We start from the raw sequence: 65,759 nt of genomic DNA, 5'->3' as shown, positions 1-65,759 counted from the left end.
AAAGAGTATAATGAAAGTTAACAAACTTTTTTAAGGATATATTCCCTATTATCTTTAAAAGACTTGGAACATAAGAGGATTGCAGGGCCCCAAAGGGGCCTTTAGAATCAAAAAATATTCCCTGCAGGGCATATTTGGTTTTGCCCCATAGTTTTGCGTGATGTTAATTTCGGCGGGCCTCGACAACGATTAATTTTCATAGACCCGTGCTCCGGTAAGTTTTTGCAAAATTTTGCTATGAAATACCACCACGCCAAGACAACAAAAAAGTTTTAGATTTCGCACTTGCGCCTTCGCGTATGGGGTATGTGGGGGTAACGAAAGCAAATGACAGAAACTTTTTGTAATTATTCATTCTCTTACATATATGCTCTTTTCTTAAAGCGCTGCTTATATTAGCTTAACAAAAATTAAAGAACTTTAAACGCAAAATATAAAAAGGGGTTTTCCAATAAATTTTAAAAAAATCTGAAAAATTTGTGCAAAGTTTCAGATCGCACACTTTAATTTGATGTAGTATTTGTCTCTGTACGTTTTGTAGATCTCGGGAAAAAGCGTCTTGTTTAGAAAATATATAGATTTGGGCGTTTCATCCAACCGCCTTGTGCAGCCTCACGGGGGGTTATTAACGTTCCAGAAAGGGAGGGACCCCCAGCAATCCATCGACGAATTTTGCTTAAAGAGTGAGTTATTTCGAAAAAGGGGGTATACGGGCATCATGTCAGCTCTCAGGGGACTAACCACAACTTGTCGTATTACTTTTTTTGGTCCCAAAAAAAATTCTTTTTTTTTATTCAATATATGTAGTTTCTGGAGATGTAAGATGTATGGTCTTCGATTGACGATTCCGCTAATTTAATCTTGGTTGCATCAGTATATCCAATACAACTCATAAAAGGGGGGTATCCGATACTATTTTCGATCGTTTAATCTTATCGGGCGAATCCTTTTGTTATGACCGATATATTTTCCCGCCATCTCCCACTTCGAAAATTATCACTGTTTTTCTATATGCTGCGCTTTTTCCCTACGAACCCAATGGATATTTCAAACTTTTGCGAACATCCAACCCATTGGCTAATGCCTTTTGGGAAATTCCTTTTAAAACAAACACGTCTAAAAAAAAATGATCTACCAGCCTACTAGAGAGTAAAGCCCAACGACATTCTTAAGCTTCTTTAGATTTAAGATTTGAATACTTATTGTTAGGTTTTACCAAGCAGACACAATAAATAAAGAAATATTGAAAAAAAAATCAATTTGTGCGAAAAAATTTTCCCTTTTAAACAATGTTTTTTCTTCAACCCATCAGTTGTGATCAAAAAAAACGTTCACAGTTGATTAAAAAATTTGGGAAATTGCATAATTTGCAAACTCAGATGCAAAGGTTCTGAATTAACATCATACGTATTTTTGGGGTCCGAAATGAATATCTAATTGTCACAAGAAAATTGGACTGATTGAAACAAAATCATTAAATCCCCAGTTTTGCAATACTAATAGAAATTTATTTTGTTTTTGGGGGTTTTTTTTTTTGGGTCAATTTCATATTGACATTGTGTTAGTACATTTTCCTTTTTTGACAAAGAGAATCAAGCAGAAAACGAAAAAACATAGAAATTTGCAAATTTAATTTTGTATGAAATTCCCGAAAAACTTGGGTAGGGAATTCACCATTTTCACTGATATTTAGCGAAATGAGAAAGTTTCGGAAAGAAATACTTTTAAAACCCCGTTTTCCTCGCGAGAATGTTTAAAAAAAGAAAATTGAAATACTTTGAAGAATAAATGTCTATGTATATGTAATTATTTTGTATCAGGAAAAAAAAAAATTGGGGGTTCGTAGATGGGCGTAATGGGGACCACTGCCACGCTCACAAATCGCCATTAACCGAACACATGGGCCATAACTAAGCACTTAATTAAGATAGGGAAACTGTAATTTGGTACAGAGGATCACAGTAGAAAAAGGACACCTGCGGGAAAAATTTTAAAAAATTTGGGATGTACATATCTCTTAAACCACTTAATCTACAACAGCCAAATTCACCCAGCACAAATATTACGAGAATTCCTACCGAAAGTGAGAAAATGGATGAAATCGAATGAAAACCTCGCTGACTCCGCATATAACGGTACTGTTCAAAACTACTAAAAGCGCTAAATCAATGACTAAATGCGTCAAAAAAGTTAAAATTTTCCCCAGGATGGTATTTTGATAGCTTTATGGGAGTCGGTGGAAAAATTTGGACAATGGGCGTTTTTTGGTCCAGTTTTGTTGAAATCCCATATCTTGGGACTCTTCCAACTAATTTTGACAACATTTGGTACGTGGTATTTTTTTCCTATTTTTAACAATATGGGGAGTTATCTCAATGTGTTTTCCTCATAACGGTGGATTTTTGTGCCAAAAATAAATATTTTAAATTTAAGCGAAAACTTTACTTACCCCATATAACTAATATCAGGATTTCCGAACACCCTATATATTAGTTTTTTAGTTAGTTAGTGACATGTTAATAGTATATGGTTTGAAAAAAATAGATACAATATGGTCGATCCCAACCAAACCTGGTTTTCGTTTTTCTAAAAAACCCTTTAAGTTCGTCAACATATAAATTATATGGAATATACTTGTATGTAAGGTATATATAAAATTCGGATTTCGATCCTCAGGTTGACGTTTTATATCTTAATGTATTTCCTTGGCTTTTATTCCTGCAAGTTTCAAGAGTATAAAATGTTGGGTTGAATTGAATTTTCCCTTTCCTTCCAAATTTTTATAAATTTATTTATACCTACCAATAAAAATTATTTTTATTTTTAAATTTTTAATTTTTTAATAAATTAATTAAATATTTAAAAAATACATAAGTATATCTCAGATTCATTTGTCGGTATTTTTAAAAAAAGCAAATACGAGCCACATATATGCATTTTGCACAAACATTCATAAGGGAATAAAAAGTGTCGCACGCATCTCCGTTGTCATGGACCCCCCAATGACCCCCATATTTTTGTCGAAGAGTCAACTCGTCGAAGCACTGATGGGCGACAAAGGTCCCAAAAAATTGTCTTGTTGTTCCGGGAAAAAAAACGAACGAACGCCGATTGGCCCGCTTCCATTGCCGCCCCGAACAGCTTCGTTTCAAAGAGCATTTTCCTTCAAAAAACCGAAAAAAAGCGGAGAATTACAAGCCCAGCGATGCTACTTCCACAATTGATTTTTTTTTTTTAGTATCTATAACTGCATTACAATAAACCGATTAAATATTGATATCTGGCAACTATATTGCCACACGTCGGAACCAAGACTTCGTTCAGTAGGCAAGTCATTTCGCTGGTACTTATGTATTATTCTCGAAATTGCAAGTGGTTTTTTGTGTCGCGTAGCACTTCTGAAAATATTTTTTATGGATTCTGTATCAAGAAAACTAAACAAAAAATTTTACTTTAGAAATAAGTGTTTTTGTTATAGTGTCGGGGAGAATGGAGCTATAAATTATTTTTTACTAAACTACAAGGGTTTCACTAACATATAAGCTAAACATTTTCCTCTTTTCCCCTTAAAAAAGCGCATTGAATTAGGTTGGTCACCTGCATAAAATGAGTACTGCTTTATTTTATTTATTTTTTTAATTAAGTACTGAAATCCTACTTTAAAATTTTTCTAGACGGATGGTAATAAGGGGTTTTATCGAGGTTTTAGGGGGTGAAGATTGGACAATTGGCGGGTCCCGCCCACTTTTTAAAATCCCATATCTCGGGACCCGATAGACCGATTTCGACTAAACTTAGTATGTGATATTATTTTAATATTTCTATGTCACGGTATGAAAATGAGCAACATCGGACTACAATCTCAACTATTCCCAAATATAGTTTATAATTCCATTTGATTCTTTCACTTTCCAGTACACGAATTAAGAAGTAATTGATAAAAGGGGAATAAAATTTTACGGTAATAATTCCCATAAAGTATGCCCCCTTTTTGCCCAAAAAAGGGCCCAAATCCAATCAAAAATGTTCAAGCCCATAGGTACCGAATATGGGCCCCCTGTACCTATAGCTCACTTTTGATCGAAAATATCAGTCATTATGTGAGATATGCAATAGAAATTCAGACATAACCCTTTTCCCTTTACAATGATACTTCTGAATATCGAAAATGGGTTATATATAATATAAAGATTTTCGAACTTATAGGTGACTGAAAGGGGATATATCCGCCAATATTTGGGCCAACTAAATTTTAAAAATTGAAAACCCGTTTTAAAATTTCATAGAAAGGTTTTTTTGCGCCTAAAAGATAAAATTTGGGGTGAAAACTTGACCTTCCCCCCCTATAACCTTTCCAAGATTTTGAACATCCCTTTTACTCCATATGATTGGTGATTGTATGGCAAGGTACCTTTTTAAAGAAACCCAGGGGAAAGCTTTTTTTGAGTATGTGGTGTATTAATAGTATGGGAGAGAAAAATTGATAAAAACTGGTCGATACTATCCCGAACTCAAATAATTTAATATAAAAAAGTTCGGTTGCACCCGAAATTAGCTCTTCCTTTTCTCTTTTTTTTTTTTAATATATTGCATTATTATAATAAATCACGCATTTTGATTCATTTTCATTCATAAAATCACTTTTAATTTTCTCCGGCTTTTGAGATCAAATGCTTGTACGACCTGATTACCTGGCGGTCAAGTAAAAACACGAATTTTCGGCATAATAGGGTATGCTGATAGGGGAGCATCTCCAGAGGAGGAATATGCAAAAATAGTATTTTGCTAACCCTTATATTTGATAAATATTCCGATAAAAATCGAATATTTCACATTGTATTTTAAATACACTCTAAACATTTAACTTTTATTTTGTTATTTTTTAGCTAAATTTATTAATTTAAAATTCACTTAGCATTCTCGAAAAAATTAGATTGTTTACGATTATGAGGAAAACGAGTGTTGCCACATCTAAACATAAAATACGAAGGATTGTTTAACATTAACGCGTTTTCTTAGTTTGTATTTTTTCAATTCTTTTGTTTTATTAACTATAAAAAAATTCTTTCCCCAATATTTCACTTATGTTGTAATTGAGCATGCTGAGTACTCTTTTCCGGTGTTTTGCGGCCTCTCGGCAGCGCTGGTCGAGCCAATACCCGCGGAATGACTGAAATTTACGCGCGTAGTACTTCCCACTGGTTGACCCGGCCTTCCGGATGCGCTTTTAAAATAATTATGGTCGAGCTCTTTGGTACTCCTTTAAAAAATAATTCTGATCAAGCAATACCTGGGAGTAAATCCTAAATATTTTATTACCTAATATGACTACAGACTCTTTATGAATAATATAAAAATGTTGATTGTATTCCTTCTATGGTATTACTGCTTGGTCGCAGAAATACTTATATTCCATTATTTGTTTGATAACAGGAAAATGATTGAAATTCAATGCTCTGGCTTATTTCATCACTTAATGTGATGCCCACATACATTTTTAGTATCATACACAGAATTCTAAGGATATAAATATATGTAAGTGATTTTACGAATAAAGATCAGTGAGAGTATAGTGTGTAATCAGCGAGCAACAAGCAATTTTTTTGTTTGTTTTTTTTTGCGGGCGAGGGTGGGAAAATGCCTTCCGCATCGTCCGGTGCTATCATCCTGCAGCGGTATGTGCCACTTGCAGGTCAGCTAAAATCTCCCTCTAAGGAACCGTCGCCCACCCTGGGCCGCGTTGCCGCATTACTTCAATTGGCGTTCCATTTTTCTCATTGAGGAGTACATCTGCTTTCTCACATCAGGTTTTCACGATGCGTGGCACGAATTGCTGCGTATTGTGGATATCCCCAGTTTATTCGGCTCTCCTCATACGTGAATTTTATTTAATCCGCGTTTATTGTGACCAGTCTTCACTGGCGGTGCGTTCTCCTTGCCAGTAGCTCACGTTCAAAAGGAATATTTATGTTCATCATCATCTATCCGTCTGATTCTTTGCCAGACGCCATGGCTCTTCGACCTCTACATTCTGTAGGTACTTTTCTGAAGATATCATGACAAAATCTCACGGGTTGTGTAAAGTCTGTTTAAATTTAGCACATTATAATCACGGTCTTTTCATCCTTTAAACATCCATCTACCCATGAAAAGCATTTCTCCCATCTGCCTCGTCTTCTTCTCTTATCTTTCCGCTCTTGATTGGTTGCCTCTTCTTCTGAGTGATTTCTGGCTCCACGAAACACCGCTCGTGCGTGATTCAATTAAACTCTCTACCGCCTCGCTTTAATATTTCCGTCTTCAATCTTCATTCGCAGGCTGATGTGCAGCTTGTGAGACTGCAGTGCGTTACTAATACTCACGCGCATGATTTTCCTCCCCAAAGCGCGATGCCTTTACAGATTTTAATCATCTCATATAGGACTGGTCTGTCGTCGACATGAAAAGCTTTCTTTTATGAAACAGACTCTCGCTGTTGGCCGTTAATCGGCTCAGTTGAGACGTGATCTTCCTTTGCGCTTCACTGCGTTGCCTTGGTTCTTACTGAAGGATTTAGTCTGGTCAAGTCTTACGCCTGAGTGTTAAACTTGCCTTGCGATATAAGAATATCCCGCAGTCATGTGCATGCCCATCTCCAGGGTGTGTGGCGTTTCGATTGCCAACATTCATCAGTTTTCCCTCCTGTATGAAGCTGGAAGCTCGTGTCTGAAAAACACTACCAAATATGTCCGGTATCATGACCTTGTCTATTTTCCGCTTCTGTATCCTTGCTGTGATTACTGCTGCAATGTCGTCCGTATAGCCACTCTGATACGATTCATCTGGTATTTGAAGCCTTAATATTTCGTCATAACTAATGTTCCACAGGTCTGGGCCTAGAATGGATCTCAGGCTATCTCTACTGTGTCACTGCTTTTGTCGTGATCCTCTTTAGTTTCGGTACAGCAGTTTCGTTACTTAGGTAGCTCCGCACCACAGCCCTAAGGTAGTCAGGTATATTAAAGCCATTTTCGAGGGCGTCGATCATATTTACCCATCTAGCGCTGTTGAAGGCATTTCGTACATCTAGAGTCGCCAGCAACACTATTCTTTTGTATTTATGCCATCTGCGCTGTGCTGCTTCTACGCTTCTATGACGCACTTTAGGGCTCCTATGGTTGATCTGCCGGGTCTACAGCCGTGTTGTCTAGGCGACAGTCCTCCAGCTTCGTTGATAGCCGCTTCGAGTCTGGGTTTAAGTAGGCTTTCGTACAGCTTTCCCGCTGTTCCAAGCATGCATAAAGGCCGGTATGCTGATGGCGAATTGGGGTCTCCTTTTCCCTTACTGATTAGCACCAGCCGCTGCTTTTTCCAGGGTTCAGGGAATATTCCGTCTTCAAGACAGGCGTTGTACATATTCAGTAGTACTCCTGGGCGTTCTGCAGCGATTATTTTGAGGACTTCTGCTGGGATCCCGTCCGGGCCGGGTGATTTGTTCGCCTTGAGCTTGCCGGTGGCTACTTGTAGCTCTTCAAGGGTGAACTGAGGGATTTCCGCAGTGCTTAGAGTTTGTTCTGGATCACTGGCTCTTGTTTCGTGTGTGGGGAATAGTGCGTTCACGATGTGTTCCATTTTGGCAGCGGTTACGTCAGGTGGCTTTGCTCGAGCGCCGAGTTTTTTCATCACTATTTTGTACCCTAGCCCCCAGTGGTTTCTGTTTATATCCTCCCGTAGTTCCTCCCATTCCCGGCGATGTTTTCAGTCCACCAGTAAACTGCTGCTTTTCGTTTGCTGTGGGTAGCCTTGGGTAGCAGGCTTTGGTTATATTACGCATTGTGTGCTCGACTGTTTTTCTTGCTATAAGGGAGGGGTCGCTAGATGGGTTCTGCTCGTCTATTGCGGCGATTAATTTCGATGTGTCTAGCTTCGAAATATTCCACTTTCGTGTTCCACTATATTTGCTGAGCTGGTGAGCGTTTCTTCCAGTGTCGATCATGAAAGAGATGTAGTGATGATCACTGCCAGTGTAGTCCTCCAGGACTTTCCAATTATGTATTGAGCCTGCCATGCGTTCTGTTGATAGGGTGATGTCTGGTGTGGTTTCCTCGCATCCCGGTCTTCTGAACGTGGTTGCATTTCCCGTGTTGAGCACTATTAGACCTAGCCGCGCAGCCATTTCTAGAATTCTCTTTCCTCTCGAGTCAGTGTTTGGCATACCCCACTCTACGGCTCTGGCGTTTAGGTCTCCGGCGATAATCAATTGGCCTTCTATAGTCCTGGCTGTATCCTCTATATTGTCGAGCTTTTCTTGGAATTCCTGTGTACTATCGCTTGGCGTCAAGTAGCAGCTAATTACTGTAAAAATTTCGCACTTGGCCCACACGAAACCGTTGCCGTTCCCATTGCTTACAGTGGTGGCGTTACTCCCTGGTGGTAGTCATATAGCGGCAGTTGAGCTGCTATCTTCTAGCCTCTCTCTTTCTTTTTGTATTGCTCGCTTATGATGATTATCTCGTAGTCATTTTCCATCACCATTTGCGAGAGTAGTGCGCCAGCGGCCTTGCATCTATGCATGTTGGCTTGTAGGATCTTCATCTGTTTCGGTAATTCCTATATTCCGAGCATTTTGCGGAGCCCGGAATGTGATTCGGCAGCATGAAGGGGGCTTTGTGCACTCTTTTAATTTGTGCCCTGGTTGGCCGCATTTAATGCAGACACCTTGCCCTCTTCTATCGGGCCCTTTGCAATCCCAGGTTAAGTGCCCTGGTCCAAAGCACCGGAAGCACCTTTTGGGGGTTTCTTTTAGCCGCAGTCGGCAATAAACCCATCCAATTTTGATGCGTGCCTGTCGCATCAGTGTGTCTGCCCTATCTTGGTCCATCGTTATGTATGCCCTTACCTGCTCTCTTGTGTTTGGAGCTGTTATATTAATTAATAAGTCATCGGTGGGGTCTTGTAGCGCTTCTTTGACAGCCGCTGCAACTTCCTCTTTTGTGGTGAGTGAGTCGAGGTCTCTGATTTCTATGGTAGCCTTAGTTTTAAGGTCGGCGACAGTTGCAGTCTCTTTAAGTGTGGACTTAAGTGCCTCACAGAAGCTGGCCTTTGTGGACTGCCCCTTCTCTAGCTCTAGTAATAGGGCCCCGGCTCTTGTTTTGCGGATCTCCTTGATCTTGACCTCTGCTTCTTTAAGATCTACCTTACTACGGATATTCTTGAGGACTTCGGCGTAGCTATTCCCTTCTGCTGGCTTTATTATAACGGCCTCTGTTTGTCGTTTAGGCCTATTATTCTCTTTCTGGCTTGCGGCCATGTTGTTGCTTGTTGCCTCTTGTTTGCGTTTTTGGGCGCTTTTTCGATCGTTCCTTCGTTTGCGTGGGTCTTTCTAGGTTTTTTAGGCAAAACTTTTTGCCACTGGCCGTCGTTTTCATGTCGTGGTCGCACTGTTTCTCGCGGCTCGACTGGGCTTGTCGCACGGCGCTTCGAGACTGCTGACTCGGGGGTCGTGATGCGTCTGCTTAAGTGTGCTCGCCTTTTTTTGTTCTCTGCGGTGAGCCAGTTTCTGCGGTAGCACTTTATGACGTCGAAGAGTTCGTCCAGCTGTGCCGCTCCATTCTTGACGTCCATGCTGACGTTCTTTTGTTTTGCCATCGCCAATTTCATTTTTTGCACTATACCCTTGCACTTTTCTAGGGATTCCTCTTCTGCCCGTCTCATTTGGGTGATGTACTCTTGTTTCGGCGAGTTTTGAGTTCCTTATCTCGCGACAACTGGGGTGCTCTTCCCTTCTGCGTGTTTTGCCGGTGCTGCTTGTGTGACCGGAGTCTCCTTTGGGACTGTCTTTTATCCATTTTTTTCTGTCTGTTTTGGAGTGGCGATGAGTACGGGGACCTGAGTACCCTACTGCTTCTACGGAAGGCTGTCCCGTATTCCTCTTCTTGGCCATCTTTGTTCTGTTGTTCTTTTTGTTGTTGTTGCGGTGTGTTCATTTTTTTTCTATTGGGTCTCAGCCGCTATCTCCGCACGTTGTAACAGTCGCCCTTAATGAACTCCGTGGTTATCTATGCAAGCAGGGAGGCCACGCGATGGTTGACACAAGTCCTTATGGGACCTTGTGTTCAGAGACAGGTTCGGGCGCGAATCAGGAGCTCGTCTCAACTGAACCTGTACGGCCAAAGATATTTTGGCGACGTGCATTGAACGTACTTGAAGACCTGCCATGGTTTTAACGAGACGGAGGTGAGAGCAGTATTACCCTGCCAGCCATTTCGATAAGATGTCACTCCTATCTACTGAGGTGGCAGATTACTGCCCTCCCCAGCCCTTTGTCAATCTGTTCCATATCGGTTTTCCAGTACACCATAAACAGAATTTTACTGGTCTCAATTCTGATGGGCTTTTGCCCAGGGTTTTTCGTCGTCTTCTGTTCCCTTGTCGCTTTGTTGCCTCCCTCTCTTGGGTAGGTTATCCCTCGGTGCAGCCCCGGTGGGGGTTGTGGACGCTTATTTTAAGGCGGCATCTTCTCGCCTCTTCGCGGGAGGTTCATTGGGCGCGTGAGGCGTTTTGAGCCAAGCCCTCCTCTCCTGCAGCTCTTGGTCGGGGGCTGCGTATTACTATTCGCAGCTAACCTACTTATTGTAGGCCGTCCACTATCCGCCAGCTGTGACCCCGGTAGTAGCCTGAGCTCAGCCCTACCTAGCAAGCATTACCGCACTCAAACCAACACGTTGTGTTTCATTTCTGCCGCACGTAGCGGACGAAAACATTTTTTTTAATACTTTCCACGCAAGGGAAGTTAATTGGCGCCCAACGTTAAGGGCTCGTATAAAAGGAGAGAAATGTATCCCTAGCACCGTAACGGTCGCGGTTAGTGAACACCAGTACCAGAACCAGTCAACGTACATAAACCTCGTGCGAGAGGTAGTACCTACGCGAATAACGCATTAAAAAATTAAAAAAAAAACAAGCATCCCAAAAAAGGGAGAAAAGTTAAAACAAAAATTCCAAAACTCTAAAAACGTGTCGCGTAAACAAACAAAACTGAAATAAACCTAAATAATTCATTAGAAAAGTAACAGTGACCAAAAAAGTCAAAACCTGAAATAAACTGAGTGGGAACAAGCAACGAAGTGACAATCGCAGGATAACAAAAACAAGAAATTTAAAATATTTTAAATAATTGATTTAAAAATCAATAGCTAAAACAATTAATTAAAACATAATTAATCAACAAAATACAAAATTACAAAAACAGAAAGAGTGACTTAAATCACAAAAATACAATTATTTTATAAAACAGCATCATCAACAGAGGTAACAACCGCAGCGGCAACAATTGCATCATCAACGAAAGTGTCAACAGCAGCAATTACAAAGGACTAGTAACAGCAGCAGTAGTAACAACATTAGCGGAGGTGTCAACAGCGTCAACAATTGCATCATTAGCGGGAATTCTAACAGAGACAACGAGAGAATACATTTGCAAGTTTAAATTAAAATTAACTATATATTGAGAATATACTATATATTAGAAATGGGAAATAGCCCAAGTATTAAATATAAAAAAAACTGTCATATTGTGACTTTTGTAAGGGCGATCATGATACTAGGGAATGTCCTAAAGTCAAAAAACAAAAAACTAAAGACTATAACTAATGGTTTGTACAACCAATAAATTACATAATTAAAAGCTGCGATTTAACACCGCAAGGGGGACCCTCCAGCTTATAACAATTAAAAATTCTCTGCGATTCACCTCTCAAGGGACCCTCCAGAGAATTATAAAAAAATTAATTCAACCAAAAAATTTCTTTTTAGTAAAACAATAATTAAAGACTCGACCCGCCATATAACAAAAATATATTGAAACCGCGATTCACCACCGCAAGGGGGACTCTTCGGTTTATAATAAATCTTAATTCTGCGATTCTGAACTCCAGAGCCTCCAGAATAAAAAAGCACCTCTTCCTAGAAGGGACAAAATAAAAATAATTAACAAAAAAGACCAGAAACTGAAAATTAGACAAGATGGCTAACGGTGACGCTTTGACCGTAGACCTAATAGCTCGCCTTATTGCTGACAGCAATATAGCATTACGAGAGGAAGTAGAGCAATTACGCTCACAAATAGTAATCAATACCAATAGTGCAACCGAATTTCTAACACAGACAATAGACGATAATATAGCCTGTCAAGAATCGTTAGATGTAGTCAAATCCGTACCTGAATTTACTGGTAGATTGAACTTATATGTTAGTTGGAAAGAGGCAGCGCTTAACGCTATGAGCCTATACGTGGGGGGCAGTAGAAAATACTTTGCTGCACTCACAATACTTAGAAACAAAATAACGCAAGATGCAAACGATGCATTAACTAACCATGGAACAGTCCTTATTTATGATGCAATTCTATATCGTTTAGACTTTGCATATGCGGACAAACGTCCTATACATATAATCGAACAAGAACTAAGTATCTTAAGGCAGGGTACAATGTCGGTTGTAGAATATTACAACCTCGTCAACAAAAAGTTGACGCTACATATTAATAAACAAAACAATCATGACACACAGAAAAAACGCAGACCTGACAAAAGAATTAAATAAAAAGAATAGCGAACATGCTTAAAAATGTTTATAACAGGACTAAACACCCCATTCTCTCTTAACCCACAAGATTTACCTGACGCTTTAGCAAAAGCTCAGGAACTCGAATCAAATAATCAAAGTGCCCGGTTTGCTCAAAACTTCATGTATGATAGAAACAAGGTGAAGCCAACGTATACAAAAAATAATTTAAGATTTCCTCAAAGGAACAGCCCTCCAAATAACAACATACATTATAATTTTCCGAAACCAACCCCGATGGACATAGATCCATCTGTTCCAGACTTCATAATAGCAATTTTTATCGACAACAAGGCAATAGCAATTTTAATCAAAACATAAAACCTATGTAAACGAATGCAAACTTTCAGCCAAATAGGGGACAAAATCAAGAAGCGCATGGGGTAAAGCGGCTTAGAGAAAGTAATCATAGCTTTCGCCCGCTGGAGAAAAGTCAAAGAATTAACAATATTAAGGAGGATAATTTTTTAGGCCAAAATTAACTCTGCCATATATTTTTCAAAAATTTTAAAATATTTATAGATACGGGAGCAACTAGTTGCTATATTAAATCAGGAATATACAAAAATAAAAAAAAATTGGACATACAAAAGAGAGTAAAAACAATTAACGGATTTTCGATAATACGCTATTATCACATTATTACATTATTCAGTAAAAAACAAATATTCTACGAAATCGAAAATTTGGAAGCAGACCTATTAATAGGATACAAATTTTTGAAGGACATTAATGCGGTGATTAACTTGGAAAAAAAGAAGTTAATAATAAATACAAAAGAGAGTAAAACCAATTAATGGATTTTCGATAATACGTTATTATCATATTATTACATTATTCAGTAAAAAACATATATTCTACGAAATCGAAAATTTGGAAGCAGACCTTTTAATAAGATACAAATTTTTGAAGGACATTAATGCGGTGATTAACTTGGAAAAAAGAAGTTAATAATAAATAATGAAAAAGAGGAGGATATATTTTGCTTAGGATGCGAATATGACCATCAAAAAAATAAGGATAATTTAAAGATCGTTAAGGAGGACGAAATTACTTTGGAAGCAAAGACTTCCAAAGCGCCAGCCGACGGAAATACCAGCAAATATAAAAAAATAAATACTGTGGAGCAGGAAAGCTCTACAACGCCAGCTGAAGATTTATACCAGCAGAGTAGAAGTAATAATTATGCAAAAAATATTGTGGAACAAAAAGTTCTACAACGCCAGCCGATGATAATACCGGCAGATTAAATAAAAAAATTATTGTGGAACGAAAGAGTTCTACAACGTAATACCGGCAAATTAAATAAAAAATATATTGTTGAACGAAAAAGTTCTACAACGCCAGTGGATATATTTACCGACAATGTAGAAAATGAAAACTATGTAAACAAAATTATTTTAGAGGACAAATTTTCTAAAGCTCCAGTCGAAGGAAATACCGACATAAACGAAGATAAAATTGAAAATTTGAGAGAAGAAATTAGAAATGAAATATATACATATGTATATACGTTCTTCAATAAATATGAATTTAACGTTTTGAACGGATATAAAAGCGGAAATAATGACAATTGCTGAAACTCCTATATGGAGTAAACAATACCCATATCCTCTTTCTGCTAATCCCTTCATAAACGAAGAGGTAAAAAAAATGATGGAAGATAAAATAATAAGGCCAAGTAAGAGCGCATATAATTCACCAATTTGGGTTGTACCAAAAAAAGGTGTTAATGAAGACGGTACGCCGAAATTGCGAATGGTAATCGATTATAAAAAATTAAATGAAGTAACAAAATCAGATAAATATCCAATTCCAGATAGCAATATAATACTTTCAAATATAGGAAGTTCAAAATATTTTTTCACAATAGATCTGGAATCAGGTTTTCACCAGATCCTTATTGAAGAACACGATATTGAAAAAACTGCATTTTCAGTAAGTAATGGAAAATACGAATTTTTAAGAATGCCATTTGGTTTAAAAAACGCGCCTAGTATATTTCAAAGGGCGATGGCCAATGTTTTAAGGGATTTTATTGGAAAATTTTGTCTCGTTTATATTGACGATATAATCGTATTTTCAAAAAGCTTCCAGGAACATAAAAAACATTTAAGTATAATAATAAAAGTAATAAAAACGCAAATATGAAAATTTCATTACAAAATTCTAAATTCTACCAAGAAGAATTAGAATTTTTAGGATATATTGTTGCAAATAATGTTATAAAGATAGATCCAAAAAAGTTGAAACAATTTCAAATTTTCCGGTTCCAACAACTCTACGACAATTACGAAGTTTCCTAGGAATGATTGGATATTACAGAAAGTTTATTAAAAATTATGCTAAAATAGCAAAACCATTAACAATACATTTATCAGGTGAAAACGGAAGAGTTTCACAACATATGTCTAAAAAAAATTAAAATTAGATTAGAACGAGAAGGACTTTTGGCAATTGAGAAATTGAAGTCTATATTAGTAGATCAAATTGAATTAATTCAACCAAATTTTAACGAAACATTTATATTAACAACAGACGCATCAAATGAAGCTATTGGTGGAGTCTTAAGCCAAGGGGGCAAACCTATTACGTTTATACCTAAAACATTAAATTCAACAGAAAAAAATTATGCGACTAATGAAAGAAACTATATGCTATCGTATGGGCATTAAAAAATCTAAGGTATTATTTATACGGAGTTTCAGATTTGGAAATTCATACCGATCACCAACCACTGACATTTGCAGTCTTACCTAGAAATCCAAATGCCAAAATGAAAAGATGGCCCGCTTTAATTGGAGAATATGGAGCAAAAATTATTTATAAACCAGGCAAAACAAATGTGGTAGCAGTTGCTCTATCACGACCATTTCTTAATAATTTATCCGACGAATCGTCAACCACAGGAACTCAACATTCAGCTGAAAGTAGTGATCATACTCAGATACCCGAGACAAAAAAAACATTAAACCAATTTAAACAAGAAATTTTACTAAGTAAAAATAGATTTACAATACATGAGCAAACTCAAGAATTTGGAAAAATAAGACATTTAATTGAATATGATACAGTTGATAATTTAATCACAATATTAAAGGAATACATCAAACCAAGTATAGTTACGGCAATACATTGCTCAATAGAGGATCTATACGAAATAAAAGCGAAAATAAGAGAACAATTTACTAATAAATTCATATATACGAAAAATTCTGCAATTGATATAACAAACAGAGAAGACCAAGGAATTATAATTGACAAATGCATAAACGAGCACATAGAAGTTACCAAGAAAATTTGGATCAAATTTGCAAAAAATATTATTGGCCTGAAATGAGAAAACAATTCAAAGAATATGTAAGGAATTGCGACATATACATATGTAGTATGTAATGAAAACAAATATGATAGACACCTTATAAAAATACCAATTGGAGAGGTCCCAATACCTACAGAGGAAGGAGTACAAATACACATAGATATATTCTATGCGCAATTTTTAAAATTCATTACGTGCATAGATAGCTATTCCAAATTTTTGGTTATTAAGCAAATGGAAGATAAGATTAATTTAGAAGATAAAGTGTTAGAAATATTACAAAGTTTCTCTAATATAAAGAAGTTAACAATAGATAATGAACCAAGATTCACTACGGTACAATTTAAGTCCTTGATGCAGAGACTTCAAATCGAAATATTTTTTTTGTAACCCAAATCATAGTACCACGAATAGTCAAATCGAGAGGGTACATTCAAAAATAATTGAAATTTCGCGATGTATTAAACAAGAATATAACTTAATAAGCTTTACAGAATCAATATTTAGAGCTGCCCAACAATATAATACTCGTAAAACTATACATACATTCGGTAACTAATGAGAAACCATTTGAAGCAGCGTTTAAAAAACTGCGGCAAGTTTCAGTTTATATGATTTTGCTTCTGCTACTGCTTCTGAAAAAATCAGAAGTCGCAGTCGAAGCATAGACAAAAATCAAACAGTTACGAAAATCACAAATCAGCATAAGTCGCCGTTATTCGTTTTTCTGCTTTCTGCTTTGCTGTAGCTTTCGATCGTATACATAAGTTGCCGCAGCAGCTATCGACAACTTTTGACAGTCGTCGGCAGTCACAGTCGCGAAAAACGAGGCATTCGACTTATTGTTGCTTTTGATTTTTGTCGCTGTTGCTTTCGATCAGCAGCGTAAGTCGAAAAAAGCAAGAAGCGTCCGATTCGTGGAAGTCACCGGCAGTCGCCGTCTTGTTCTTTTTGCTCTTTTGCTTTTACTTGCAATTAGAAGTTCTTTCGGAAGTCGTCAGCAGTCGAAGCCTCAAAAAACGAGGCATTCGACTTATTGATGCTTTTGATTTTTGATTTTGACGCTGCTGCTTTCAATTAGAAGCATAAGTAAAATAAGCAGTTGAGAAAAGAAGTACATACAAATGTATATTTTTATAAAAACTTCAATGATTAAACGTGTATGTACATATGTATATTAAAAAAAACATTATAATTTTAAATTATTCATCTTCATCTTCAAAAAGAGGCAAGGTGTCGATGGCATGGTCCAAAAAACTGGGATTTAGTTTGACCAATAATATGTTCTCAAGAACATCCTGGCTTAAGCGGTTGCGGTAGTCAGTAAGCACCAGTCTGAGCGCGGAGAATGCTCGTTCGATTGATACCTGTTATAAAATAATCAAAAGAATAAAAATGCTTCAATTAATTACGTCATTCGCATTTTACCTGAGTTGGTGGTACAGCATAACAAACATTACTTATGGCGTATAACTCCTGATCTGTGTACTGCTTTTCCTTCCAGTAAGTTAATACGTCAGTGTCAAGCCTTTGATATGGAAGCTGGAGATTTTCAATTTTGGAATAAACATCCATAGTACTGTTTCCTTCCGTTTGAACCCCTTGCGATAGGTATGCCTCCAACAATGCGTCTTCTTCATCAAAAAAATAATTTTCCATTTGAGTTTTGGAGGAATTCGGCGTTGTGCACATATTGCCAGTAGGGTTTAAACTACATAGTCTGTCCCAAATGTATTTCAAATGAATGATTGCATCATTTTTTTGTTGCAAGGACAATATATGCTGAAACCGGGGATCCAAAAACAAGCACGAAATTACAAATTTGTTTTTTAACAATATTTCGGTTCGTTTTTCTATAGAACTTATAATTTGATTTCCAATCGTTTTTGTTAATTGCTGACTTGATTCTCGTACTATTTTCTCTGTAGAAATTTTCAGCTTAAGCCATTGGGCGTAGAAATTACTGTAATGCAATTGTTCCTCTTGAAACTTTTTTATTGTTTTTTGCAAGGGGCTAAACACTTTGAAATAAGTCTCAATAAATTCCCAAAACGATGAATCTATATCAAAATTTTCTTCCGGTGTTTTGTTTCTAATGGATTCAATTTTGCTTAAAATGTCTTTCGCTTCAATCAAGTTTTCTAACATTGAAAAGGTAGATCCCCATCTGGTTGGACAATCAAGTTGTGGCATTTTCAATTTTTTCAGTTCAAATATTTCACGATACCCGTTGGACGTTTTTTTTATATATTTTGTCAAATTTCTGCAATTCAATAACGACTTCAATATGTCCAATGACTTAGTAACATCAATAGCAACCAGTTGCGCTGTATGTGCAGCACAACGACAAACTTGTATATTGCCTATTAATACATGTGGTATGGTTTCTACACATTCAATTTTGTTTAGATAATCATCGTTGGTGCACTCTTCGTCGTCATTTTCAATATATTCCTCGGAAACAAATGATAAAATATTGGTTGTTTTAACCATATTTGCTACGTTGTCAGAAGTAATGGAGACGATTTGATTTAAATTAATACTATAAATATTAAGCACTTTCACCACCTCAGCTGCAAGATTTTTCGCTCCACTCGACCCTTGTCCTTTCAACTCAATCATTCCCAAGATAACAGATTTTATTTCAGCACTAATTGAATAAAATGCACTAATATTGAGCACTAATTCCGAAAATATTTCTTGACATTCGTGTTGCACTGTCAATTTTTAAAGATAATAGTGTGTTCTTAAGTTTATTTGTTATGTCAGCCCTTATATTATTTGCCACTATTTCTAATGTATTTTTGCAGTTTGCTGTATTTAATGTCATTTTTTTTCCATCTGCACTTTTAAGACCTTCACAAATTGGATCGACGATATTTCGCATGTTTTGTGAATTTAAAACATTAAAAGGAATGCTATTTTCCGTTATTAATCCAATATACGATCTTAACAGCTGTTTTTTGTTAACTTCAATTTTTATTTTCTTTTTCCGTGTAATTTTATTCGACGAAGTTGTTGATACCGATTCAAGATTTTCAAGATTGCACAAATCGATTTTGTGCTGTTTGGTAAGATGCGTTTTTAAATTAGACACTCTATTGTTTTTAAGAGAGTTTTTGCATATATTGCATATGGCTAGACCCTCAGCTACTTTGTTCTGAAAATAATTCCACACTACACTTGGTGCCATAGCTGGTTAGGTCTTTCTCTTGCTGCAGACTTAATACAAATAATCTTAAAAACGACGATGAAACAGTCAAGGAATTGAAAGCAGCAGCGTCAAAATCAAAAATCAAAAGCAACAATAAGTCGAATGCCTCGTTTTTTGAGGCTTCGACTGCTGACGACTTCCGAAAGAACATTTAATTGCAAGTAAAAGCAAAAGAGCAAAAAGAACAAGACGGCGACTGCCGGTGACTTCCACGAATCGGACGCTTCTTGCTTTTTTCGACTTACGCTGCTGATCGAAAGCAACAGCGACAAAAATCAAAAGCAACAATAAGTCGAATGCCTCGTTTTTCGCGACTGTGACTGCCGACGACTGTCAAAAGTTGTCGATAGCTGCTGCGGCAACTTATGTATACGATCGAAAGCTACAGCAAAGCAGAAAGCAGAAAATCGAACAACGGCGACTTATGCTGATTTCTGATTTTCGTAGCTGTTTGATTTTTGTCTATGCTTCGACTGCGACTTCTGATTTTTTCAGAAGCAGAAGCAAAAGCACTTGCATACTTTTTGCTCTCGCTCGCAGTTAAAGTAGCGAATAGCAACAATATCGCGACTTCTGCTAATTCGACTGAAGTTTTTTAAACACTGATTTGAAGTACTTTATAATAAAGTTTCTCATGATATTTTACCAGACTAAAAGTTTGTCTGTCAGCACAAAATAAGATGATAGAAAGGCACAATAAAAATAGAATTAATAAAACATATTTATGCGGAGATGTCACATATGAAAAGATTACAGGGGGGAGAAATAAACTAAATCCCAGATACAAGAAACAGGTAATAAAAGAAGACTTAGGGAATAAAGTTAGAATTAATTACAGGAATAGAATAGTACATAAAGATAATATTAAATCTTGATTATGTATTTTTAGAGGATGATATCCTTAATTATTCTAACATTAATTACTAATATATAATGGCATTGTGGACTACACAGGAGAAGATTACGTATTATTAGAAGACAGAGATGTAGCCTTGTATAATGACTATGGATATATTTTCCACATCACTAATTTATCATACTTTAGAGAACTTATAAGTTCAGACACAAATTACTATAATAAAAAATTCAGATATAGAAATCTTAAACAAGATAATGAACAAGACAAAGCATATATTAACGATTTAGACACAGATCCAGAAATGGAATTCATAGAAACTTTATTAGAACAACTACAAATTAAGGATACAAGATATATTAGAGGAATAAATGAAATAGGTACACTATGGAAGTGGATAGCAGGAACACCAGACCATGAGGACCTAGTGTTAATAAATAATAAATTAAACGAATTAATTACAAATAATAATAAACAATACAAAACAAATTTTAAAATTTTTGAAATTATTAACCAATTAACTGAAACAATTAATAATATTAATGAAAACTCAGATATTAAAATTCTAACGCAACGAAAAAATCAGTTTCTAATAACTGAATTACAAAATATGATTAATACAATAGCCATAGGAAAAATGGGAATTTTAAACAATTTTAGATTTAGACGAGATTAAAAGCATAATTAAAAATGAACAAGGACGATTGACAATAACTTATTTAATAGATATTTCAAATTTTAAAATAGTACAAAATAAAGATGTAATCTATATATGTATATAAAATTAAGTGGCAAAACTTCCTGTTCGCATACTCCTCCTAGACGGCTTGCCCGATTTCAATGAAATTTTCAGGGGTGATTGGGGTCTGTTTGGAGGGTGCACATAAGAAATTTAATGTGTGTATCATTGCACGTTGTGCAAAAAAAAAAAAAAAAAACAAAAAACGAAACAACTGGCGGATGTTTACAATTAATAAAAAACATTGACATCGCATGTTGATCGTTTTTGCCTGTCATTCGTTCTTTCTATGGATGACTGTCAAGCTAACAAGACATACAGAACGTAAGTGTTCCGAATGCACTGAGTGTATCAAAAAAAATGTTTCAACATTGTGTGTATTTTTCTCAGATTTCAACGTGATTAACATTCTGCGTACAACACAAAGCAAGTGAGTATTGTTGTTGTTTCATATGTGATGCCATGCGGTTCGATTGTCGCTTGAAAATGCGCTGTGTTGTATAAAAAAGTGTTTCAACATTGTGTGTTTTTTCCAGATTTAATTCCATCGATTTGCTACATTTATTCGAACCGATTTTGTGTTTTCTGCTGACCGTGCAACACACACAAAGCAAGTTAGTATTGTTATTGTTTCGTAAGTGCTTCCATGCGGTTCGCAAATACACTGTTGGTGGGTCTTATTGCATATGCGTGTGTGGGTAAAATACATAGTTTAAGATGTAGTTTTAGGTTAATTTTTCCATTTTTATTTATGTACTTCAAATATGCATATTTTTATTTATGTACTTCAAAGATGCATTAGAGTACACGACCACCGGGGACAACACTAACTACCTTTTTCGAGTTGTCTGAAAACGATGAATTTGCAAGAACATTGCTATATTCCGAAATACCACAATATTTCACTTGGAATCCATCATCGAAAACATTTCAACGACGAAAGCAAGGGGAGCGTGTTGACGGTTATCCAAATGCCCGTAAAACCGATGCCATAAGACGCATTTACACCATCCATCCGAACAACGCCGAATGTTTTTATTTGCGTCTGCTATTAGTCAACGTGCGCGGACCAAGATCATTTGATGATATGAAAACTGTTGACGGTCAGTTGTGTGCGACGTATCGTGAAGCATGTCAGCGATTGCATTTGTTAGAAGATGATATGCATTGGGACACCGCACTTCATGACGCATCACTCACATCTCATCCAAAACAAATACGCGTACTATTCGCCATAATAATATCTACATGCCTTCCGTCAAATCCGCAATAACTGTGGAATAAGTACAAAGACTGCATGACCGAGGACTTATTAATTTTGGCGCGTAATCGAGCATCGGACGCAGACTTGCTATATACATTACAAATGTATAATTCTGCTTTGATATTGGTTGAAGATCTGTGCCTTACAATTGCTAATAAGGCATTAGCGCAACTTGGCATTACTGCGACCAGTCATTGACCATGAGCTTCAACGTGAACAACAATATGATTGCAATGAATTGCGTGCTTTCATACAAGCTAACATTACCAAATTGAATATTCAGCAGAAAAATGCTTATGATAAGATTATACGAGCGGTTGACAATAACGCCGGTGGATTCTACTTTCTTGATGCGCCCGGTGGTACAGGGAAAACGTTTCTGATCTCTTTGATTCTTGCTACTATACGGTCACAGCAGAAAATTGCGCTGGCAATTGCTTCGTCAGACATCGCTGCTACTCTACTTGATGGCGGCCGAACAGCACATTCTGCGTTGAAATTACCGTTGAACATCCAAGTCGTTGAAACACCAACGTGCAACATATCGAGGAATTCAACAATGGCAAAAGTTTTGCGAGGAGCTGGAATAGTTCTATGGGATGAGTGCCCAATGGCTAACAAAAAGTCATTAGAAGCATTCAATAGAACAATGCAAGATTTACGCCAAAAGTAACAAATTTTTGGCGGAGCATTAATCTTATTATCCGGCGATTTTCGGCAAACTTTGTCAGTCATTCCTCGATCAACTCCTGCCGACGAAATAAACGTATGTTTAAAATCGTCAGTTTTGTGGAGACATGTTCAAAGGCTGACTCTTACCATCAACATGCGAGTCCAATTGCAAAATGATCGATCCGCAGCGGCGTTTTCGAAGCAGTTGTTGGACATTGGCGAAGGCAAAATACCAATCGATGATACCGGTTTGATCACATTGCCGAACAACTTTTGTACACTTTTACAATCGAAAAAGAATTGATTGAAAGTGTATTTCCGAATATTGTTCAACACTATCAACGCCACGATTATTTAAGTGAACGCGCAATATTGGCACCGAAAAATGTACACGTCAACGAAATCAATTTTGCCATTCAAGAAAAACTGCCAGGAGAAGCTACAACATATATGTACATCGATTGATAGCGTTTTAAATCAAGATGAAGTAGTCAATTATCCAAATGAATTCTTGAATTCTTTGGATCCCCCGGTCTGCCACCGCATCGTTTGGTCCTGAAAGTCGGTTCACCCATTATACTTCTACGAAATCTGAAGCCACCGACTTTGTGTAATGGCACAAGACTTTCAGTCAAAAAATTGTGGCCAAATTTGATTGAAGCAACAATACTAAATGGCAAGGCAGCAGGTGAAGTTGTACTCTTACCACGCATTCCCATGATTCCAACGGACATGCCGTTTGAATTTAAGCGCTTGCAGTTCCCAGTACGTCTTGCCTTTGCGATGACCATCAACAAATCGCAAGGGCAAACGTTTCAAGTGTGCGGCGTCAATTTGGAAGAACCGTGCTTCTCCCACGGCCAATTGTTCGTCGCATGCTCGAGAGTGGCAACACCAAGGTGCTTATTCATTTACGCGCCAGGTGGAAAAACCAAAAATGTTGTATACCAATATATTTTATAAATGTTTTATAAATAAGTAACAGTTTTACAACAATAAATAAAACACAAAGTAAAAACCCTTAAGAGTTTTAATCGATTTAGGTGTAGCGAAACGCACAGGGTCTAGTTTAACTATATTTTTTCATTTGTTTAGACTATTTAGGTTACAGCTTAGCGTGGTCTTGATTTTGTAACTACATAATGGTCATGTTTTTTTCAGGGCATATACAAGTTACCTAAGTAAGTTTCTTGAATTGCCAAAACTACAATCCATGCAGTCTGAAGTCGGTCGCGTATGGATCAATTTAAATTACAGTAGCCATCGAACGTGTAACCGTTAGATATAACGCAACACTAGCTTTGGCATCAGCAGAAAATTAGGAAAACGGCTATGTATTTTACCCACACACGCATATGCAATAAGACCCACCAACAGTGTATTTGCGAACCGCATGGAAGCACTTAAGAAACAATAACAATACTCACTTGCTTTGTGTGTGTTGCACGGTCAGCACAAAAACACAAAATCGGTTCGAATAAATGTAGTACATCGATGGAATTAAATCTGGAAAAAACACACAATGTTGAAACACTTTTTTTTACACACACCGCGCATTTTCAAGCGACAATCGAACCGCATGGCATCACATATGAAACAACAACAATACTCACTTGCTTTGTGTTGTACGCAGAATGTTAATCACGTTGAAATCTGAGAAAAATACACACAATGTTGAAACATTTTTTTTATACACTCAGTACATTCGGAACACTTACGTTCTGTATGTCTAGTTAGCTTGACAGTCATCCATAGAAAGAACGAATGACAGGCAAAAACGATCAACATGCGATGTCAATGTTTTTTATTAATTGTAAACATCCGCCAGTTGTTTCGTTTTTTGTTTTTTTTTTTTTGCACAACGTGCAATGATACACACATAACATTTCTTATGTGCACCCTCCAAACAGACCCCAATCACCCCTGAAAATTTCATTGAAATCGGGCAAGCCGTCTAGGAGGAGTATGCGAACAGGAAGTTTTGCCACTTAATTTTATATATATAGATTACACAAAAAGATGGTAAATTAATAATTGATAATGAAATTGCGATATGCAAAAAAGAATATATAAATATAAAAAGCTGCAAAAAAGAAATGATTAATACTTATTGTAAAATTAGTAACAAAAATACTTGCCTATCAAATATTTTGTCTTTGCAAAACCCTTGCAAAAGGGTGCAAGAATTGCATATATTTCTTCTTGGTGCACCGGCACAACAACAAACATACGCAGAAAATTATTTGCAATAGCTGTAAAATATGTCAGACCAAAACCCATGTATATTTGCGTGCAATGTCACGCAAAAATATAATTGCAATCCTGTTTTAGCTGTCATTTGACTTAAATACATATTTTGACGTTAAGTTGTTGAGGAAGGTAAATTTTAAATAGATTTTTTAATTTCTATTTAAATTATAAAGATTTGTTACAGTTTTTTTGTTAAAAATTTATGCAGAAAGTACGCCAATTCACAGTAGCCATGCGTAATAGTCATTCACAATAAATTGGCCGAATCAGCCGTTCATATATCACTACATTCTGCAATGGGTGCTCTCGCGCCCTTGTATATTTCGGTATAGTATTTTTGCAATCTGCAATCTTGCAAGAGCAAGCGAATACCCCTGTTGTGTTTCATTTCTGCCGCACGTTGCGGACGAAAACATTTGTTTTAATACTTCCTACTCAAGGGAAGTCAATTTGCATGAAGAGATTGTTTATACTCATTTTAATTTGAAATATAATTTATAAACACTCTTGTTTTTATTAGAACTAAGATTGCTAAATAAAGAAAGAGGAATTATATCGAATTGCTCATATTTGCTTGTTATCATATCGCAGCGCTCCATTTCGAATTTTGGGAATTTTTGAACTATGAAGTCGAATATAAGTCAAAAAAAACTGAAAAAACAAAATAATGTGCTAATCGAAACAGGTCTAATTATAATTACCTTCGATTCCCAAAAACTCCCTGAACACATAAACATAGGGTATGAAAGGGTAAAAGTGCGCACTTTCATTCCTTTACCTACCAAATGCAACAATTGTCTACGCTTCGGTCACATCAGCAGGTTTTGTCAAGGCAAAAAGCTATGCAAAAACTGTTCGCAAGTCTGTCATTTAGATCTGGAATCAAACGAAGCTTGCAATGCTCAACCAACCTGTGTAAACTGCGTCGACAACTTCCTGGAAGACGCAAATCATGCATCAACAAGCAAAATTTGCCCTATTTTCATTAAAGAACGGGAAATACAAGCTATTATAACGCTACAAAAAGTCGTCAAAAAAACCGCGCACTCAATCTATATAAGCCGACATCCTATAAACGATTCAATGTATTCTAAAGTCACCAAAGCCCAACCTGTTTTCCTGAAACCAGCCATCCCCACACATCCCATACAGCACACACAAATCAACCGAACAGGCCAATAACAACATACGACGACATAGTGACAACCTCACATGGTGAAAACCCTTCCATATGCACACTTCCAGCACCAGTACGCAAAAATACTTCATTTAACTCTACAAGCACCAAAATCAAAATACTTCCAAAATCCACATCCCATAGAGCTATATCAAAACTGAAAGCAGAGTTAAAAACAAAAAGCAGCAAAATTAACAGCAGCAAAATTAACAACAAAACTAACCATTCAAAACAAAAATCAGCTGAAACACTCGACATCGACTATAGCTCAGACTCGATGTCATTCGACCAAGACCTCTAAACAACTCCACTTAGTTTATCTAGTATACTAAAACGAGAGTTATACGATCCTCAATGAACCTCAAAATCCTTCAATGGAATTTGAACGGCTTCAAAAATAACTTACATGAATTACAAATCCTCATTAAAACAGAAAATCCAGACATCATAGCCTTACAAGAAATCCACCACAGAAACGAAGATATTAAAATCAGCAACTATGTGACAGTAAAAAGCCCACCATCACCGACAGCAACAGGAGGTGCAGCTATCTTGATCAGGAAAAATATTCAGCACAAGCCCCTCCCCGCACCACAAAACACACAAGCAGCCATAACAGAAATAAACCTAAACATAAAAATAGTAATAATATCAATATATATTCCACCATCCCATGCCATTCCACTAGCTGAACTGGAGATGAGGTTAAATCAGCCCAATAGCCACAATATTCTTTTAGGAGATTTCAACGCGCACAGCCAGCTATGGGGATCTTCCAAAACCAATACAAGAGGGAAGTTATAGAGACACTCACAACACAATCTAACTTGACAATCCTCAACAACGGTGCACCAACTCACCTATCCACCCACTCCACCTTCACTCACGTTGACATTTCACTAGCTTCTGCTAGCCTCACAAGTTTCCTGGCTTGGAAAACTCTAAAAGACATGCACGGAAGCGATCACTATCCCATAATCATAACATATGGCAACAACACACAACCAGCAACTAAAAAACACATTTCACGTTTCATTGTAACTAAAGCAGATTGGCCAAGATATCATAACCTGATAAACTCTAAAATAAAAAACTCTGACATATCTAACAACATGAAAAGTGAAGCTTCGAAACTCAGAAAATTAATAATGGCAGCTGCAAATGAAGCTATTCCTCATACATACCCACAACACACCACAAAAAAGAAAGTGCAATGGTGGAACCACCACTTAACTGAACTAAGGTCAACCAAACAAAATCTCTGGTATATATTCAAAAACAGTATGACTAGCGAAAATAGAATAACCTACAAAAAAGCGAATCCAATGTTTAAGAAGCTAGCCCTAGCCGCTAAAAGAAAATCATTCTTCGAATTTACCAGCTCAATAAACAATAGAACATCAATGAAAGAACTATGGCACAATGTTAATAAATTATACATAGCTAATTCCTTTGCAAAAAAATGGTCGTCATATGCAAGTGACAGCAACTTCGACAGAAAATTTATTGAACTCAAATATACACACAATGCAACAGGATACATCACCAACGGACAAAACAAAGACGTACAAAAAATGGAAACAGATATTACCTTATCAGAATACTACAAGCAAGTATAATTAAAAATCTAACCTACAAAAAAAAAAGACAATACAAGTGCAACAGTTTACATCCAGTTATTCCTCGAAATACAAAATGAATATAAAAACTGGAAATTTCACTACACCGACGGAGCAAAAACAAACACAGGAGTCAGTTATGCAATAATGGACAATAACCACCAAACGCTACGACTCTCAAGACTCGAGGAATATCGCTCCATATTCACAGCGGAATCGGAAGCCATATTATCCGCCATAAAAATATTTAAAACCAAAAAGGGCAAACACATTATCTGCACAGACTCGCTATCCACCATTCAAGCAATAGGCAACACCCTACACCGCAACAATACAATAGCAGAAATCCGCGATTTGCTTATCCAATTCCAAAACAAAATAAAAATAATGTGGGTTCCCGGACATATAGGAATCAAAGGCAACGAAGAAGCCTACAAAGCAGCGCGTTTCGCAATACGTGCACCAATTCAAGAACAACAAACCACAACAAAATCCGACATAAATCGCTTCTTTAAGCACCATTTACAGAACAAACGTTTAGAAGCATGGGAAAACTACACACACCATTACAAACAATTTAACACCATAGGAAAACCAACCTTATTCCCCAACGACTGACTCGGACACACTCTGCTTACACACCAACACTTAATGCAAAAAACTAGTGCGCCCCTATGCAAGCTGTGTAATCTGGAAACAATATCCATACAACATATAACCGAAGAATGCCACAAAATAAAACAAGTACAAGAACAGCTGAACTTACCCGTAATCCCAGAACTACTAAAAATATTTACATAACAAAATGTATATAGTTTAATGAATATCTTAAGACTTAGCAACTTTCTGTACGATGTTTGAAATATACGTACTTAAATCATACATCTAACATACCACCGGTCGATGGCGCTTTCTGTGCTAGCACCTTAGTATTAAGTTTATTTTTGTAATTTACTTACTAAATAAACTGACAATAATAATAATAAAAAATCTCGTAAACTAAGCGTTTACGCTGATTTATGCGAGCCATGGCAAAATATTTTAGATTTAACAAATATTTTAAATCGACGTGAACTATGTATGTTGTCAGTTTTGTCATTCTATTCTGGGTTTTGTGAGTTTGAGGGGTTGTCAGTTTTCCTCCAGAGGAACATCAGAAAGTTGTTCACTTTAGGATTTTTAGCTTTTGTCATCGTCGCGAAAAGACGCTTGTAGGCAAAGACATGCTCGGGGAGATGTTACGGCGTCTGTTTTTATGAATATCCGTAAAGCGAGGTCGCTTGTTGAATGTGCGCCTGATTTTATGAACAAAAAGTTTTTTGTTGAAAGATTTACTACATTTGGGCTTCGCCAATTTGGCTGACATATTGACTTGTGATGCTTATGCTATTTGAGACGATTGTTGTGTTTGTATGTATAACAATAGGGTAATTCACAATCTAGTGCAAATGGTCTAACAAAATGTACAGCGAATTTGCAATTGCAAATATGCAAAACCATTTGCACCATATTCTGAATTGACCTAATGTTTAAATTTTTTGTTGGTGACATATTCACATGTGTACGCATATGTGTATGCTTGTGCATTATTTATTCGGCAATGGATAAGTTATTTTATTATTGGTGTTTAGACGTTGGGAGTGTGTTGAGTCAGCGAATCCCACGGTTTTTGCTGTTCGGATTGGGTTACTATGTTCTGCATTGTCTAGTAGGAGAATATGTTGACAATGCAGACAGAATTATTTGACTGTCAGCGTTTTGGGCTAGCTCCTTTCTTCTTAAGTGAGGATCGTCAGCGATCTTCTTAGTTACCTTTTTTACCAAGACTTTCATTGCCCTTTTAGCAGTATGTTTTTTGCATGTTATCAAAGCAAACCTCAACAATACTAAGATAATGACTGTCGTCATTATAACTATAAAAACCATTGTTTTAGAGTTGACTTCTTCTAGGAGAGCGCCAATATAACTCACATTTTCCACATTCATTTCTTGAAAATAGTTTAGGCTCAAAGTGTCTAGATGACCCAAAAAATTTATTTTCTGTGCTCTTGGAGTTAAAGGTGTACAAGAAAAAGTGTATTGTGGTATTCAGTACCATTTATTTATACTGGCTGAGCAAAAGTTAACAAACAGGTACCGCTGACGGTTCTAATATTGCCAAGGTGATCCTCTATTTCAGCCGTGATATTATTAATAATTACAATGTCATCTTCAATTTCGTTAATGCCCCTATTATGATTGCCGAAAGTTGAACAGTTCGCCGCTGTTCCCATAATGAGCTGTTGACCGCAAGTGGTAGTTTTTAGAATTTTGCAAAATTTAGCAAACGTAGATTTCTTGCATTTCACGGCATACGCATTATTTTCGCATTCAGCAACGGTATTGGTTTCTTCAAAATGTAGTAATTCTCCATGATGCGACCCGACGAAAAAGCTAATTTTCTTACAAACTATCTTAGGTATAGGATATTTTATAACAAAATACAAATTGTCACTGTTTTGTAAAACCTTAATTTTATACATTCTTAATATTTCTATTATAATTACGTGGGTAGAGTGCTCGTCAATAAGTGTATTTAAATCATTATTGTCTAGTAGTATAGGGCTAATCAAATTAGGTTTGGCTAAGGTGATAGAAATTGTGACAGCTTGTAACTCGAGTTATTATTCTATTTCTTGCAATATTATTTCGTAAAAGTGATCTGTATTTATTTTTTCCTTTTTTAGTGGTAGCAATATTTTAATTTCTTTTTTCTGTTATTTCTCATATCTTCTGTAGTATGAGTATTTATCTTATACTGTTTGTTATTGGAATCAATGATATGATGGTTATTGCTATCTTTTCCTGTGAAAGCACAGCTCCTAAACCTTTGAGAAAGCATCGGTTGTCAAATCGAACGATTTAGTGAAAGTTTAGGATACGTTAATGTGACATCCTATGAAGACAGAATTTCTTTAAGTTTGTTAAAGGCGTCCTCACCTTCTTGTGTAAATTGGACTTTAATTTTTTTCGACTGGATGGCATTTACTGGCAAAGTCTCTGATAAAACATCTATAATAACTCGATAATTTTAGAAACGAACAAAGTCCGCGAAGTGTGGATGGTTGTTCATAGCAGTTTGACCTTTTCAGGGCTTGTTTTTATACCACTTCTTGATACGACAAAGCCTAAATGTTATATGTCTTTTTTGAAAAACTCTGTGTTTACACGGGGGCACGAAAAAATGGTCTTTTTTTTTGAATAACATTTAATTTAATTTAATTAATAAAAGTAATGTTGACATTTTATATTTAACAATAAAATAATCAAAATGTACTCGCATGCGAAGGTGCGATTAAAAACCACGAAACAATATTCCAAAGCGATAGTTAGTTGATCATTCGTATTGTGTCTGACGTAGCGCGCAGGATTGATGTCGATCGAAATATATAGTCGTAGTGTAAGCGACAGTTGGTAACGAATTGAATCTGCGATCCCGATGTGCATCCTTTTTGTTGAGTGGGTTGGTCTATATGTGTGGTGAGTTGCGTTGGTTGGTTGTTTAGCTAGGGTACACCAGTTTTTTCTCGGGTAGAGTGGGTGGAGGCTTAACTCATTTAAACTTATTGGGCCTCCTAGGCGAATATTTTGCCTAGCATTACACGTATGTATGTACTATATATGCGATTACATGTATTTCGGAGTAACTCTGGTAGAGTACTAGAAGGCGCAGAATACCTGTAAATGTTGCTTTGGTTTTTAAACATATCTTAGTATGTTTTTGCATTTACGTGCATTCGACATTAAACTATATTTTGCGGATTTACGAGTTTGTAACTACTTTTTGTAGTTATTATATTTGCGGTTGTTTCTTTGGTAGGTTTATTATTTAAATTTTTTATTTAAAATTTCTTGACAATCGGCTTTTGAAGGCTTGCTGTTTATTATGTGCTGTATTATTGACAATAGTTCGTAATTTTTTTTATTATTATGACGGATAGTAACTCCACGCCTGGCTTAGATATGGCTTGAATGGGTACTCATTAGTTCTGGAGTTAGGACTGTGAAAATAGAGGAATACTGCGAGAGAATAACCGTGAATGGAGAATGGCTTCGATTAGTATAAGATTAAGTATAGAATTTTTCATTATTAATTTGAAGCTTTATACAGCTGATTCCCATAACCCACCCATTTAAGGTGCGCTTGGATAGATGTGATAAGAGCGACCATTGCTTTATGTAAATGTAGGTGCATCACTGTATCGCATTGGGAATTCTGGTCATCCCTTAACGTTAATTTTGAGTTGTCCTATAAATTTGAAACTTATTAGGTAATAATGTGTAATTCTTCTTTACTGGCGTGGAAACCGCTTACGCGGTTCTAGCCGAGTTAACAACAGCGCGCCAGCTGTTTCTTCTTTTATGTGACGCCAATTGGAGATTCCAAGCGAAGCCAGGTCCTTCTCCACCTGGTCTTTCCAACGGAGTAGAGGTCTTCCTCTTCCTCAGCTTCCCCTGGCGGGTTCTGCGTCGAATACTTTCAGAGCTGGAGTGTTTTCGTCCGCTGTCTCTTAATTTGCTAAACTACATATGTCACTGTCGTCGTATATCTCATAAAGCTCATCGTTCCATCGAATGCGATATTCGCCGTGGCCAACGCGCAAAGGGCCATAAATCTTTCGTACAGCTTTTCTCTCGATAACTGACAACGTCGACTCATCAGATGTTGTCATCGTCCGTGCGTCTGCACCATATAGCAAGGCGGGAATAATGAGTGACTTATAGAGTTCTGCTTGTGTTCGTCGAGATCGGACTTTACTTCTCATTTGCCTACTCAGTCCAAAGTAGCACTTGCTGGCGAGAGATATCCTGCGTTTGAATCTCGAGGCTGACGTTGTTGTTGGTGTTAATGCTGGTTCTTAAATAAACGAGATTATCTACAACTTTGAAATCATGGCTGCCAACAGGAACGTACCCCCTGCGGGTAGGGTTTAGAATTTACCCATGGTAAGGCATGCCTGTCGTCAGAGGGGACCAAAATCCATAGGCACTATGTCTTTCCTTCTGGGCTTGCCTTGAAATCTCAGCATAGTCTATATCAGAAATAGTGCTATAATCGTGAAGTGATTATTATAGGCTTTATATTTATTCCCGGTATAAGGCATTTGCTTTACGAGACAAATGTCACCAGTCATTGAGTTCTAGGGGCTCAATTGGTAGTAGCAAAAGCTACAAGGTCTTGCCAGAGACTTTAACCTGGTACCACGGGGAGCAGTTAGCTCTTGGAGGTTACTCCAATCTGCTCATTGGGTTTGGCCCTTTATGGAGATTCGTGGTGGCTGTGGTTTAAACATAAAAAATTCAGTCCAATGTGCATACGTACAAAATGCATTTATAATTTGGGGCGCTGATCAACGCATTGTATTGATCTATGTGCTTCTAAGAAAGCACCGTGAGGATAGACCGTCATCGGCAGGTACTCATGTAAATCGCAACAATTGTTGTTCTCAACAGTGACGTGGGTAGCTAGTCACGAGTGTGACGACTGTTTGTTTGATGATAGGAGATATTTCGTCTTGCCCGCGTTCACCAACAGACCCATTTGCTTCGCTGCCTTATCCATTCTGGCGAAAGCAGAACTGACGGCGCGGTTATTAAGGTCAATGATGTCAATATCATCAGCATACGCCGGCAGCTGTACACTCTTGTAAAAGATATGTATATGTTATATTTAAGAGCGTATCACTAATTTGACAAGTAGTAGTGAGGATGGAGTCACGTGTAGAAGTTCACGCAAGTGACGAAAGTTCTTTCAACACCATTTACTTGGGAGTGGCCAGAAATGATTCTTTTGCACATGACTCAAGCAGCTCACGACTTCCGGTCTTTGACCAAGTATCCTCTGGGTAGCCTAAGAAAATCTGTTTGAAGGCGAGCTAAAGTGATAAAGCGAAATATCCCCTACATAGGGTCGTGCGCAGGGTTTGGGGCCCGCCACGCAAAAAAACGCTCCCAATGAAAGCAAACAACAAACCACGGATGAGTGACCCCACTTTTGATGACGACCATGGCAAACGAATTAGGGACTATGATTTGAGGGCATGCACCTGGAATGTCCGGTTCCTTAAATGGGAAGGCGCCGCTGCCCAGCTGGTTGCTGTCCTCGTTAGAGTGAAGGCTGACATCACCGCCATCCAAGAAATGCGATGGACGGACAAGGACTGAGACGAGTAGGATCTTGTGGCATTTACTACAGTGGCCAGATAAAGGAGCGCAAGTACTATCATTCACTCCGGTGAATGAACGTCTAGGCACAATCCGCATCAAAGCGGGGTTCTTCAACATATCGCTGATTAGCGCCCACGCCCCGACGGAAGAGAAGGACGATGTGACCAAGGATACCTTTTATGAGTGCTTGGAGCGCACTTATGAGAGCTGCCCCAGCCACGATGTCAAAATCGTGCTTGGCGACTTTAACGCAAGAGTGGGAAAAGAAGGTATATTTGGCACTACGATCGGTAAATTCAGCCTCCACGAGGAAACATCCCCAAATGGGTTGAGGCTGATCGACTTCGCCGGGGCCCGAAGTATGGTTATCTGTAGTAGTAGATTTCAGCACAAGAAAATATAGTACATCAAGATACCTGGCTGTCTCCGGATCGAAAAGCCACCAACCAGATCGATCATGTTGTGATAGACGGAAGACACGTCACCAGTGTTTTAGATGTGCGTGCGTTCCGAGGTCCTAACATCGACTCGGACCACTATTTTGTTGCAGCCAAGATTCGCACACGCCTCTGCACCGGAGCAAAAACGCACGTCAACTAACACAAGGAAGGTTCTACGTCGAAAAGCTGCAAACACAACAGACAGCCGAATGATTTTCGACCCGGCTTGCACTCCTGCTCTCTGAGAGTATTCGTTAACAACTCGGTATAAGGGAACTGTGGGACGGCATTTCCAGCTCCTTACGTACAGCTGCAACCGAAACCATTGATTTTTGGAAAATGCAAACGGACAGCTGGTACGACGAGGAGTGCCGTGTTGCAGCGGAGAGAAAACAGGCTGCCTACCTCGCAACGTTACGATCGACCACGACAGGTGCGGGATGGGATAGATACCGAGAGTTGAAGAGGGAAGCGAGATGCATTTGCAGACTGAAAACGAAAGAAGCCAAAATGCATGAGTATGAACTGCTTGATAAGCTGACCGACAGAGGTAATGCTCGACAATTCTACGAACAAATGCGGCGGCTTACAGAAGGTTTCAAAGCCGGAGCATACTCTTGTAAAAACCCAAAGGTAATCTAGTCACTGATGCCCAGAGCATACTTAAATTATGGAGGGAACACTTCTCCAGCCTGCTGAATGGCTGTGAACGCACAACGCCAGGAGAAGGCGAACCCGATTCCCCAATAGATGACGGTGGAGCAGACGTTCCATTGCTCGACCATGAAGAAGTTCGAATAGCAATTACCCGTCTGAAGAACAACAGCGGGAGCCGATGGATTTCCGGCCGAGCTATTCAAGCACGGCGGCAAAGAAGTGATAAGGAAAATGTAACAGCTTCTTTGCAAAATATGGTCGGACGAAAGCATGCCCAACGATTGGAATTTAAGTGTGCTATGCCCACTGCATAAAAAGTGGACCCCACAATCTGCGCCAACTACCGTGGGATAAGCCTCCTTAACATCGCATATAAGGTTCTATCCAGCGTGTTGTGTGAAAGATTAAAGCCCACCGTCAACAAACTGATTGGACCTTATCAACTGATTGAACCTTATCAGTGTGGCTTTTGACCTGTCAAATCAACAACCGACCAGATATTCACAATGCGCCAAATCTTGGAAAAGACCCATGAAAGGAGAATCGACACACACCATCTCTTCGTCGATTTCAAAGCTGCTTTCGACAGCACGCAAAGGAGCTGCCTTTATGCCGCGAATTTGGTATCCCCGCAAAACTAATACGGCTGTGTAAACTGACGTTGAGTAACACCAAAAGCTCCGCCAGGATCGGGAAGGACCTCTCTGAGCCGTTCGATACCAAACGAGGTTTCAGACAAGGCGACTCCCTATCGTGCGACTTCTTCAACCTGCTTCTGGAGAAAATAGTTCGAGCTGCAGAACTAAATAGGGAAGGTACCATCTTCTACAAGAGTGTACAGCTGCTGACGTATGCCGATAATATTGATATCATCGGCCTCAACAGCCGCGCCGTTAGTTCTGCTTTTCCAGGACAAGGAAGCACAGAAAATGGGTCTGGCAGTGAACGAGGGCAAAACGAAATATCTCCTGTCATCAACCAAACAGTCGTCACACTCGCGACTTGGCACTCACGTCACTGTTGACAGTAATAACTTTGAAGTTGTAGATAGTTTCGTATATTTGGGAACCAGTGTAAACACCACCAACAATGTCAGCCTGGAAATTCAACGCAGGATACCTCTTACCAACAGGTGCTACTTCGGACTGAGTAGGCAATTGAGAAGTAAAGTCCTCTCTAGACGAACAAAAGCCAAACTCCATAAGTCGCTCATAATTCCCGTCCTGCTATATGGTGCAGAGGCTTGGACGATGACAACAGCTGATGAGTTGACGTTGCGAGTTTTCGAGGGAAAAATTCTGCGAAAGATTTATGGCCCTTTGCGCGTTGGCCACGGCGAATATCACATTCGATGGAACGATGAGCTGTATGAGATATATGACGACATTAACATAGTTCAGCGAATTAAAAGACAGCGGCTACGCTGGCTAGGTTATGTTATCCGAATGGACGAAAACACTCCTGCTCTGAAAGTATTCGACGCAATACCCGCCGGGGGAAGCAGAGGAAGAGGAAGGCCTCCACTCAGTTGGAAGGAGCAGGTGGAGAAGGACCTGGCTACGCTTGGAATATCCAATTGGCGCCACGTAGCGAAAAGGAGAAACGACTAGCGCGCTGTTGTTAACTCGGCTATAATCGCGTAAGCGGTGTCTACGCCAATTAAGAAGAAGTAGTGAGCCACCGCTCAAAGATTTGTTCAAGATTGTTTTTTTTCATTATTGGATTTGTGGAATTTCGGAAAAAGATGGCTTGAGTCCATTATTTGTTAGAGTAGTTTTGGCTTTAGAGAAATAGTGATCTTTTAGAATTTTGTTTGATAAGGGGAGAAGTTTCCTCAAGTTTTGAAATTTCCTTAATTGTGAAACAAAGTTTGTTTTTTGTAATATACTCGACTTGAGTTGATATGGTGTTAACTAATTCTGTAACTGGTCCACTTTGTGTTTCGCTGTGCACCGTCTGAGCCTTTTGTGCCTTAGAGCAACATGGTACCTCTTGCCAATTTTTAAAATTAGGTTTTCGGGATTTTTAAGTCCGTGGTTCTTTTTGTGGGGGTCTATTGAAGCTTCTGTTTAGGTCGTTTTGAACATATTTTTTATTTAGTTTGTGTTTTGCCTATCCTGTCAGCGATTTCGTACTGGGTAGTTAGAGAATCATTCTTTTGTTCCCACTTGGGCCACTTTTTTCATGATGACAGCGATTGCTCCCATAAATGTTACGACTTTTCTGGTAATGCGACGGTGCAAATGGTTACCAGGCGTTACTTGCTTATCGACCAGTATTCTTCCGTTTTCGTATCTCGCTTTTAGAGCTACCCAAGCCAGATTGAAATTATCGTCATTAAGAGCGAACTGTTTTAGTATTATGCCAGCTTGACCTTTAGTTTTTTATCGGGGCTTATTCAATTTTCGTGCTTTTGATAGTTCTGGATGGTTAATGTAAACGACTGTAAATATGTCCGGAAGGACGGCCATTCTTCATAGCCTCCATAAGATGTTTCTGTGTCCTGTCTATTCGTGGAAGCGCGAAGATCATAGCTTTTGTATCTTCGTACAGGTTTAAGTAGTTTTCGTACATTGCGTAAGTCGAGGATTTAAAATTTTCAGGTAGATCTGAGTAGTCAGATTCTACTATTGTATCATGAGCCGTTTGGAGACGGGTCCAAAAATTTTTAAGATTTTTGCATCTTATCTCTTATAATGATTCAGAAGTATTTTAAATCGCTGAAGATGAAAATCTAGAGCAGTATCTTAATAAACTTTAATTTTCGGAAATAAATTTAGCAACCTGTTTTGAGTGTGTAGCTCCCACATATGTATTTTAATTTTTATTATTTATCATAATTTTGGTTGTATGTAGAAAATATTGTTAAAATGAAATAAAGGTTTCTCAGTGTAAATCGAATACTTTTTTTAAGTATATAAAAGTGTTTTTTTTTGTAAAAGACGGGTTATTTGTTTTATTAATACCGTTACTTTTGTACTTTCTTTTTAAATTTATTTTTATTTTATATCTTTTGTTTTTAAACCGCAATATTAATTTTAAGTATTTTCTATGTCCCTAAGTAGGTACCCCATAATTTTTGTGTGGACTTTAAAAGGATGTGTATGTTTAAATATACATATACGTATTTTTAAATGTATATTGTTCAAATTTATGTTTTTTTTTGTATATCCGAGCTTTTTGTGTGGTTGTGTTCACAAATTTCTGTATATTTTTTGAAATTGATTGTTTTTGTATTCGTTCCAATAAAGGTATCCCACTGTAGGGTACAAAATTACAGGCAGATTCGATGCCGTATGATAATGTGTACAAATATATGTACATACATATGTATGCTCGCACTGCGAAGAGAGCGCGAAAGCGAAGTGGATAATGTGCAGGTATGCTCCCGTATGCACTTTGTTATTATATTTGGTATATGTTATATATGTACATAAGTATGTATCTGCACTAGGTAAATATGAATATGCAGTTGCAACTTGCAATCGAAATTAAGTGAACATTTATAATAGAAAGCTTTACGAAGTTATTTTTGTTTTTATCATAGCTTTTATTAAATTCATTTATACTTATTTATTAAACGTATTATACATAGTTTATTGTAAGTTAGAACTTAACCCATATTATGTTAATAACAACAAAAAGTAATAAAGAAATGTATAAAAAGGAAAATGTAATGAATCAAAATTAAGGGAACATGTACTTATGTTCAAATACCATTGAACATGCTTACTTATCAGCAAAGCCGAAATTCTACTAAATATAAAGATCTATTTATATTTTAATATACATACATACATATACACATAAACAGACATATGGATTTATATGCAATGTGCATACAATAATAATAATAATGCACATAGGAATTGTAAACTGAATGGGTAAACACAAATTATAAATTTACAGTTTAGAAACCTAGATCAGATAACATTAAACACACGCACTTACATACATGAATTGTACACTTGAAAACAACCCCATACCCTTCCAGCCATGAGCGGGTAAAAAACCAGTGAAACAGTAGATAGTAAAGAGGGTAAAAAAGTGGGGAGATTCCCATGGGCCGCGTTAAGATTCTACCCACTTTTCCCCTCACGCTTACATATACATGTGATCATACATCTCTGTTGCGCTCATTCAGGAGTGCCATATTAAAAAGTATATCTGTCCTGCTCTAACATCCCCAACCGACGGCTGATTCAGGGTTGCATTTTCTCTTTTTAAACAGCTGATACAGGGTTGCATTTTTTGATTCCTACTTTTTCTAAAAAAATTTCTTAAAATTTCAGGCAAAACTTTTAATTTATAATATTTTTATTTTATTTTATTTTTTGCATATTTATATAAAATTTATACAAATAAAACTATATTTAATTAAAAATAATAATTAATATCTGAAAAAAGATTTATTAAAGAAAATTATTATTGCTACCTGAAAAGAAAAAACAAATACCTGAAACAAAATAAAGGTTATTAAAACCTGAAAATAAATAATAATTACATTGAATTGGTAATATCTATGAAAAGAAGAAAGATTAATTTAGTAAAATGATAATAATATCTGAAAGAAAAGATTAACTAAATAAAAGTAATAATAACCTCATAAAGAAAAGATAAATATAAATAAAAGAAACAGGACTGTTGAAAAAAAAACAAAAAATTTATATATTTTTCAAAAGTTATATTTTTTTATTCAAAGTAGTTTCGTTGTGCTTCGATACAGCGCTTAGCCCGGTCAATTAGCATTTCAAATGAGTGTTTAAGGTCATTTTTCGGAATGCTCTTGAGAATACCTAATATAACCAGTGTCCTTTCATGGGGCAAATGAAGTTTTCCAAATAGGTAAATATCACAGGGTGCCAGATCAGGGGAGTAGGGTTAGTGACTAATCGTTAATATGGAGTTTTTTGTGAAAAAATCAGTGACAAGCATCGACTGATGACACGGCGCATTATCGTGCACCAGTCGCCAGGACCCTGCCTAACGGTATTGTGGTCGAGCACGACGGATGCGTGACAAAAGACGCTTCATAACACCAAGGTAAAACACAGCATTAATCGTTTGGCCAGGTGGGACGAATTCTCGGTGTACAATACCCTCGGAATCGTAAACGCAAATCAGAATTGTCTTTATTTTTGACTTCTGAAGATGACCGACTTCTGTTCGTCACAGAGGTCCTCACGACCTTCTTGGAATCGCTTAAACCACTCATGCACATTACTACGGGATAGGTGTTCATAAAGATATGAACATGAAAGTTTTGTAACCTTAAGATAGAATTATATATACAAAATTATATTTTTGACACAACTACATTAATACATAAAAATATACATGTAAACAATAAATTAAATAAAAAGTATATACAGTCCACTAAATGTCAAGTGCAATGGTAAGCAACAAAATTGTAATATGAGACTTGCTCATAAAAATGTGAAAATCATTGCACATAAAAGAAAACTCATAAATTAGAGTTTACATAATACTAATATTAAAATACAAAATATACATACTCGAAATATTAATGCACACAAGCAACAGATAAGAAAGTATCAAGCGTGTGTACGTGTGTGTATAAGTGCGTTAGATGCACTAATCTAAAAAACTATAAAATATCAATGCGTTGGTATCTGAAAAATGCAATAAAAATATAATACATATTTACACATGTGTATGCACACTAAGCATACACACATATACATATATACAGAGTTAAGAAATTAGAATTAAGAAATGTATTGAGGGAAGAAATTTTAATAAAGAAAACCGGAGTCAAAAGTGAACTCTCACAGTACAGACTTAAGCAAAGACTGTCTTAATCTGTACATTTGGTCCTTCGATCCTCTTTTTGAAAAAGAATCGAGCAAGTGCAAGTACTAGAAGCCTCTTAAAAGAAAAAGAGCATTACTTAGCCAAGTAAAAATAAATGTAAGCCGGAATAGCAAAGACTACCCGCATTTATAAAAATTACTTTTAGTAAAAGTTAAAAAAAAAATTTTAAAAGCGTCCTTGTGGCTATAACAACAAGAACAGTGCAAAAAAAAAAATATATATACACAAAACCATCTATAAAGAAGCAAATATGAAGAATTTGCTAACACGACAGAAGGAGTTGGGAGATCTAGCTGCGTTGGAGGAGCAGAAAATCCTGAGCGGAAAAATAAGAAAGGCTTCATGTCTGGAATATATGGATCATATTCAGACTGTTATGAAAGAGTTTACTGCAAATCATAATAAAATAATGGCTAAGAAGAGTCAAGAAGCTGAGGAATACATTGCGAAGAACTACTTCGAGCATGTAATGCAAACAATGGAGAATTCTATTCAGAATTCAAAGTACTGCCGAAGGTGTTTCAGCAGCGTGCAGCATGTGGCAAATAGAATCTACGCCACAAACTATTCAGGTCGCACCACCTGAAGCCGCGTCTGGCGTTGAAAGAAAATATCAACGTCGAGCAAAAATGCTCAAAAGCACGATGGATGAAATACGAAGAAATGCATTGGATTCTCTCGAGCAAATGAGAGAATTCAAAACCAAGCTTCAAATACAATTTGAAAATGTTGAAGAATCATATTTTGAAACTCAAAATATCAAATTAGTTGAAACAACTAAAGAATCTATTGAGGAACAAATAGATGTATTTCGTCAAGAATACAAAATCATCATCGAAAGGTTAACGGAGAAATTAAATAATTATAATTCACCACAAACAATGTATTCCAATATAAAACTGCAGGAAATTAAAATTCCGATGTTTTACGGTGAAATGAAACAATGGTCGTCATTCCACGATCTTTTTAAAAGTTTGGTGCATGATTCGAAGCACTTTACAGAAGTGGAAAAGATGTTCCGATTGAAGACATCATTAGGTGGAGAAGCTGGTAGATTAATTCAACATCTACCAGTAAGAGCAACAAATTATGAAGCTCCTTGGCAAATTCTCAAGGAAAGGTATGAGAATAGAAGGCTACAATATACAGCACAAGTAGACAGACTACTTGATCAACCGACAGCAAATGGAGAAAGTGCACAAAGCATGAAGCAGCTGTTAGATACCACCAAAGAATGCATTTATGCTTTAAAAGGGCTAAATCTAAATTTAAATGACGAACAAGCCATCATAGCTCGGATAGTGGTTCGAAAACTAGACAAAGAAAGTCTACGTTTATACGAGCAAAACGTAAAAAAAAGTAGGGATATACAAAGCCTAGATGACGTCTTCAGTTTTCTGGAACAGCAATATCAAGTTCTAGAAGCAATACGCGACAGAAAACCAACTAAATGGAACAATCAAAAGCAGCCACAGCGAACACCTACATTTTATACAGCGGCACAAAATAATTGTGTTACTGCAAGGTTCCTGGGCATCAAATTGGTGAATGCAGAAAGTTTCAGACATTGACTACGATGAATCGAAGAAGATTCATAACAAACAACAAGTTATGCTACATTTGCCTTGATCACGTATATGAAGGAAAATGTAATAATAAAAAGAAGTGCAATAAGTGTGAAAGAAATCATCATAATTTATTGCACTTCAATGAATTCCAAAAAGGAAAAGGAGGAAGTGAAGAAAATGTCACAAAAACATCTTCCACAATGATGACGAAACATTCGGAAATGGCGATACTCCTAGCAACAGCACAGATAAGGGTGAAGGCAGCAAATGGAGAGTATGTGACATTGCGAGCTCTAATCGCTAAAAAACTACTATTTCCGAAGAAACATCTCAAATACTTCATTTACCAAGAAGAAGAGAAGTAACTGAACTACAAGGTTTAGGAAATACCACAGTGGGAGTGTCCAAATTTAAAATCAACATTAAAATCAAGCCGAGATTCCTAAGCAACGAGTCGTACAATGTCGAAGCACTAATTTTGCCGAAATTAGCGAGTGCTCAACCAGACAAAACGTTTAAATGGGATATAGAACAATTGAAAAACTACACTTTAGCTGATCCCAATTTCAATAAATCAGATCGAATCGATATTGTCATTGGAAGTGACATATATGCCGACATACTAGAAGAAGGTATATTTAAAAAGGATCGAATACTACGAAATTGGGCTGGATATTGTCGGGAGTTTTACAACAACCGAGAAAAAACAATACAATTTTAGCAGCGGTTACTACAACATTGGAGAAGTTTTGGGAAATAGAAGACACTACAGCTCCAGCAGATACAGCAGATGATGATGAATGCCTAAGAATTTTTGAAAAAACAACAGTAAGAAATGGAAATAATCGATTTGTCGTCAATCTACCTTTTAAACAAAAAAAGAATTAGGCGATTCTCGCAAACAAGCTATGGCGAGGTTTCTTAATCTTGAGAAAAGGTTCGCTACAAATAACGAGTTAAAACAACAATATGTGCAATTTATGAAAGAATATTCAGAAATGGGCCACATAGAACGACTAAACTACGAGTAGTTTTTGATGCGTCTGCAAAAACTACAAATGGAAGTAGTTTAAATGACATCCTCTTCATAGGACCGAGACTTCAAAGAGATATATTTGACATTATAATCAAATGGAGACTTTGGCATTATGTATTAACTAGTGATATTGAAAAGATGTTTTGACAAATTAAAATAACAGATAGTGATCAAGATTACCAACGTATGTTGTGGAGAGAAACAAAAGGAGAGCCGATAGAAGAATATGCCAAACTATGCGAGCCCCACAACTATTTGCTTTCAAACATCATTAAAAACGATTTCTACATGGACGATTTAATGACAGAAGCAGATTCAATAGATGAATGTAAGGCCATTCAGTATGAAATATCGAAACAACTACAAAAATATGGATTTCACTTAAGGAAGTGGATGTCAAACAACAGTGAAATCATAGCAACAATTCCGGTAAATAACGCGAATGAAGTAATAAAAATAGCAGAAGACGAAACAATGAAGACATTGGGTATTCAATGGGATCCTACCAAAGACATGTTTGGATTTAATACGAATCTTTCAACGCAAAAGCTGGTTACAAAAAGACAAGCTTTGTCTGATTTAGCGCGAATTTTCGACCCAATGGGATGGCTTTCACCAACAACCGTTATAGCAAAGTTATTTATACAGAAACTTTGGTTGATGAAACTCAACTGGGACGAGTTACTTGACGAGAATTTAACAAAAGAATGGCAAGAGTTTATGCAGCATATACCAGAGATAAAACGAATAAAAATTCCTAGATGGTTTGAAACTAAAAACAACTTTAAATTTGAACTACATGGATTCGCAGATGCTTCAGAGAAAGCTTATGCAGCAGTTGTATATACTAAAGTTGGATCAGTTATAACAATTGTTGCTGGTAAAACTAAAGTGAATCCAATTAAAAATAAGAAAACGTTACCAAAACTGGAACTATGCGCGGCTCACCTACTTGCTAAATTGCTGCAAAGGATAAAAACAGTCATCAACAGAGAAATGAAAATATTTGCTTGGAGCGATTCAACTATAACGTTAGCATGGATAAATAATTGCCAAAGTAAAGACAGATTTATTAGAATACGAATAGAAGAAATCAAATTACTTGTTTCCAATGTGAAATGGCAACACGTTGGAACAAAGGACAATCCAGCTGATGTAGCAACCAGAGGGGTACGAACAAACTAATAGAACACGATCTATGGTGGAAGGGACCAAAATGGTTGCGAGAAGAGGAACATCATTGGCTAATAAAGAAGATTATTCAAATCGATGCAACGTATGTGACAACCTCAGAGGAATTACATTTCTTGGATAAGGTAATACTTAAATATTCTAGTTTAAGCAAATTAATAAGGGTAGTAGCTTATATTTTGCGATTTGTAAAAAGAATAAGAGGGAAAAAATGCCCTGAATACTTAGTTAAATCTGAAATGAAGGAAGCTGAAGAAATGTTAATAAGATATCAGCAAAAATTACAATTTAGAGAGGAAATTCAAAGTTTAGAAATAAAAAAAGAAATTAATCATAAAAGTAGCATTGCAAGCTTAAATCCAATTTTGGATAATAAGGGAATCCTTCGTGTAGGAGGCAGATTGGGTAATTCAAATCTTCAATTTAATCAAAAGCACCCAATAATATTAAATAAGTCACATTTGTCATCATTGATAATTGAAAATATTAATAAAATAACTTTACATGGAGGAAACAAGTTAATGGAATCAATGATTAGAAGGAATTACTGGATTGTTGGATTGAAGAATTCTATAAAAAAGACAATTCGAACTTGTAGTAGATGCGTACGTTACCGCAAAGAAGTAGCAAAACAATTAATGGGAAATCTTCCAGAATTCCGAGTATCTATGTCAATTCCATTTACACACGTTGGTATAGACTATGCAGGACCGATTCATAATAAATGTTCAAAAGAACGAGGACAAAAAACATTTAAAGGATATATAGCTGTATTTGTTTGTATGGCAACAAAAGCTATTCATTTAGAAGCAGTAAGTGATTTAACAACCGAAGCGTTCCTAGCTGCTTTGAAAAGTTTTTTGCTAGAAGAGGTAAAAGTCAACATATATATTCGGACAATGGAACAAATTTTGTCGGAGCTTGTAGAAGATTAGACCGAGATTTTAAAATGGCAATAAAAAATAATTCAGCCGTAGCTCCCATATTAAAAGCAGATAAAATTCAATGGCATTTCGTGCCCCCGGCAGCTCCTCACTTCGGAGGAATTTGGGAGGCAGGAGTGAAGTCGGTGAAATATCATTTAAAAAGAGTGATAGGCGAAACTAAATTGACATTTGAAGAAATGATTACTTTGCTATCACAGATTGAAGCAATACTGTATTCACGACCTTTATGTGCGATAGATAGTGAAAGCGATATAGACGTTTTAACGCCTGGCCATTTTTTAATAGGATGTCCAATAATAGACTGTCCTGAAGCAATTAATGATAACCAAATAGGTGCATTAGATAGATGGGAATTAATACAAAAACTTAAAAAAGACTTTTGGAAACGATGGGAAAGCGAATATGTTGTAATGTTGCAACAACGCATGAAATGGAAAACCAAACAAGCTAATCTCGTACAAATAGTTATTATTAAAGATGAAGAAACTCATCCAGCCAAATGGCCATTAGGAAAAATTATTGAAACTCATCCGGGAAAGGATGGAAATATAAGAGTTGTAACTCTAAAATTACAAAATGGCATACTTAAACGGCCCGTTCACAAATTATGCCCACTGGAGGTAACAAACAGCAGTAGAGCAGAGGAAGCAAATCATGTGACAAGTTTGCTGACTTCGAGAATAACAAAAAATACTGCAACCTCAGAACGACCGAGTAAATCTAGCAAATTGATGATGTGGTTCTTAACGATACTCATGCTAGCAACACAAACTAAGTCATTATACATTAATGATACATCTAAATCAGGAGCTTCAGTAACTAAACTAAAAAATAATACAGCAATATATTTGGAACCGATTAGTAAAATGGGCATAATATTATTATATTATATTCAAAATGGAATTTAATAGTCTATTACGAATTAGGTACTTATTATGATCGGATGCATAAAATACAAGAATTTATTAACAGACTTGAAAATCAATGCAAAATATTGACCTATTACGAAGATGCCTGCATAATGATTACTGCAACTTTAAATGACAAATATAATAGTCTTAAAGCAAATAATGAATTGTTTATGAAAAAACAAAATAGAAAAAAGCGAGCACCATTCGAATTCGTCGGTTCAATTTACCATATATTATTCGGAATTATGGATGCTGATGACCGAGAAAATATGGAATCAAATATTAGAAATATTTTCGACAACCAAAAAGATATAGCAAAATTGTTTAAAAGGCAGACATCGGTAGTTGATTCTACCATAAATATATTAAAAAAGACAGCAGATGAAGTTAACCGTAATTTTGAGAAAATGAATCAACAACTTAATAAATTTTATAACGAACTATTAAAAGATCAAAATGCTGAACGAATGACCTTGATGTTTCAAATATTAACCATTTCAATAGGAATAGTTATGGACGAATGTGAAGAAATCCAAACTTCAATAATTAATCTTCTAATTGACATAAATCATGGTCGCATAAATCCAAAACTATTAAAGCCTTCGCAACTTAATAAAGAAATTGAATTTATTAGAAACAAACTACCACACAAATTAATACTACCTGGAAGACAATCGGGTAACGAATTAAAAGAAATTTATAAATCGATGACTGCTAAAGGTTTAATTGTTGATTCATGGCTAGTCATAAACCTAGAAATTCCCTTAATATCGTATGAACCGTCAAACGTATATAAATTAAATCCACTTCCAATAAATTACAAAGGGAATATGATTATTCCAGAAATAAAGGCAGAATATTTAATATACAAGTTTGATTTGAATCAATATTCACTTATAAACCAAGTAGATCTAGATAAATGTTCTACTAACTCAGAGAATCATTACCAATGTCCTGGAAATTTAGCTTGGAAATCAGCGACGGATAATTCATGTGAAGTAGCAGCTTTAAAACAATTAGAAAATGAAGCATGTGATTTCAAACCTTCTACAAATGAAAACGTTTGGATAAAATTATCTTCTCAAAATCGGTGGCTTTACAAATTACTTAGCAAAGCAATGATATATCTAGAATGTGATAATAATCAAGAAATGCATATAGAAATCCCTAGTCAAGACATTATGACAATAAGAGAAGGATGCACAGTCCGGCATGAAGGAGTAACTGTAACAGCATCTCATCACATACAATCTGAAATTAATAAAAGAATTGCTATCCTCTTCTTGGGTTAAAGATATTGAAGATATTCCAGAACTACAAATAAAACCTTTTGATTCAACATTAATAAACAATACCAAAGATATCGTACATCTTAAACAACAAATAGAACTCCTCAAAACAGAAAATATAAAATTAAAAGGTATAAATTTTCATCACGTAAGTGGTCACGTTTCGCTAACATTAGTTTTGATAATAGCATTAATCATTACTATTTTATATATAAGATCCAAATGTGTAACAAGAACTGTGACTGTTCCATTTGAACTTCCAGTTAGACATAATTAAAAAATATTAATAATAAAACATAATATACAAGTAAAGTTAAGATACAACTTTGGCCCCTGGCAGAATGTTCATAAAGATATGAACATGAAAGTTTTGTAACCTTAAGATAGAATTATATATACAAAATTATATTTTTGACACAACTACATTAATACATAAAAATATACATGTAAACAATAAATTAAATAAAAAGTATATACAGTCCACTAAATGTCAAGTGCAATGGTAAGCAACAAAATTGTAATATGAGACTTGCTCATAAAAATGTGAAAATCATTGCACATAAAAGAAAACTCATAAATTAGAGTATACATAATACTAATATTAAAATACAAAATATACATACTCGAAATATGTATTAATGCACACAAGCAACAGATAAGAAAGTATCAAGCGTGTGTACGCATGTGTATAAGTGCGTTAGATGCACTAATCTAAAAAACTATAAAATATCAATGCGTTGGTATCTGAAAAATGCAATAAAAATATAATACATATTTACACATGTGTATGCACACTAAGCATACACACATATACATATATACATAGTTAAGAAATTAGAATTAAGAAATGTATTGAGGGAAGAAATTTTAATAAAGAAAACCAGAGTCAAAAGTGAACTCTCACAGTACAGACTTAAGCAAAGACTGTCTTAACTGTACAATAGGCACTGATTTCCATAAACTTTTTTCATCATATGAAATGTTTCAGTAAAAGTTTTCCCAAGTTTAAAACAAAATTTAATATTTGTTTACTGCATTTTACGACCGATGACTAAAAGCTGCTGTCACTTTTTGATCGATAACATCGATTGTAGTTATCCAATTGACTTAAAATTTTTACGAAATGTCAACGAGAGATCAAGCTTTTTATTTCATAAATCCAACAATAGGTGGCGCCACCAGAAACAGTTATATTTAAAAGGTTCTGTTTCTATTGCGACTGACCTTGTATGTACATTGGTATGTATTTATTTTTGCGTATTATACGAGTATTGGGCCAATTTCAAAGTACACACACTTTTTTCACATACTTACTTAACAATTGATATTTGCTACTTCTGATGTTGCTGCTGCTGTTATTTCCAATTCATTCTGATTTCCTATGAAAGTAATTACGTGTACGAGCCTCCTTTACGATGGTACGATCATGTATGACAAGCGTCTTTCAATCGTTTTTTTTGTTACCCTTTTTGGGATTTTCTTTTGGCACCATTGACAATTATGTTTTCTCCTTCGCACTCATTCAAATAAATCAAGAAATGAAAGAAACTTTTTTCGTGGCATTTCTTCTTCTTCTTAATTGGCGTAGACACCGCTTACGCTATTATAGCCGAGTTAACAACAGCGCGCCAGTCGTTTCTTCTTTTCGCTACGTGGCGCCAATTGGATATTCCAAGCGAAGTCAGGTCCTTCTTCACTTGGTCCTTCCAACGGAGTGGAGGTCTTCCTCTTCCTCTGCTTCCCCCATGGCATTTAGGTAAACAAAAAATAACCCGAAAATGTGCGTTGGTGTTAGTGCATAGAGAAAAAATGTGTAGTTGTATTGAAATATTTGACAAAAGTGGGTAGCCGTGGTTGGCAGGGTATCATGCAGCATAAACAATATGCTGCAATACATACACACGTACACATATATTTAGTTATTTAAGATAGTTTTCTAAAGTAGTATATAAGTAATGAAAATATGAAAATAAAATTAGAATGAGTATTTGCTCACTCAAACAAAGATCTTTATTTTTCCCCCACCAGCGCACACTGGTCGATTTCATTGGCCAAAAATAAAAAAATTAAATTTTGAAATTTACCACTGTTTGTATTAAGGCTATTTCCCAAACAATTGTTTTATAGGTGCCCTTTTGAGTAGTATGTTTTTCCTTATATATAGATTTAAGGTATACAAAAAGTTGTGATCCCTGTTTCGCCCTTAATAAATCAAGTTTGTTTATATTAGTTAATGTTTTCTAAGTCTATGCTTTTGATTTCAGCTGCAAATTTTTGCAACTTTCTTTGTTATTCATGTTATTCTACCAGGCATGCGATTTTTTGTATGTTATTTTTTATAATTTTTTGTATTTGCGTGTACGTATATTCGTGCATATTTTATTATTTTTTATGTTTGTTTTTCATCATACATATGTGCACATATTTGAGCTTGGTTTTAATTTTATCATTTTATTATTTTCTCACTTTTATCAAATATTTGTTTGATACGTAATTTTATTTAGGCACATCATATCGGTGTAAACTTTCACGCCTATATATTTTTGAATTTTGGTGTTTAGAAAATGTGTGAAGAAATATCACTTATCACCGAAGCAAATTTAATAATGTTTCATTATTTACTTAATAGAAGCTTCGTTAACAAAAAATATGATATTAACTTTTAAAAAGTTTCAAAGGAAAAAACAGTTATCCTTAGCCAATAAAGGTCTCAGAATCTGATGTTGAATTTGAGATAAAAAAATTATTGGACCACATTGCGTCAGAAATGTAATTAATGAACGAAATGAGTCCTCTAATTACCTATTATAAATAGGAATATGTGGCTTTGATGGCAATTCTGCAGCACAAACAAATTTGGAAAAACTGCAGACCGACCTTCGTCCACCCGCTATTGCCGTTATGTTCGAATTCAATGTGAAAAGGAATTAGTTTAATAAACCCTCAATGCACTAGATTTGCGCCAGATCCTGAAAAGCAATTAACTTCAAAATATTTCTGGTATTATCTTCCTTCGTCAGTCCGTAAAATTTTAATTCACGCTCCTGAAGTTATTCATTATGCACCATTTTCAATTATAGAGCTCTCATACGAATCTGCTGAGTCAAGCAATAAGGACGTTAAGATGTATCGACTCCATCATACATGAAAGAACTAACGGATCGCTACAAATCAGGACTTGCTTTTGAGCTTATATCCTTTCATCACCAGTCAAAGAAACTATCATGCAAAAGTAAATCAATTTTATTAAATTCAGTTTTTGATTTGGTTGAATAATATTCAAAAAAATCCTTTTTTCGTTTATCAAATTTTTTAATTTAATATAATTAATTAAAATTTGTTACCGTCGGGGGTGGCAGAGTGGGAAACGTCAGAGGGAGATTTTAAAAAGATTTGGCAAAAGTTTCACTTTTATATATGCAGTGGAAGTATTTTTGGCCGCTGATTCCATACAAGACCGACCACTGGGCAGCGGTAAGAACTTAAAGATTATTTTTTGAGGTCAATGTTAAATGACACAAATCAAACATTCTTGGTCTTTCAAGCCGGATTTGGTGCCCGGCCAAAATTAAAAAGTCCTGTATTTAGAAAACAGGCAATATACAAAAAAGCTCTGTTCAAAATACAGGCAAATTAAAACAAAATAATAGTAAGACGGGTGTATATTCCCGCATATTAACAACATAAAAATAATAATTGTAAAACGGGTGTATATTCCCGCATATTAACAACATAAAACAAATCAATCATTTTTGGTCCTTCGAGCCGGATAAAGAGCTCGGCCAAATTAAAAAGTCCTGCATTTACAAAACAGGCAATATTAAAAAAAACCCTGTTTAAAATACAGGCAAAATAAAACAAAAATAACTGTAAGACGGGTGTATATTCCCGCATATTAAACTGATCACATAAGCCGTTTTAGCAGAGACTAAACGCAATGATCTAACTGCTATCCAAGAAATATTCAGCGGCTGTGAGTTGAGGCACAGCAAGGTCAACCAGGAGACCAAATCAATATACCTCCAACGATCTCCTTGAAGAATACCAGCAGCTACACAAATACGAAAAGTGTTGCTAAAAAAATCAGGAGTATAAACAGGAACAAAATCCTTGATGCCCAAGCGGATTTATCCGAAACGGTGTTGCACTCGTTCAACACTTTTCGAACAAAGTCTGACATGACAAATAAATACAAATCAGATAAATTTGATTTTAATCATGGAATTTCCATATTCAAGAGGAAAATTCAACTCCTCAGAAAAGTAATGGATGATCTCCAAAAAATCACTACAATAAAAAGTGATGATGTCAAACTTTTGAAATTTGTGTTTCTTCAAAATGCACAATTTCTTGAAGTTTAAAAATTGTATTTTGAAATAACCGCAGAGTATTTTGAGAATCTTAAGCTTTGTAAAGCGAGATTAAAAGGAGAGCCCGAAATAACTTATAGTTCTCTTCAGCTGACGTGCTGTTAGAATGTTTTATCATAGAAAAAGAAGCTGAAATTTTTACCGATTTGACTCAGATTTAAAATGTACAAAAGTTCCAATCTTTTATCTATCTTGTATATACATTAGGGTGGGTCGATTCCGGACTTTTTTCGATTCGGGATTTCTAATAGTGCGGAAAAGTTGCCCTAGTACTTCCTGATTCCAATGCAACTTTTTGTTTTGAGATCAGATTGCATCTTCACCCCCAACTCCAGCCTTGAAATTTCGGAAATTCGCTTAAAATCGTGAAATTGTCTACATACCTAGCGCCTGAAATACTCATCTCATGGCAAAATGTATAAAACAATAGTTATTTGTCACGTCATTTGCCACCGAAACGGTATATGTGATCATGGCCGTAGGACGAACCGTTCCCGAGATACGAGCGAAAAGGCAGCGCGCCACAGCGCAAGGTGAAAATTGTTGCAGCTCTCAGCTAACCTGTATTGGTCACCCAGAAACCACCGCGTGGAGGTGGCTGCTCTTCGGGTTCCTCCCAAGCCCAACCCAACCAACCAACCATATGTCAGGCTTGTTTTAGTCTGAATCTGTGTCAAATTTATTGATAAAATCAGATTTTGTACTAAACTTTGGCACTTGTTGTCTAGATTTCAGTGTAGAGCGTATAAAACGATCACGAGATTGGGGGCCAATAACTTTAGAAGATGCCTCTGTCACCAGTTTGACGGTTCTCTCGACTGCCACGGTGTGAGAGGGGAATTCACTAAATTTCCATACCTCTGCAGTGTCTCCCGACAGCCCTTTTATGAGTTCTTCGTTAGAAACTGAACAAAGAACTGGTGGAACAGTCTTCTAGTTAATCATATCGTAATAATTATTAGCTTTGAAATTCAGCTTTGGCACTTTATTACATCTAACCCTTCCATTTACAGTGTCAGACTCTGCTTCTCTGGCTGCCAGAAGATGGTCAAGGGCCAACTTTCTGACTTCTATCCGTTCGTCAGTCATCATACTAAGGAGAATCACAGCTTCTGATATTTTATAGAGATAAGCTTGGTCTGTGCTAAGTTGGGTCGGATTAATAACCTCAGAAGGTAATTGGCAGGATGGAAAACTTTCAAATTTGACAACAGGCAACTTCTCACAATCAGGGAGTAGTTTACCTATGTCGCCAGAGAATGTATTTGGACTCTTTGAGACACCATCTATGTGTTCGAAAAGAGCACGAAATGGAAGTTCGTTGAAATGTAGAAGACAAACAACCCTCTGTAATGGTCTACCTATTCTTTCTTCTAGTTTCCGAATGATTCCACCTTTCCAACCTGTGTTCGAGTTGGTGCCATCAGCACCATTTGAACTGAACAAAGTATGCTAAATTTTACTAAAATCGGTTCAGTAGTTTAGGAATCCATCGTGGGCAAACAACGTGACACGTACTTTTTAGATATAATATAAAGATTACCTTGCTAGAATAGAAAAGGCGAATACGCAATTTTTCAAGAAGAAGAAAACGAAAGCGCAGTTTATTTTGGATTTTAAAGAGATAAGTTCGTTACTTGATAATTTGATATCTTATAGTTAATTTCTTTTATACATAGAAAACGAAAGACCTTAACAAGGTGAAAAAAGTAAGCATTGTGATTTGAATGTTGTGTGTATAATTAAAAATGTTAATATTATAGAAATCATTTGCAGCATTTGGAGAATTGAAATATATTGCGAATTACAAACAAATAAGGGAGTACGTTTTAAATTATTGAAGTTAAATAGTGTATATTTAATTCAAATAGTTGTTATAGATTGTGAATTTTTGTGAAATATTTAATTTGTACGTTATATTTACATATATACATACATATATGTGAAAATGTAAAAAATTTAAAATCTAATTTGAAACGAATAGTGCGGTTACAATTATAATTGTGTCGACTTTAGAATATCGTCCCAGGATTTCGAAAATAAAATGGGTACGCTCGGATAGAGGACGTTCTCCAGATCAATATTGCAATCCTTTAGTTGATGTTAAATTAATATAATTGAACAATAAATTTAATATAAAAAAAAATTCACACGAATTAGTGAAGTGTTAGTGGACATAAAAATGCGAAATATATGTAAGTGTAAAATTAGTTTTAAATCGAAAAAATACGTTCTTCAAATAGTGGTAATTTTCAGCCTTAAACGCAAATATCTCGAATATTCCCGCGAGTATAACTATATATATTCATGATTTGGAGAACTTCTTCTATAACTAAAAATGTTCATGTGTTCGCCCAAGATATCTGTTCGTACGCAGAATATCTAAAATTGTTTAAAATAAAAACAACATTAGTGTTTCATAACGAATATAAGTGAACATAGTTCGAATATAAATTTACGCATTTCTGCTCCGAAGCAGGATTTTAAAAATTAAAATTAAAAATAGTGGTCCCGAACGGTTTTACTTTTTCAAGTGAGCTTCAAGGAAATGAGGAGTGTCTTTTCAAAAGAAGATATTTACATTTTAATTTTTTTAAACTACAAATAACGTATGATCAAAAAATTCGAAATTGAGTGTTTTATTGATTACGATCCACTACTTCAAATTACATACACATTAGTACTCGTACAAATGACATAAATTTTAAGGATCTGCTCTCAGTTATATCCCAGTTTTAGCCAATATTTAAATTTTGTTTCACTCATGTTCCATTTTATTGCGTGTTTCATTCTTTCCCATGTAAATTTCCGAAAATGTTGTTACGTGATTTTGCATTTTAGGTGACGATATTCTCTTTTAAAAAGACATTTCTCAAATATATTTTCCTCCTGTAATATACTATTTGTAAATATTTACAAATCAAAAATCTTAACCAAACTAATATTTGTTGATATAAACTACTAAACTAAATATTATTAACATAAAATACTAAAATTTCATTTTATAAATTTAAAATTTTCATACCTATGGATGATAAAATTCTTTTAGTTCGACTTGTACTGAACATAAATATTTTGCATTTTCTAATAATATTTTTTTTCAGATAAAGTGTTTAAAAAATATCTTATAATCTCATTTGCGCTCGTCTGGTGGACATGCAGGTATAATGTATTAATATGTAAATATATTAGTATTTGCTTTATAAAAGTACATTTATGAATTTCAGATATAATCCAGAAGCTGGATGCCATTGACACCCGTCTCATTGCCATTGAAAAGGCTCTAAAGACAAAGTAAGTAACGCAGTATTACATTACCAAATTAAAACAGAAGCTAATTTTAATATTTAAATTTTCTAGAAACCAGAAAAGGCCGAGGTGCAGGCACAGAGTAAATTATTTCGCGAATGCCACGTTATAGCGGCAACGACGCATCATTCAATTAGCCGCATCACCGGTAACTTGGAGGACGAGCTGTGTTTAGCTAGAGTGCAGCAGTTTTTCCCGGGTAGAGTGGATGGAGACTTAACTCATTAACACCCTGCTTGATATATTCCATTTTTATCAACAACCCAAATCGGGTTATTGAAAAGGGACCTTAACGGACGAATAATGCCGGGAGAAGAAATCTCTTCGTTTCTTTCGTTGAGAAAATTAACATTTTTGCATTCATGGAAGAACAAGTTTTCGTTTCCAAAATCATGTCGTATTATTCCATTGCTCAAGTCTATTTGAGCATTTACTTGTTTCAAAAGTAGTAGTAGGCAATACAAAAAATTTGTGATTACATCGAACATTTTAATTCTACACTTTTTACTCACAGGACTATTGCCATGTAAAGATTTTACTGAAAATGGTCTAGATGCGAGAAGGCTGTTTTTTAATTCGGGTATTGAGCTTATGTAATTTTTGATGCTACCGTGTCCACCAGTAATTTTATTTATCTCCCATGATTTCCTACTCCACGCTCAACGCACGGGGGATTTACCCCTAAAAAACTCAATTTCTCTCAACGCACGGGGGATTTACCCCTAAAAAACTCAATTTCTCTTCCTCAAGGTCTTCAATTCCAGCTTGAACTTCTTTATTATAGAGTGTCTCGTCATCCTTTTCTTGCTTTAAAGTATTAATTCGTTGCATCTTTGGTCCAGTGACCCAGCCATTTTTGGTGATGGTTAGTATTAAACCCCTGTCTATATTTATTTCGGTAGTGCTGTTGACCTTGAGATGTTCTCTGCGATGGTTCTGTATGCCAATTTAGATTTTGCAGTAATCTTGACACCGACGGATCTATATCCATGGGTGTCACTGGCTCCTGTTTGTCATTTTTATTTTCATTTGTTCGATACTGTTAGTTTACAAAGTGGGGATTTCTTTGTTGATGTTGTATCTCTTTCTCTGAATTAATGTTTCCTGTAAATTTATTTTGATCCTCAATGGATGTTACGAAATTTGAAGCGAATAAATATCTTTCCCTATTTGATTCAATCTCTTGTGCGAATGCGAAGGCACTAGGTAGGTCAGTGGGTCGAGAAGCGAACAGTAAATCGCATATTGGTCTTTTAAGGCCTGATATAAAAATTTGTAAAGCATCTGCCCTATACTTTTCGCTAATTGAATTTGCTATTTCACCTTCTTGGGTCATTATAGTTCTATTCGTGATAAGAGTCAATTTCTTCTCAACCTCATCGAAGTATTATATCACTGGAAGGTTATCTGTCTTAAATGTTGTTCAATTAAATATATTGGACGTCGCATATGTATAGTCTAATCTCGCTACTATCGCATCAAAATTCAAAACTGTATTAAGCGATGCTAAAACTATATCAGCAGAACCTTTTATTTTATTTATAATTATTCCAACCGCTTGAAAATGTCTCGAGCTGCCTTGGTATGTTTTAAATAATGGTTTGTCAAAAAAGTCTTGCGGTATTTTTATCGGATTTTTTATTTATTGAAATTGGAATTAATTTACTATGCCGGTCTTATTCGACCAATTCAGCGATTTTATCGCAATTTTCGACGACAGGCCTTCCGGAGGCGCATCTTCGACCACCTCTACACCAGAACGAAAACGTTGAAACCATCGTTGTGCGGTGGAAATGGAAACTGTATCAGGTCCATAAACTGCACAAATTTTATTGGCGGCTTGAGATGCATTTTTGCCTTTATCGTAGTAGTTCTGTAAAATATGCCGTATTTTCTCTTTATTTTGCTCCATGTTTGCGACGCTATAACTCACGAACGACTTAAAAGAAACGATAATCAATCAAACACGTGTTAGCGCGTGAAATGAGATTTCCAAAAAGGTATAGCATGACCCGATGCGACGAATAAAACTAGAACTACGCGCTTTCAGCGCCAACTAGTGAAAATACCGCAAGACTTTTTTGACAACCATTATTTCATATGCCGATTGGGCTGTCTACCGCCATGACACATATTTCTTATTCAATATCAAATTTTTGTAATGGCTTTACCAGTTCAAGGAGCTCCTCACTCTTTACGTGGGGTAATATTTTTACTGGTTCGAATGTGGAGTTTTCCCAGAGGTCAGATTAATCATTTGTTCCGTAAATCGTTGCAGTTTATAGTCAGAAGTCTGTTGTTGCTGTTGTTGCTGTCACGCCAGTCATGGCAGCCTGTATTAAGGCCGTTAATTGATTAGCGTTCGTTCGTTCTTTCGTCTAGAAGTTTGTAAACTACTCTCTTTTTCATTCAAATTATTGCTCATTAAAGCGTCGTTTACACAAAAGAGAATAATATTTTTCCTTAAAAGTTAGTTTTAATGAAATTTCTTTCTTCGTAAATCTTCCACACTTTAACTTTAATTCATTTTTTAACGAGCACTCTACTTATAAGTTTAATCCTGTAGAATATTCCATGGTAATTTCGTACTGCTGTGACTTTTCGTTTAAAATGGTATTCGTATCCAACGTTGCGCGCCAGTTATTTTATTATTGGTGTTTAATTTATTGAGTCTCTTTAAAAACTAAACTTACATTTCACTTAAAACTATAGCTTAACTTACGCTACCGTCGCTGCTCTACCTGTGGCTACCTGCCGTAGACGTTGGGAGTGTATTGAGTCAGCGAATTCCACGGTTTTTGCTGTTGGGATTGGGTTAAAACGCCAAAACGCTGGCAGTCAAATTACTCAGTTTTTTGTTAGGTACATACTTGTACATATGTATATTTGTATAAGCAATAAGCAAAGCAGTAATAATAATTGCTGCCTAACATCCGACCAGACAATGCAGACTGAGTAATTTGACTACCAGCGTTTTGGGTTAACTTATACAAATACATATGTATATGTACATATAAATATGTATGTATATATGAATGTCTGCAAACATGTAATATATTGGTAAAAGTGCCCATACACGAGCACACAAGTGCGTTCGATCGGTATGAATTCGTTTGCCCATAAACGATACACAAATGCATTTTGCGTTCGTTCTTCACACAGTTAACATGTGCGACAGGCAAGCGGAACATTTCTTCGAATTTATTTCTAATATAGCACTTTTATCTATTTCTTTGTAGTTCGTTAATAAGTTATTCCAACTTTTATTTTTCTCAATTTTATTTTTATATTTATCACTTTTCGTCTGCCAATTCATATTTTATAAAATCAATAAATTCTGAACAATCAATTTTTTTTTGCTTAAATCTCTTTAAAAATATATAAGAATATGTCCCAAAAGTTATAGATGGGACTTCGAAATATTATCGAAGCTAGAAGGGCAAAAAGCGAAAACTTTGAAACGTGATTTCTCGGTTTTCCATTTTTACGATTATTTTTCATTGGCGGACAGGATAGAGAAAGTTTAGTATCTTTGGCATAAAATTATGTTCTATTTAAACCAAAAAAAAACTAAGAAAAGTCAAGTTTGAACATATTTTTAAACAAGATAAAGTAAATTTTTTTGGTCAAACCCACTTTTTTCAATTTTTAAAAAATTTGTAAAATTTTACACTTCTTTTTGGAATTTTCTTTGTTTAACTAGAAGACAAATTATTAAAAATTATGAATCTCTTTGAATATTTTGTTTTGATAGAAATTGCGACCAGCATCCTGCCCGCCGTCCGAAAAATGCACATGTGAGATGCATCGGACAATTGCTTCTCAAAGGCAGAATATCAAAGATTTCGTATCCAAAAAATTTGTGGAAGATGTTCAAATATATAACTATAAAGCCTAGAAATTTTGCATGAATCAATTATTTCTTTTCCTCCCAAAAAAATCCTCAAAAAATCGATTTTTGAAGCCTCTAAAGCCGGCCTTAACACTTGCCATTGTTCGTCCGCGATCTTCACTGTTCGGCGACACGAGAGAAATGAGATTTTGTTCGCGCACAACGCCATACACGACACACATGTGCGCGCACCGATCATAAAAAATCAAACATTTTCGCGAACATGGATCGGTGCGCGAACAAGGCCATACACGAGTAAACCGCATGCGAACACATACCGATCGAACGCACTTGTGTGTCGTGTATGGGTACTTTAAGTGATAAAATCATGATTTGAATTTCTGAACATAACATGAATTTCTACATATGTACAATCTTATAAGCATGTGCAGATACATACATAAAATTAATATGTTAGAAAACGTATGCGTTCGCGCAAAACATAATTGGCGATCCTGCCAGGAGCAACGAAAAAGCTCCTGTTGGACCATAAAAGTTAAAAAAAATTAAAAACGCATTAGGCGTTCGGGTAACGACAATTACAAAAGCAACATTGTTATTATAAAGTAACAATCCCTTGCATATACCACACAACTTGACGATTTGCGAAGGCAAACTAAACAAAGTGAAACAAAATCAAAGGTAAAGCGGCGAGCAATCAACATAGACAACGGTGTAATCAGCAAAAACTGCAAAAGCATAAAATTCTAATCACAAAGAAAAAACTAAAAGTGCAAACAAAGCGATTAAGCTATTTAATCAAACTAGTTCTATAGTTTAACTAAAGAAATATAATAAAAAACAAGAAAGAAAGAGGTAAGTTCGAGTGCAACCGGACATTTTTTACTCTTGCAACTTGCAAGAATTAAAACAAGGGAAATACCTTAAGATGTAAAACGTCAAGCAGAGGATCGGAATCTAAGAAGTTTTTTATATACATATGTACATATACTATATATAACTCATACACTGGCCAACAAATTCAACATAAGATTTGATAGAAAGAGGAAAGCCATTGTATGTAGTATACTCGTATGGGAACTGGGTTAGTATCTATTAACTATTATCATTTCGATACCTCACATACAATCACCAATCATATGGAGCAAAGTCAGCATGATGTTCCAAAATCCTGGTAATGGTTATAAGAGGGCTAGGTAAAGTTTCACTAAAATTTATCCATTTTCGGCACAAAGATACATTGTCATGATTAAAACATGCTCTCCCAATTTCATTGAGATAGCTGAAGTATTGGCTGATATATCCATCATAAAGCCACTTAGAAGTTCGAAAATGTTTATATTAGATAATGTACATATATTGGAGTATTGGCCCAATTTTTGGCATACAAACAAACCGTTATCAGAGAAGGATTATCCCTGAATTTTAATTATATATCTCACAGATTAACCGATACTTTCGGTCAAAACCGAATTTTTAGGGAAGGTTATACGTCAGCTTGAGGAAAGCTGCAAAAAATTCAATGAGCCTCTACATAGAAGGGTGTAGGAGATATTTTGGAGCCCTAACAATACTGAGAAATAAGATTGCTAAGATGACAATGCTAACAACATTTTGACTAACCATGGCACAGTTTTAAATTTAGAGGTCATATTTTCGAGATTAGCTTTTGCGTATGCGGATAGAAGGCCAACTCACGTAATTGATACATTATTACAATGATGTCAATCATAAATTGACATTATAAATTAATAGAACAATAATTGCGCACGGAACAAATTCCGAAATAACAAAGCAATTAAATATTAAAAATCGGGAAACCGCGCTTAAAACATTCATAACTGGTTTAAATTATTCTTTAAACCAAATACTTTTTACTTTAACGCCTACCAATTTGCTGAATGCTCTTGCTAAATCGCAATAACTGCAGCCAAAGAAAATGAGATAACAATTCGCGTTACATTTCTCCAAAGTAAAAGGTCCTAAAACGCTAGCTGAAGATTTATACTAGCGGAATAAAAATTATAATTATGTAAAAAATATTGTGAAACGAAAATGTTCTACAACGCCAGCCGATGAATTTACCGGCAACATGAATGATAGCAATTCGATATTGGGTGAAAGAGGCTCAGAAATGAATGTTGATAATGATTATTATACCAAATCAGACATAATTGACTACACAAAAGAAAATTACTAATGAATAGTAAAATAATAAAATACGAAAATAAATTTTATTCAGTCCAATTTTGCAAAAAAGAGTTAAATAATGCATTTTGAATGATAAAGAGAAATAATACTTGTTTATCAGACATATTAAATATTAAACATGCTAATTGTGCAAAGTTTAATGAAGCAAAGAAATAATATAATAAATATTGTACAAGACAGTGCAATAATAGTTTCCGGAAAACATCATGTGAATAATCATACAAGAGACGGAGTATATTTGATAACTTTTGAAGATAATGTAATAACTGATAATATAAAATATGAAAATGCCACTGGAAAAAAATTTAAATATGACAAAGAAAGAAAATTTAAGCCATTTTTTGTAAAAGAATATATTGAAACAACCAATATTGATTAAAGGTTGGAAAACTTTAACAGGTTAACTCCAATAAAACAAGAAATAAAAAGAAATCCTGATTGGTGGACATTTTGTACTTTATTATTGATAATCATATTAGGTTATTTTATTACAAAAGTAAAAACATATATTATATTAATTATTAAATTTAAAAATTCAGAAGAGGAAATGTTAATAAAACTATCAGCACAAATTAATAATGTACAGAATATATATTCGAAGACGGGACGCTTCGAACTAGAGGTGGGGGAGTTAATGTCACCAATAGCTAACATCACTTATATATAAAATAAATGAAATGCCGACGGTAAATCGAAATTTTTTACATTCGTTGGGAGTATAATCATATAGCGTACTTACATACACATTGTTCTAAACTCAATAAAAATTTGTCATTCCTTACCACTGATGGGGGGAAATGATCAAGTCTTTTAGAAAACTACTTACGTTTTTTTTTGTATCTTTGTATACTCTGCTGAACTGACTCCGTCCTTCGGTGATTGTTGTACTTGTTTTGTCGGCGGATTTCCCATCCTTTTCTTCATCTTGGCTATTGGGTTCAGTTCTGCACCTTCTGCTGTCATGCCTACATTGTCAACGGCTTTAATTTCCACGTCTTCATTTGCCTCTTCGTTAGGTAGATCAGAGTCCAGTGTTGAATTAGCAATCGATATAAAATCCTGTGAGGCAATGGATACGGTCGGATATATTTTATCAATTTGTGTATTGATAACTTTGGAGAGAAGAGAGATGTAATTACTTCCTTGCTTGTATAGACGCGATATTGATTTTCCTTAATTTGGTTCTGCATTTTAGCAGCTTCGCGAGCTATACTTTTCGGCTGCTTTTCATAGTTTGCAAAATCTTTTTCTTTTGCTATGTCTGATGTTTGAACTAACTCAATTGGTTTTTTTTATATTTGCCGAATATAGAGGGAGTAATCGATGAATTATTAGTTTTTCTTCAGTTTTTGAAGATTTATGAAGCTCTTCAAGTGACTCATCTTCAACTTAATTTTCCTTTCTATCCTCCTCTTTACTTCTGTTGTTTTTTCCTGAACAGAAGATAGAGAGAGTAATCGAACCGTAATAAGTTTTCCTTCCTTTATATTTTGGATTACATTAGTTAGTTTTGGTTTGTATGTGTGCGGTTTGACGTTGTGAATAGAATCCGCTGATTGTCACACTTTTGCTTAAGTAGAGTCCATGCAGCTTCATAATTTTTTGATGAAATTTGTAGATGCTGTATTATTCGTGCAGCTTCGCCTTTTAAGCATTGACGAAGACACAGCATTTTTTCTGTGTTCGGCATCTGCTCGTTGTCATGTACCATAACTTGGAATACGTTGTAAAAATTAGCCCATTCTTTAAGATCGCCATAAAATGTTGGAATATTTATTATTTCTTTTAATTCAAAGTTAGGGCGATAATAAATTTTAGGCTCTTCTTTTTGTAACTTTTTTTTTTAAATTTTGATACTTCGTAATATTCGTCATAAATTTCTTCCAATAATATTTCAATTTCCTCATTGAAATCTAATTTGCCTTTGGGTTTTAAATATCTACGAATAAAAAGTCTAAACACTTTAAATGATCGTTGTTGATCATTAATTCCATAGTTAGATCATCCATTTTTTCTGAGGTTTACAATTTTTCTCATGAATAAGGAAGTTTTTCGATCTAAATCTTGGTGCTTATCTTGAACTTCTTCAATTTTTGTTTACTTGCTGGCTTTATTGGAAAAGTGTTGGACGTGTACAACACCGTTTCGGATAAATCCGCTTGGGCATCAAGAATTTTGTTCCTGGGTATACCCATTAATTTTTCCGCAACACTTTTCGTATTTGTGTAACTGCTGGTATTCTTCAAAGAAATCGTTGGAGGTATATTGATTTGGTCGCCTGGTTGACCTTGCTGTGCCTCGACTCACAGCCGCTGAATATTTCTTGGATGGCAGTTAGATCACTGCGTTTAGTCTCTGGTAAAACGGCTTATGTGATCAACTTAATATGCGGAAATATACACCCGTCTTACAATTATTATTTTAATGTTATTAATGTGCGGGAATATACACCAGCTTTACAATTATTATTTTTAAGTATGTTGTTAATATGCGGGAATATACACTCGTCTTACAATTATTTTTTTTTTAATTTGTCTGTATTTTGAACAGGGCTTTTTTGTATATTGATTGTTTTGTAAATACAGGACTTTTTAATTTTGGCCGAACACTAAATCCGGCTCAAAGGACCAAAAATGATTTAAACTCAATGAAGATTTTATCAAACCTTACCACTGGTGGGGGGAAATGAAAGGACCTTCACTGAGCTGAGAATTATTTCATTCTAATTCTTATTTTTATTTTCATTGCTTATATATCGTTTTAGAAAACTGTGTTAAATAACAAAATATATGTGTATGTGTGTATGTTTGTATGTATTGCATACTACATGGGGTTGCTTTTAACTATACAATTTAATACATATGTGTGTGTTCTGTAACTTTATGACTTGGGTTTACCCATTCATTTTTATTATTATTTGATGCGCGTTGCATGTAAATGCATGAGTATGTTTATGTACATATGAATGTATAGTATGTATGTATATTAATATATAAATAGATATTTATATTTAGTAGAATTTCGGCTTTGCTGATAAGTAAGCATGTTCAATGATATTTGAACACACATATTTATTTCTCTTCATATATGAAGAATATAATCCCTGGCGGGATATGTGAGAGAGCTGGATTTGTACACATTTTTCGCTGTTAAAAATGGAATTCAAAGAACTTATTTTTCTCAATATTCCCTGGTTGGGAGTATCATCAAGGGCATATCTTTATGTATAAAAATTACGTGTCACGTTGTTTGTCCGCGATGAACGCCTAAACTACAGAACCGATTTTAACTTTGATTGCACGCCGTGTGCAATTTGGTCTAACTTGAGAGACAGGATAGCTTACATCTCAATTTATAATCGCAATATTATATTATTTCCAATTATTTGTCTATTATTTGACAGTCACAATTATTTGTTAGCTTCAAAAGATTCTAACAGATGACGATAATTATTGATTGGTTGAGCAGATGGCGCTATATAAAAAATACAAACGTTTTATATAAACTACAATTTAATAGCATAATGAATACTTACTCAATCCAGCCAACAGTTAACGCCATTTGTTATCTCAAGGCCAAACAATGTCCATTTGTGTTTTAGATTTGGAAAATCTATATTTTTCTAATGGACAACTATATGTTGCATGTTCACGAGTAGGCAGAGAATCTATTTGTGTTAGCTAAATACGGATTAACCAAAAATATTGTGCACCAATTAGTGCAAAATTAAATAGTGATTAAAAGTACTGATAATTCAAAATATTGAATATTACTCTTAAAGATTTAAAACTATTTTTTAGAAATGTAAATTAAGAAAAATTGTAGGACGAGCCACATTATGTTATATTATTATATTTCAACTTTTAACACAACATGGCAACATCATGTCAGCAAGTCAGCTGCGCGTGGCTTACAAGCAACGCTGAAACGAATACGACACAAAACGAAACAAGGTACACATAGTTAACCGTTAGGCTTGAGGACGTCCGCTGTTATTACTATATAGAACTATATTATTATATATATTTCGGCGACAGTGCACCTCGTTTATTAATTAAAACTTCGCCAACACTTTTCGACTACAGTGCACTTTGTATATTGGTTTTTGTGATCTTCTACGCAGGTGGCTGCCCACGCCTACGAATTATTGGAGGACAACTGGAGTTTTCCCACAGTCCTGAACAGTACAGCCTTGAAAGCAGCACATAAAACTTTTCAA

General features: G+C 35.7%; 2 protein-coding genes across 2 annotated transcripts in view; both read right to left on the bottom strand.

Moving 5' to 3' along the window:
* Nucleotides 1–17,027: 17,027 nt before the first annotated feature.
* LOC126765244 (zinc finger BED domain-containing protein 4-like) lies at nucleotides 17,028–18,618 on the bottom strand. Its single transcript, XM_050482931.1, has 2 exons — nucleotides 17,354–18,618; nucleotides 17,028–17,292 (listed from the first exon to the last, which is right to left on the bottom strand). The coding sequence occupies exons 1-2, from the start codon at nucleotides 18,545–18,547 to the stop codon at nucleotides 17,128–17,130; spliced, it is 1,359 nt and encodes a 452-aa protein (XP_050338888.1). The 5' UTR covers nucleotides 18,548–18,618; the 3' UTR covers nucleotides 17,028–17,127.
* A 46,458-nt stretch (nucleotides 18,619–65,076) lies between these two features.
* The window catches only part of LOC126765301 (uncharacterized), a 62,961-nt gene continuing 62,278 nt past the window's right edge, over nucleotides 65,077–65,759 (bottom strand). The window contains exon 3 of the mRNA XM_050483017.1: nucleotides 65,077–65,220. The gene's annotated coding sequence lies outside the window, so the exon portion shown is untranslated. The remainder of the gene's footprint in view (nucleotides 65,221–65,759) is intronic.

This window comes from Bactrocera neohumeralis, unplaced genomic scaffold (genome assembly GCF_024586455.1).
Source record: "Bactrocera neohumeralis isolate Rockhampton unplaced genomic scaffold, APGP_CSIRO_Bneo_wtdbg2-racon-allhic-juicebox.fasta_v2 cluster10, whole genome shotgun sequence".
Classification (NCBI taxonomy): domain Eukaryota; kingdom Metazoa; phylum Arthropoda; class Insecta; order Diptera; family Tephritidae; genus Bactrocera; species Bactrocera neohumeralis.
Note: the sequence above shows the minus strand (reverse complement) of the source record. Positions and strands in the feature narration are given on the sequence as shown.

Excerpts from the sequence above, each read along its gene's own strand:
- LOC126765244 (XM_050482931.1), bottom strand. The coding sequence starts at position 18,547 with ATGATTGAGTTGAAAGGACAAGGGTCGAGTGGAGCGAAAAATCTTGCA. Across the intron at positions 17,293-17,353 it reads ATGCTGTACCACCAACTCAG|GTATCAATCGAACGAGCATT; the intron begins GTAAAATGCGAA and ends ATTTTATAACAG.